Source organism: Rattus norvegicus, chromosome 19, assembly GCF_036323735.1.
Source record: "Rattus norvegicus strain BN/NHsdMcwi chromosome 19, GRCr8, whole genome shotgun sequence".
NCBI lineage: Eukaryota > Metazoa > Chordata > Mammalia > Rodentia > Muridae > Rattus > Rattus norvegicus.
The window spans coordinates 73,125,880-73,186,827 of record NC_086037.1 but is presented as its reverse complement, the minus strand read 5'-3'; the positions used below and the strand labels follow the sequence as shown (position 1 = coordinate 73,186,827).

The 60,948-nt window shown below is 42.2% G+C and overlaps 2 long non-coding RNA genes across 2 annotated transcripts; one reads left to right on the top strand and one right to left on the bottom strand.

The window, feature by feature from the left end:
• Positions 1-11,412: 11,412 nt before the first annotated feature.
• On the bottom strand, positions 11,413-17,752 carry LOC102548408 (uncharacterized). The gene is made up of 4 exons (XR_005496832.2): positions 17,701-17,752; positions 13,846-13,944; positions 12,060-12,139; positions 11,413-11,523 (listed from the first exon to the last, which is right to left on the bottom strand). It is a non-coding gene; the product is annotated as an uncharacterized LOC102548408 (long non-coding RNA).
• Positions 17,753-20,410: 2,658 nt separating this feature from the next.
• LOC134483412 (uncharacterized) lies at positions 20,411-25,149 on the top strand. The gene is made up of 2 exons (XR_010060290.1): positions 20,411-24,317; positions 25,053-25,149. It is a non-coding gene; the product is annotated as an uncharacterized LOC134483412 (long non-coding RNA).
• Positions 25,150-60,948: the final 35,799 nt, after the last annotated feature.

Genomic DNA, 60,948 nt, shown 5'->3' with positions numbered 1-60,948 from the left:
TCCCAGCTCTATTCATATTCTCAGTTCAACCTGTGTAAGTGCATGGACATCATGTGACCAAGTAGAAAAAAAAAACCTAGGTCACTGGGTACATCTTGCTTTTCACTCTCTTGCTTAGCATCCATTAATGAAGAAGGAGGGCAGCCCAGGCACCTGCTCAACACCCGAAGGTCAACTAAAGGGTCTAATAGAATGCTAACCTCAGTCATCTTTGATTTAGTGAGGGAAAGAAACACCGACCCCTTTTCTGCTGTTAAATAATGATAATATATGCCCTAAAAACTCATTACAACCATAATCATGAATAGCTAGTGATTTAGAATTTGAGTTAAATAGTTAGGCTGCTACATTTGTGCTCTTTGGGTGTTTGAATATAATTATTTGAGGATTAAATTGAGAGACATCGATCAGTCCCAGGAATAAATAGCAGGCTTGCTTGCAAAGCCCAAATTGGAAGGGAGAAATGAGAGTTTGCAGAGAAGATGTCTGTTGTCTGAATGAATGAATAAGAAGCAGATACTCTGCACCTAATTACAGAAAGGCTTCAGGAAAGGAATTGATTAGGGTTTTCAAGAAGATACCTGAGTAATGAAAGGTGATTTTAGGAAATGGTTTTGTTTTTGTTTCACCTTTAATGGACTCTAAGACTGGAGAAGAGGTTTATTAAAGGAGCAAAGACGATAACTATAATTATATCATTTAGCAATCTCAATTTGGACAAAAGCTGGCAATAGGATAGCTTTCTTGGGATAAAAGGAGTATGGAAGCCCAGTTCAACACTACCTCGCATGGCACATACATTAGATTCAGACAAACCCATTACACCATCCTTGCTTGCTGATAGACAGGTCCCCAGAAGTTTATACCACACCTGGAAAAATGGAATTTATCACAAGAGCTAAACAAATCAGCAGCCTGTCACTTTGTACTGAGGGTAACCTTAAAGCAAGGGCATTGCGTATAGTTATACCTCCAGGTCAGTTGACTGTACATATTTTTGAAAAAAGATAAATCCTTTCAATTAATTTTTTTACAGTGTAAATCTGTTTCAAGTGGCTTAATCTAGACCCTAGAGTCTGATTTTTAATGTGCTTCTGTTGAGGGTTTCAGGACACGTGGTTTGGAGTACTTTTGCCCGAAACTACGAGCTGAGCTGTTATCTCTGTGTAAAGCAAGGTGAACAGAAACATTCACACAAAGGTGTTCTGAAGCTCCCACTGAAGTCAAACTGGAGAAGGCAAGTCTGTGAAGCCAGGAGAGCAGCAAGTAAGGGTGTGTATTCAACGGTTCTCTGGCTTTGGGCTCACAGCCAGTAAGTAGACTATCCTCATGAATCTATTGGGGTGGGAATGTGGGGAAAGTGCAGGGCTCTCTCAATCCTCAAAGACCCCAAAAGACAAAGAAAATTCAAACCAGTAAATAGTTTCATGGCACACAGGAGACAATCCCAATCCACACACTCTTACAGTTTCATAAACCAGCAAATACAGGCCAGCATGTTGTTTTATAACATTGTGGAGCAATGTGTCACACAAATTACCTCTAGGCTCAGGCCAAGAAGAGCTTTCAGGAAACCAATGCATCTCCTGCCCTTTCCCCACATTGGGCTTACATTCTCCCTGTCTGCAACTACCCAGAGGAAACAACCATTTTACCCAAAATATGACTGTAAAGTAAGGACGGGGCTCAGGACAGGATTCAGCAAGGTAGGAGAAGGGCCAGTGGTCACAGCCTTTCCTCGGCTGAGGCCATAAACTTGACAAGGCTTTGAAGTCCTGGGCTGGATTGGCAAATTATATTTCAAAGGAGTGTGAGGATATGATTAGGAAGATCGGTGTGTGAAAACAGCACCTGGGGCTCTGATTGGGGACACGGAAGAAAGTGTGCAGAGGATTTAGGGGTGGCAAAATCTGGCTTGTGTGGGTGCCTGTGCACAGGTTGCAAATGCACTTAGAAGTCAAAGTGGGACCTTGGTATTCCTCAGGTGCTGCCCATCTTGTGTTTTGAGACAGGGTCTCTGATTGGCCTGCAACTTGCTTGCCAGCAAGCCCCAGCATTGGAATTACAAGTGTGTACCGCCACACCTGGGTTTTAATGTAGGTTATAGGGACCAACTCCAACACCTCATCTTGTGCTTCAAGCATTTTATCCACTGAGCCATCTAACTATCGCTAAATGTTAAGGTGTTTGTTTGAGGTGTATGTTAGGTTTATTCTGCTACTTCACCAGAATCATTAGCTCTTGTCAAGAAGTCACCCATCCGTGCCTTCCCCATCCTTCATCCTTTACCCCCCTTCTCGCAAATCCACCCCCATACCCTTGCATATATTGCCCCCCAAACCTCCCCATGCTGGCAGGGCATAAACTACTTATTGCCCCTTACGCTGCAACATTGCTTGAATGGGTAATCCAAAGAAATCTGAGACCCAGGCAATGCCTTCAAAGATGTTACAGTCTCCTTAACATGATAAGAATAACAGACTACTGCAAACACAAAACTACCCAACTTGGGAAGATAAATTCAAGACCTCGTAGAAGAGAGGTTGTGATGTGGTCTGGGTCAGTAAGGGTAACCTGGAGTTTCAGAAGCTGGAGGATGGGGCAATGTCCAGGAGGGAACCCAGGAAGAGTCAGGACTGAGGCTGGCAGGAACAAAGACAGCCAACAGGATCAGGACAGAAACAGATGGGATTTGGGAGTGGCTCCCATGCCAAAGCAGGAACCATTTTGTGCTGGACCAAATGCTGACAGGTGTGTCCACCCGGGAAACACTACATTACTGGTAGGGAGGGAACCTGGAGTGTTGGGATGTTGAGGGCTAGTGTTAAGTAGAAAATAGAGACCAACTGAGTCTCGAATCTAGGGAAATTTAGGAAAAGAGGGCATGGGAATGATTATTTAGAATCTTCCATGGTCCAATTGTAGTGACTTAATTAAGTGACTTACTCAATGAAGGGCAACGTGTAAATCAAGAATTCCTGGGACAGAATTTAAGAAGAGGCCTTGAAGACAAAGTGTCAGGGTCAAAGTCTCAGATGGGACACTTCCTCTTTTTTATTTTTCTTCCTACCTTCTTTGTATGCTCAGGCGAAAGTATGTGTGCGCATGTGCGTGTGTTTTTGTGAGTGTGTGTGTGTGTGTGTGTGTGTGTGTGTGTGTGTGTATGCTTGAGTAGTGCATGCATGCATGTGTGTTTCATTTAACAAGACAGTTTGTTGGCCCATTTGAGATGGTATTACAGAAATGAAGTAAGAGGTAGGTTCTAAAGACTGTACAATAAGCAGGACTTAGTGATCGTGTGGAAGACAGGGAAAGGGGGACACTAAGGATGACAGTAAAGCTCTTCCCCATTTCTAAAGCTTTCTCTCTCAAGGACAAACGCCTCTTAGAAGCACACACTTGTTAATCTAAAACCAGATCTTAACCAGCCACAGGCTGAACACAATGTTCTGGGATGAGCTTGTCATTTTGAGATGACTGTGGATTCCTAGGCAGTTTGCTGTAAGAACGAAGCAATCCCATTTACACCCAACCCCCTACTGTACTCCACAGGATTGAGAAATGAACACTGATGCCCTCCACAAGCCTTGTTCAGAACTTCATCTTCTATGTTCAGAGCTTACTTGCTTGTGTGTACACTGAATTCTGTGGAATTGTATCCCATGTGCACACTGGTGTGGCCCCTCCCCCAGTCAAGATGGCAGGGCAGTCTCATAGCAAGGATACACCACTGGGGAGTCTGTAGCCGTGGCCACTCCCATTCCTTTCCTTGCTTTCTGGCTCTTGGCAGTATGCTTGTTTACTTGTTTGCTTTGACAGAGCCGGCTGGCAGACCTCAGGGTTTTCAGTATTTTAGGTAAATGCTCTACCACTGAGCTACACTCCCAATTCCCTCTTTCTTTAAAGTGTGATTTTTTTTTATGTCCATCATTTGATTATTACAGACATCTCCTGGGAATGGGGTCATGGCACATGTAAACTGGGATATTAGCTTTTTCATTTTGAACAATGCCCTGGCAAGCCATCAAACTTGTATGTGCACCAACAGTGTGGAGGAGTTTTCATTGTTGAATAGTAGTCCACTGTGTATATCTACCAAAGTTCACTTTAAACCTACCCTTTGTAAGACAGTTGTTCACAGACTTAGAATTAACCAAAGCCTCAGAAAATGCTTGGGTGCAGGTTTTTGTGTGAGCCTACCCTTTGATTTCTCCAGAATAAAGTCCAGGAGTATTACTGCTGGGCCTTATAATACCTGTGTTTAGTTTTATAAATAACCATCATTTTTACCACAATGACTCTGCTATTTCACATTCCCATTGAAGATGAAGGTTCCTTGGCATCTTTGGTCATCCTTGGTCATATAATATTATGTATTATATGCATATATATAATTTCAGCCACTACCACTGCTGTGTGGAGATGGCTAAGGTGATTTGAAGCAGTGTCCTGGCTAGTTTTATGTCAAATTGACACAAGCTAGAGTCATCTGAAAGTTGGGAGCCTCAATAGAGAGATGCCGCATAAGATTCCATTGTAGGGTATTTTTAAAATTAGTGATAATAGGGGAGGGGTCAGCCCATTGTGGGTGGTGCTATCCAAGGGCTGGTGGTCCTGGGTTCTATAAGAAAGTAGACTGAGAACCCATGGGAAGCAAGCCAGTAAGTAGTGCTCCTCCGTGGCCTCTGCATCAGCTCCTGCCTCCAGATTCCTGTCCTGTTTGAGTTCTGCTGAACTTGATTTATTGATTAACAGCAATATGGAAGTGTAGGCTGAGTAAACCCTCTCCTCCACAACTTGGCTTTGGCAATGGTCTTTTGCTGAAGCAGTAGAAACACTAAGACAGACATTATACTAACTACTTTTCAGTTGCTGTGATAAAACACCATGACCAAGACGTCTTACTAAAGAAAAAAGTTTATTTCGGCTTATGGTTCCAGGGGGCTAGAAACTGTAACGGTGGGGACAGCTTGGTGGCAGACAACATGTGGAAAGCATAAATAGGCATAATAGCCAGAACAGGAAGCTGAAAGCTGAGAGTTCACATCTTGAGCTACAAGCATGAAGCAGAGCGTATGTACACACTAGGAATGACATGAGACCCTGAAACCTGGAGGTCTAACCTCGGTGATATGTCCTCCAGATGAGGTAAGAGACAAATCTTCAGGGGTGACCAGTGGGAGACCATCTTTCCTCATGGGAGCACTCTGCAGTAAAGTGTCTTTTCCCTCCACTTTAAAGTTAAGATTATTACAGTCTAGCATACTTTTATTTCTGCTTGTAAAGGTAGCTGTTCTTAAACTCAAAATGCAGCCAAGAATGACTTTGAGCTTATGACCCCTTATTTTACCTCCCAGATGCTGGGATTACAAATCCTGTACCACCATGTGTGCTTCATGTGATGCTGGGAACGGACAAAGTCATAGAATAGGGCAGGTTTGTAACTGGAAAATCTCTTTCAGGACAGAGAGGTTCTCAACTCCTGATCTTCCTCCTTGTCCCGTTTCTAGTTGAGCATGTCCTAGACTTACCATTCATGTGCTGAGTTCAATACAGACATCAATGTACACATATTTAGGAACTCCTGACTGCCAACTGAGCACTTCTATATACCACTAAACACAAGCTTTAGTAATCACAGTTTGGGAGAAAGGGAAATGATTGAAGACTTCTTGAAATGGTCCTATGTCAATGCTTTCTTGACACTAGCTTGTATTTTTGGTTGTGAGCCTAGCCTTTTAACAGCTGAGCCATCTCTCCAGCCCGACACTAGCTTGATAAAGCCTTCCCCTTAGACCATCTCCAGGGTAAGCCCTTGAAGGAACTGTTAAATAATTGCTATTTAATGTTTTCAAGCAAAAACAATCATGTAAATATACACCAGTAACTTAGTAACAAATCATCTGGAAGAATAAGCACAGATTTTTTTTCCCCTAAGGAAGTAAAAAGAAAAAAAAAAAGTATTCCACAGAACAAAGTAAGTGGGTTGCAATAAATACCAAATTCAGAAGTCAGGTCCAGTCAAGAACAAATGGTTGGAGAGAATGGGGTACCCTAAAATATGGAAAAATCTAGAATACTTCTAGATGAAAATCAAAACAATAAACAAATGATTACGTATATTGCTTCACCTTTTTGTAAATGATCGATTAAGGTGCAAACAGAGTTAAGAAATTCAAGTACCCCTCATCAATCAGAGACTGAAATCTAGCTGGTGAGCTGAAGGTTGCTTTAGAGAGCTCACAGGGTGGTTCTGGGCTGTTTTCCCTGGGTGTGTCATTTCTAGATTTGAGGACTCTATCAGTTCTTTGTCTTGTAGCTATGACAAAAATACCCAACGAAAGCTCACAGTTCGAGGGTACAGTCAATTACGTGGTAAAGGCACAGTGGCAGGATCAGGAATCGGCTGGTCACATGGTGTCCATCAGCAGTCAGGAACAGAGAGAGAGGGATGGTGACGCTCAGCTTCCTTCATCCTTTTTAGGCATTCCGTGTCCTGTCAGTCTACGTGATAATACTAGTAGCTACATCTTAGGATTCTGTACTCACAGCTTACAGGATCTGTGTCATTGTGTATATTAGAAGCTGAGCAGGTAGGATTTCTGTCGTGTACACTGTCTCCAGTTGCTGCTGTAACAACTGAGACCGACTTTAAGACCCAGCAACTTAAAACAAGGTAACTTGTTCTTTTCTATTTTGGGAAGCCACACCTACATATTCATTGGGCTGAATCAAGGTGCTACTAGAGCTTGTAAACTTTCAGGCTCTGCTGTATCCTTGCCTTTTCCCTGTCTAGATGCCAGCACTGACTCGATGTTGTTAAATTTCTCTCTTTCTCCTCCTTATACTTCTGTCATCAGCAAAGCTCACACTCTGCAATATAGTTACCAAAACGTCAGGCAAAGGCACTAACAATATTTAAAGCGAGTTTGGGTTGCATTCATAGTTATCTTTGGCAAGACGCAGTTGTACACATCTGTGGGGAGTGTTGGGTCAGCTTTCCTCTGCATCTAAAGGGTTAGGGTACTTATCCTAGGATGGAGACCTTTCTCCTGACTCAGGACAATCCCTCCCTAGGGAGAATTCTAGTCTACGTGCGTTCTTCAGCCACTGAAGACAGACTCTGTTAAAGCTATTCTCCAACCTGTGCATTACTGATAAAACAAGAACAGTCCCAGAGGGGGAACGAAAGAGCACTCTAACTTATCTGCCCTTACAAAGGGTGGGATAAATAAAATATATGCCTGGCACCAAAGTCTCAGGAGGCAGATGAGACACTGAAGTACAAGAATAACCAGAACGGCAAGACAGGAGGCATACAAAGACCATGCTCCACTATTGTTATACACTTTCCATAACTGCCAGGTGCAAGGATTTAGAGGACCAGGAGCAGGGGGCGCAGAGAGGGAGGTTTGAACATTTCACAGATATGGATGTTATACTTGCTAATCCAACTGGCAAAAGTAGCACATTTCAGAGCTTTGTGCCTGATAACAAGGCATCACTGGTGCCCCTGATGGGCAGTCTCTGTCTCATGTTAGGCTGAAGGACCAAGACAACTATTAATTCTACCACATGGGAGTCAGGAAAGGCCACTTGTACAGCAAAAAATGTTGAAGATCTAAGTGTGCATCTATGCTCATACAAAGGGCAGAATCAGGTCCAAGACAAGTAGAAGATAGAGCTGTCTCTGAAAGGCTGTGGGATATGCTCAAACATTACAGCCTAAAAACAGAGACTCATAACAGTACCTGGGTCTCAGTGTCCAAAGATTCTGCTTTTTGGTCATGGACCAACTGAACAGTCTTCATAAGTGTCCTAGACTGTTTTCCTATTGATGTGATAAAGACCATGACCAAATTCAACTCAGGAAGGAAAGTTTGTTTGGTGTTGTATGTCTAAACCTTTGCTGGGGAGATGCCACACTCCAGATAGGGAGCCCACAGCAGACTAAAGTACTGATACTACCAAAGTTAAACGTGATGAGTCAAAGAGTTTTTGTTAATTACAGGGGTATGGGTGAGGGGTCACTTATAGGACAGGACTGACTTAAAGACAACTGCATGACCAAGGCCCACCCCAGCATGGGTGACAGCTCACAAAACTGGGAACCTAGAGCACACTTCATAACCTACAGGAAACTCAACAGGTTGGGTGCCCTTTCCTAGGGACTCAACTGGTTTAAACCTCTTCTATGCTGCTTGACTGGTTTCTGCTTCTAAGAGTCTTCTTTGTAGCTTAACTTATAAGACAGTTACTACAATCTTCTTGGCAGCTCTGTTCAGCTATCCTCTCAGCTTTTATTGCTTACTCTGGTAGGGAGGGGCCTGGTGAATCTGGTCGGTTTCAGGAACTTCCTGAAGCTATTTTGAGTTGTTTAACCTTTCTGCAGCTATTTTGTGTAGTCTACTCTCTGTTTTAATCTCAGAGGAAGATATTATACCACACTTGGTTGCCAGCATTCCTATTTAGTGCATCACTGACAGAAGCAGGACAGGAGCCTGGGTGAAGGAATTGAAGCAGAGGCCATGCAGGAATGTTGTTCAATGATTTGCTTTTTATGGCTCATTCAGAGTACTTTTTTATACAGCCGAGGACGACCTGCCCAGGACTAATACTATCTACAGAGGACTGGGTCCTCCCAAACCAACCATTAATCAACACAATGTCCTACAAACTTGGTACAGGACAATTTAATGGAAACATTTTCTCAGTTAATGTTCCCTCTTCACAGATGTCCCTGAATTATGTCAAGTTGAAAAAGCAAACAAACGAACAAAAACAAAAACCAAACAACCAAAAACCCTAAAGAGTACTGCAAGTGACCAGAATCTTTTACCTAATTCTACAATATATGTTCAAGATAAGATTGAAGGAAATAGAATTTTTGGAGCAGTAGAGCAAAACAAATAAAAAATTTGAGTGCCACAGTCTGTCCCCTCTGGGTGGCATGGATAGATTACACAGGACCCCTATTTTCCAGACCCTGCAGGATATTTTTCATCTATAAAGAGAGTTAAAATCATGAATGAAACCATTAAGTAAATCAGAGAGCTAAGCTACAGGCACCGAACAGTGCTTCTTATGAATAAGTGCTTAAAAGTGATGAATGATGTGTCTAAACATCTCAAACTTGAAATAACTTGAAAATATTCCTTATAAAATGCTATTCCTTTCTTTTTAAAAGGTTCTTTAAGATATAATAGAAAAGCACAATGTTTTCATTTAAAATGTAGACATATATAACCAAATATGGAATGACTATTTTAGTTATGACTTTTTCTTGTTGCTGTGACGGAATATCTGACAAAAGCAATTTAAGAAAGGGCTTGTCCCAGGTCACAGTTTGAGGGCCTAAACTTGGCAACAGGGGTGTGAGGTCAATAGTTACATTGTATCTGCAGGGCCTAAGCTTGGCAGTTAGGAGTGTGTGGTCAATAGTTACATTGTATCTACAGTCAGGAGGCAGAGGGTGATAGATGCTGGTGCTCATCTGGCTTTCTCCTTTTTATCAATCAAAAACCCTAGATCCAAGAGGATCTTCTATCTCAGCTAATGGCATCTAGAACACCATTGTCTGATATGCCCAGAGGTTTGTCTTCTAGATGATTCTAAGTCTTGCAGATATCAAAAATAGTGTGTAAATTAAAAGTTCCAGAAAAGGTTGTCTATACATGAATGGTAGCTAAACACACAGCTGAAGGACAATCAGTAATTGTCATTGTGATTTTAAAACCAGGCAAACTATCATCCAAAAGGGAAGACTTTTAAAAGTACAGAAGGGTTTAGGATATAGTTCGTAGAGTGCTTGCACAAAGCCTGGGCTAGATCTCCAGCAGCACATTAAGCTCAGGAGATGCAGGCAGGAGGTTCTGGAGTTAAAAAATCATCCATGGCTACACAGAGAGTTTGAGGCCAGCATGAACTGCATGGAACCCTGTCACAAAAATAGGCAAGCAAGCAAACTAAGTTAACATATAAACTAACAGCACATTAAAAGTTATGTAATGAGAAATTACTCTTCTTCAGGGAGGAATAGCTGCTAAGGATAGTTTAAATAGATCATAACAATGAATGTAAGAGACAAAACCATTTCATTTTCACTATGAAATCATCTTGAAAAGTATAAGAATCTAAGGAAGACACACTGGGTAAGAAGAGGGTGCCATTCTTCATAGCGTTGCTGAGCTATAGACCTGGGGTCGTGTTCAAGAGAAGTATGCTGAGTGTTAAAGGATAGGATGTACATTAAAAAAAATAAAACAAACAAACAAACAAAAAAACATTAACAGCTAGTCTGGTGTGGTGGCACATGCCTGTAATCCCAAATTTTGGGAGGCACAGTCAGAAAGATCAAACAAGTCCGAAGTCAGTCTCAGCTGCAGAACAAATTCCAGGCTTGCCAGAGCTACAAAAACAAAAGCAAAAAACAAACCTAGCAAGCAAGCAAACAAACAAGGAAGCAAACAAGAAATGGAAATGCAACCTAGTAAACAGTAGAGGAACAAACAGGGAGTGTTCTCAGACACAGGAATAAATGTGTCTAAACATTCCACCTTAGCAAAAGCCCAACACATACAGAAAATTGGAAAAATGGTAGCCACACGGAAACAGGTCAGTCTGAATGTACGGTTAGTGTGATTAATGTGAAGAACTGTGTACCTACGGGAGGGAGAAGCCATTTGATTGCATGGCATCAAAAAAAAATTCTGGGTATATGTTAATCCAAAGAGGCAATATAAAGACACGCATGAAAATTAAGGGCAGGGGTCAAGGATTCACCAGGCGAAACACTCACACAGTGTGTGCAAGGCTCTGCCTTCAGTGTCCAACACTGTAATGACAAAACTGGAGATGAAGGAAAGCAAAAGAGATAACACAAAATATTTCCTTAAAGGGATTTTTATGGGTAGTGCTGGTCATATAAATTAAACTTATGACAGAAACCCCACGACCTGAAACAGTGCTTACACACAATGAGGTGTGTCCCCACACTCCAGTAACCCTAGGGAAGAACCCTGACAGGTGTGCATCAGAGGGGATGAAGAGGCTGGCCCACCCTGAGAATCACACATTGGCTCTTGATTTTGGGTTACAGAGAGAACAAATGACATGCACTCTGGGCAACACCAACCAAACAGGGAGCAGAGAGTTTGGGGGCAATGGGTATGATACTAGGCAGTGTAGGTGGGAGCTGGGGACCATCGGGCATTAGTTTCCATCTGGGTGACTGTCTCCAGAGAGCTGACATGATCCTGATCTAACTCACCGAAAGGTAAAGTGACTTAAAAAGCAAGAGGAATACCGGACGTGTTATAACATTGGTGATTTCACACATAAGGAAAGACTGACACAAAGTGCTGGACAAATTGAAGAACAGCTGCTCTGTACACAGGAGGACTAGACAGTGGCCAGTGGTCAAATGTTCAGTTTACTGAGAGATTTGTTGCTTGTCTGCTTGTTTTTGTGAGGCCTCAGACTCTCCAGTACTGGGATCTCGATGGTTCTAGCTGCTCTCCGCTGCTGTAACAAACACCATGACCAAAAGCAGTTTAGGGGTGGAAAGGATTTATTTGGCTTACACTTCTAGGCTATAGTTCATCATTAAAGAAAGTCAGGACAGGGACTCAAGGAAGAACTTGAAGCAGAAACCACGGAGGAAGGGATACTGTTTGATAGCTCACTTGGGTTCGCACTTCCCTAGATTTCTTATACAGCTCAGGATTCCCTATGTAGGGATGGTGCTGCCCATAGTGAACCGATTCCTTCTGTATCCATAAACAATTGAGATGATTCCCAAAGGTGTAGCCACAGTCCCATCTGATCTAGAAAGTTTCTCGGCTAACCCTAGATTATGATAGTGTCAAAACAGGAAATGCATGCACAGGTGTATGCTATCTGCTGCTGAGCCTGGTTTTGATTAAGTGAGTTTGGGGTAATACACAGGCTTATTGTCAGTCTGATGTGGGAAGCTAGGAGCTGCCCTGTCTGCCTTGTTGCCTTCTCTTGACCTGTGATCCTTTAGTGCTCTGGGGAAACAGAAATTCTCATGTACTCACAGATGTAGCAGTACAAAGACAGATCAGGAGAGAGAAGGACGCGCTCCCATAACCCATGGCTTTCCAGAGTATTCTGGGATCTGTCAGGATAAACATAGGAACATAACTCAAGCTCTTGATGGACTTGGTTCATGGCTGCTGTGTTCTTCTATCAAGAAGTCATAATCATTTAATTTTAGAATTTTGTCCTAGATACATTACTATTACCCAGTTTTCTATTTTTCAGACTATTGGTCCAGCCTGGAGTGATATTTTAGATAAAAGAGAAATCCTGTGCTTCTAAACTCTGTTCATAACACATACACGTCTGTGCGTGTTCCCTTCCTGTGAATCAGGGAGAAACATGGACCTAGTCTGGATGGGTATTCTGCACAGGGAAGAACAAGAGAAGGAGGTCAGCTTTAACAACCTCAGTGCTATGTATGTGTTGGGGGCAGAGGCTGCAAAGAAGCCATACAGATAGTTTGGGCCTTGGGAAGAAAGTTCTGGAAGAGTGAGGATAGAAAATCTTCATAGGGCATGCACGTAACATGATGGGAGATGCTACTGGTACCAGGATGAGCCAGCCACAGCCAGATACTTCAGGAGCATAATTACTGCCTGAGGGGGGCAGAAAGGAGGGAGGACATCTAGCAAGGATGGGACCCATTGGCTTTAGAGGTTAAAGTATCTACTGCCTGTAGACGTGAAGTAGTCATTGTTCTGAGAAGAATCTAGGTGGCTGAAGGAAGAATCAATGGGAGTAAGAGGGCCTGCTAGGAGGTGGCCAAACACTGCTCCAATTCTGGGGACAGCGGCTGCCCACAGTAGCAGCTGTGAGAGGGAACCCTGGTGTGACTCACAAGCATTTCCTTTGTGATTCAGATTCCACAGCTAAGGGAAGATGAAATAAACAGTGGACCTGGGGAAGCTTCTGCCTCACCCAGGGAGTGAGAAGAGAGAAGAGTTGGCTGCAGCCCTGGTAAGTGGGCCAAAGGGCAGAGCAGGGAGCGAGTTGTGTGAGCCCTCTCTCTGAAGGTGACTTGGCTGGAATCAGAGGCAGCTCTGCTGCAGACTTTGGAAAGGATGTGGGGGTGGAACTAGGAATGTGAGTGGCACTAGGAAGTGGCCTGCAGCTTTAAGCTAAATCTCTGTCAGGGAAAAGGGGAGGGCACCCATTGGCAGGTCACAGAGCTGTGTGCCCACACCCTTTGCATTTGGGGAACCCCTTGGCTATTTTCTCAGATTCCTGTGGAACTCTGTGACCCAGAGGGTAGGAAAGGAGGAGCCACTGAAAGGGACCTTACTGTTGATTTGCAGCCTTCTTCCAATGGGACTTTTGAATTCCAGAGAGTATGCATTCTCCAATAATTCCACAAATGCAAGCTGGTTAGATACACTACAATGTGCTAAGAGATGGCTCAGTGGATAAAGCACTTGTGCTTAGTGAGCACAAGAATGAGTCTGCTCTTTAGTACCCACCTAAAAGGAACAGGCATGGAGCACGTGCCTGTAATCCCACTAGTGGTAGTAGCAGTGTTGGCAGGGAGTGGGTGAGGTTAGAGACAAGTGGATTCCTGGGGCCCACTGGCCAGGTAATCTAACCTACATGGCAAGCTCCAGCAAACGGTAACACAGAGCTTCAAGAATAGCACCCAAGCCTCTGACTGTACATATATATGAACATACAAACACACAGCTACCACCCAGGAAGTCTCAGTGATTCCTGCCATGTGCAGACAGCACAATGCTCTTTCAGAACATGGTTGTGTCTCTGATTTAGGTAACAAGTGAAAGTGAGGCTCACCTCAGGAACTAACTCTGCTCCCAAGGCAGGGATTATCTTTATCTTTCCAGTTCAGGCAGGATCTGAAGGGGCTTCATAGAAAATCCTGAGACTCTCCACCTACAGAATACAGAATCACATGGACATGGCTCTAAAAGACCGGGGGACACAAAAGGTTGTTTGTGTAGGGGTAGACATGATTAAAATGGACTCAAGGAGGCAGGTAAGAGCCCCATTTGCTGGACAGAGGCTGAGGATGGAGTTGGTCAATAGGACTCAAGGCCATAGGCAGGAGTGCATCTCTGCACAGAGGCTGAGGAGGGGAGGAAGGAATGGGTCTGTATCATCACAGTGTGCAGTAGCATCACTGTGAGCTGCACAATATCAAAGCCCCCGCTGGAGAATGGAGTCAAAGGAAGGAAAGATGGCAACGTTGAGGAGCAAGGGAGCATGGTGCACATCTGGACGCCTCTGGTTCGTAGCAAACAAACCCAGACTCTACTGGAATCTTCTCATATTGGGCAGGGCTTAGAGAGCAGTGCTCAGATCTGCCAGCAGTGGCTCCAAACCCCAGCTCTGACTGCTCCTGTACAAAATAAAGGCTCACGAATGAACACAGGGTGGGTGGAAACCTCAGCTGTTCAGAGGGAGACTTATAGAGCACAGCACCATGTCCTGGGGTGGGAAGTGCTGACTTCAGTGACAAATGAGGTTGTGTCTTGAGTGGCTCCTGATATAGGAGAAAATCATAATGCATTTCTTAGACAATTTCTTCAGAAACGCAAACCTTGACATTATGTCCTGCATACACACACATACACACACACACACACACACACACACACACACACAGTTAGACTTATACACATATACATACAGGTGCCTACCCCCACTGGCATACACATAGACACATATATACACAATTTTAGTCATACACATATAGCCATACACACAGATACACAGATATTCACATACATGTGTGCATGAGTTTAGATACACAGAGACATATATACACAGGCACACATGTATACACAAACACACAAATGCAAACGCATACTGGCACACACATAGTCACACCCACCAATTGGTATACAGGTATACACACACACACACCGGTACACACCCAGACACATATATACAAATGCACAGATACAGACACATACTGGTGCACACACAAATCCACATATGTGCACATACACGCAGTGACACACACATGCAGGAACATAGACATGTGCACAGAGGAATACACAAGGCTGTGACAGCATATTCTAAAGTAAGCAAATATCTTTATTAGACTATTCTGTGCTGACGGTTTCATTTACTTTGAGCAACCATAAAGAGTGGCCTATACAATGAGGTCAATTTTGCTTATGCTCAAAGGCAAATGAAGGATGAGAATAGTGTAAGGCTTTATTATAAGACTGTGGTTACGAGGATTGGAGCTGTGCAAAGCAGCTGAGGGAGTAGCAATGAAGCTTCCAGAATGGCACATGGGAGACTCCAGACTGTACAGCAGAAGAAAGTAGCTAGCAGAGGCTGAGCCAGCTCAGCAGAGCAGAGCTGAGGTCCTGAGTAAGTATTTCTGAAATCTAGGGGATGTCTTTTGTCCACACGGAGATTAAGAGGTTTGTGGTATCCATTCCAAAATGAAGACAGTGCTGGTAAGAAGCACAGAGTCTAATGAGGGGGAAGGGGTGCATAAAATGAATGCATGCGCCTCTGTACTGCCAGTGGGGAGTCAGAATGACCCGCATACTGAGTATAAATCCAAAGAAAGCAACTGACAGAAAAAGGTGTCTCCCTTCAGAGCTGTGTTAGCACACAGGCTGCTATGAAAGTTTGTTCATACAAATAAAAATCTAACGGATGCATATAGTTATATGTCTGTGTGCATGTGTGTGTATGTATGCATGTGTGTGTACATGTGTGTGTATGCATGTGCATGTGAGTGCATGTGTGTGCACATTGTGTGCATGTGTGTGTCCCTGTGTGTGTGCACGTGAATGTGCATGTATGTGTGTATGCATGTATATGTGAATGTATGTGTGCATGTGTGCATGTGTTTGTGTATGTGTTCATGTGTGTGTGTGTGCATGTGTGTGTGCATGTGATATATTTTCTAACAGATGCTATTAGAATTTTAAGTCTGACTTTCTTGTTTCCGTTAGCTAACGTAACTGGCCACAGATTCTTATGGGAAAGTCAGAAATAATCTTGAAGTTCTCTACATGATATAGCAGCTAACGGAGATGCAGAAGGGGCATCTCGCAAGGTTGTGAACCCCTCAATGGCTGGATGGGAAGAGGGATGAAGAAGATGGATGGTTCTAAAACACAGATGAAGAGGGGCTGTATGAGTTGTTGTCAGCGATAATTTTCTTGTTGTAACCAAGTACTCTGCAAAAGCAACCGTAGGGAGAAAGGATTAACTCACAGTTGAACACTACAGGCCACCATGGAGGGGCAAGCATGGTACTTCCAGAGCCCCAGGGGCAAGAATAGAACTCCTGAAGGCTTTACAACCTTCCAAAAGAATGCCGCCACTTGGAGCACTTTTCACATTCAAGCCACAAAGTGTTTAGCATGAACTCAACACAGTCCAATAGTACAAGGCCGAGGAAAAATAAAATGGAAATGGCCTAGAAGGTAAACTCACTGGAAAGCTGGAAATGAGGGAAATCAGCTCCCTGTACATCTATACAGCTCACAGTCTAAGATTACCCAAGTACTGGGTCCAGTTAGCATTCAAAAAAGAGAATCTCGCAGCCCCCTCCCTCTTCTCCCTCTTCTCCAGACCCGGTGTCCACAACAGTATGGACAAACACGTCTCCTCTACGGCCAGCTTCTACATGCTCCCTTCCCACCACACAGAGAAATAAAATGTATTTCTGATTGGCTTTCTAATAACACTAATTAGCTCAGGCCTTCGTGATCCATAAAGAACAGAGGGTGCTTCTGTCTTCCTATCACACTGCGGCTGAACATCATGCCGCTCCCTGCTGTCACAGAGGAGGCACTGAAACTGTCTCAGTGGAAAAAAAAAAATCTCGATTTTGCCACTACATATTCAAGCCCAAGGTATCGAACAGTGAAAGCAACTACAACAGAGTTCTAAGGGACATTCCAGAAAGAAGGGCTAGGGCTATATTCAAAACAGAAGCAGTCTCTAGAACAGCGTGGAGTTGTAATAGTTGGCCAGCATCAGCCATTTCTACCCACCCTTGTACTGACCAGCTCTGGGAGGAACCAAAGAGAAAGTCTACCTTTGTCAGTATCTGAAATGTCTCTGAGAGGCCCCTGGATTGAGAAGTGCTCAGAAAATGAAGATGAGAAGAATGGTAGGAAGTCTTCTAGCTGTTAGGGATGCACCCTTTAAGGGCAATATGGAGCCTCTGCCCTTTATCTTTTTCATTTCCTGGCCACACAGGGAGCTGCTCTGCTCTTGGTACTTTCCAAGCCACAGCTCTGAAGCAACAAGAGGGAGTGATCAGGGACAGAAACCTACAAAACCGAGCCACAAGTAAACATTGCAAGCACCTGAAACAGTAAGAGAAAGAAAGCACTTCCACACAGTGTCACAAAGGGACCCATGAGTTTTTGACCAGAGGAAACAGGAACTTCTGTGGAACCCAGAAGGCTCTTCCACCAGAAACATTACTGTAAACACCACAGTGGAGGGACTCAGGTGCAAGGAAGAGTACTCAAAGAGCCCAGTGTCACATACTCACAGCAGCACCAAGCCAGCTCCCTCACTTAACTTTAGACAAATCACTCCCCAGTTCTCAGGTCCATTAAATTAACAGAATGGCGATTCACAGTTCGTATGACTACTCCCCGTGAAGCAACTGAGACCTGTTTCCTCTGCTCCTGCCTTTACCTGGGTTAGGAAATGGCCCGTGCTATCCCCACAGTAGTTTCTGTAACACAGCATTTCCTTAAAGCTATTCTAGGGCTGCCCACTTCCCATTTCCTGTCTAAGGTCAGGAAGTGTTCTTAAAGAAATAGCAGTGATCACATCTTGTGACATGCTTGTTGTGATTCAAAACAACCAGTGTTTAGAAACCATGTATGACTTAGCAACAAAATAAGTCTTTGTTGTATATAAGGAAACAGTTCTGGAAGAGGATATGGTACAGTGTGTGTGTGTGTGTGTGTGTGTGTGTGTGTGTGTGTGTGAGAGAGAGAGAGAGAGAGAGAGAGAGAGAGAGAGAGAGAGAGAGAGAATCTATAAGACCAATATGCTACAATGCAGATAATCTCTGAATTGTAAGAAAGAACTGACAGGGAGCTGTTGTATTGGAGCCAGACATTCATATCAGGGGGCAGAGCATGGAAGTTAGGAGAAGAAAATGATGAGCTAAAAGAGATAGATATATTATGAAACATGAATTTTATTTAAAGGGAAGCTCCTATACATATTGTGAGATGATTGAGAGGTGAGAAACCAATCTGGAAATCTCGAAGAAAAACAATCCCCCGTGGATAGAAAGCATCTGGGGTTGGGAACATGAGAAACTGAGAAAATAAGACATTTTTGTTAGTAAAATCTTAGGTTCCCAGGAGTGAAGAGATAAGCAGGAGAGTTAGGAGTGGGGAGGCAAGGTTCTCCACAGTTTCAGCAGGAAATTACTTTAGGCTAAACTAGAGACACTGCGGGAAGTGAGAAAGGAAAACGCTCGGTTTGTGGGATTGCTGTTCAGGAAGTGGAGTGGGGAGCCCCTTGGGAATGAGCAGGGACTGAGGAGGAAGTAGGATAATGGATGATTGCTGCTCTGGAGCCTGGGAAGAGGGGAGGTGTTACTGACAGCTGAGAAGGGATCCGAGGAAACAAACAGGGTTCACGTTTAGGTTGTTTGTTTGATATAGGTTCGGGTTGTTCGTGTGACGATAAATAACTGAAAGTGAAGCTTTGAGGGATGGCACTTCTAGGAAGCAGGAGGCTGAGGGGATAGATGCCCAATCGTTGACTCAATTGCTCCATCAGCCCTGAAGAAAGGCCTTCAGTGTGCCTCCCACCTGGGGTCTTCTGCATATGCAGATGCATGAAGCTTGGGGCATCTGCTGATTCTGACTTCATGGAATGAGGGGCTGGGAGTGTGGCTCAGTAGATAGAGTGAATGCAGGAAGCCCTGTGGTCCCATGGCCAGCGCCCCAGAAGCCCCTTTGCATGGCCAGCGAACACCTGTGATCCCAGCGCTCAGAAGAGGGAGGTAAGATGATCACCAGCTGAGTCACCACTGGTTACGTGCTGAGTTCTAGGCCACCTGGGGTACACCAGACCCAGTCTAAAATTTGGTTTTTGAAAGAATGGATCTTTGTGATTTTAGAGCTGGGGAAGGGAGAGAAGTGCTTTCGGATAAGTGAAGAACAAATGTCAGAATACTCACGTTAGAGGAAACACGGCTTTACGAAAATAGCTACTCTGTCTGGCAGAATGGACGAGAATGACTTTGAAATTACAGAGGTGTAGAGCAGTCTCAGCTGAGGAGAGTAAGCGAATAGGTGGCATAGACAGACACTGGGAGCTTCCGAGGGTATAGAGCCAAGGTCTGCTGTTCAGGGGAAACAAAAGCAGCTAAAGCCAGAAGAACCACTTGAAGCATCCACACAGAGGGGAGTTGTTGACTAGGGCTGTTGAACCAGCACTATGGCTAAGAGGTCTGAGACAGTGATAGGCAATCTAGAAGTGAAGGCAATGGATGGATGGAGGCCAATGCTCACAAAACTAGCGCTAAGGCTGTATGCAAAGCTTTTGTGAGTCAAGGCAATAAACTTGTGGAGTGGGGGGGATTGCCCAGTTGGTGAAGCAGCTCGCCTTACAAGTTTGGATCATTGTTTGACCCTCAGCACCCATGTACAAAGCTGGCCATGGTGGCACATGTGTAATATCAGCAGTCGGGAGGCAGAGACAAATGGGTAGCCGCGGCTCACTGGCCAGTAGTCTACCCTACTTGATGAGTTCTAGGTCAGAGAGAAACCTGTCTCAAAAAACAAAGGTAGACTATGGAACAGCTTCTGAGGTTGACCTCAGGCATGTATGGGGGGCCAGTCCGGAGAGGGAGAGAGAGAGAGAGAGAGAGAGAGAGAGAGAGAGAGAGAGAGAGAGAGATGGGGGTGGGACAGGGGCTGTCAGAAAGACAACTCTTGTCTCTGAGCCTGAAAACCTGAGGTGGGTATCGAGGAACCACAGGGTAGATGTTGTCCTCTGCCCTCCACAAGTGCACGGTGGCATGCCCGAAACACGCCATATAGAGATCACCTCATGCACATATAGATGTAATAAAAGTAAAGTGAGATAAGGATAAGAAAGAAAAGTATCTTATGGAACTTATAGGCAGTATGTAGATTTAGAGTCTTAGTAGATGTTAGAGAACTTAACACTGAGGGAGAGACAGGGTTTGAAGCTCTGGTGACCTCTGTTAACTTCTCTTGCACATACTCACACATACAAATGCACAGAGAGAGAGAGGGGGAGGAGGGAGAGAGGGAAGGGAAGGGGGAGAGAGGGGGAGAAGGGGAGGGGGAGGGGAAGAGGGAGGGGAAGGGGGAGGGGAAAGGGAGGGGAGGGAGAGAAATCTGAAGGAGATTATCTTTAGGTATCAGTTTCTCAAACAGCATTCACTCTCTACTTTTAAGCTTTTATAATTACTTAAAGTTTCCATTCCTCTGTAATGCAAAAAAAGGACTTTATTTTTAAACCTTTGAGAGAGCCAGATAACCTTGAAAATTAAGTAAGATGAAAGTGTAAGCCCTCTTAACACACAAATATTTAAGAAGTTAATCCCTTAAAAATCCTTTTAATTCAGTTCCATGAGAGGCGTGGCAGGCCAGGAGGTAAGAATTTTAGGTGTTTTAATCTCGAAATCCTAAGACCCACTGCAGTCTAATGTTGAACGCCTCCATCCGTCATAGTTAGGCACTGGTCTAGGACAAAGAAAGTGCTTGGTAGGGGCTTGTTGGCTTGAGTGGAATCATGAGTGGGGTTAAATTGTACAGATGCGCCCTGTGTGGTGAGAAAGTCCAGAAAACACTGGAAAAATCCAGTGGGTGATCAAAGGACTTATCTCTATGACAACTTACTGCTCAGAAAGGCTTCTGTGTGGAAACTTTCTGGGGCATACATACCTTCTGCATTTTCTGAGGCTAACTTAATTTCAAAATGAATCACCTAAGTGTCCCAAGAACCATCAGAATGTTACAGGAAGTTCATCATTATTCATGTGTGTGCAAGTGTGTGTGTGTGTGTGTGTGTGCGCGTGTGCACATGGAGAGGCCACAGGGCCACCCCAGATGCTGTCCCTCAGCAGTTAGCCACTTTTGTTTGTTTGGTCTGTTTTGTTTTGCTTTGATTTTCAGTCATAATCTCTTGTCGGATATGAGCTCACTGGGTAGGATAGGCTAGTGGCCTAGCAAGCCCCGGGGACTGTCCTGTCACCACCTCCCCAGTTCTGGGAATTCAAGTACACATCACCACGCCCAGTCTTTTATGTGTATAAATTTATGTGTGCCAGGGAATCAAACTTTGGTAACTCAATATGCACTTTACTGCCTGAGACATTTAGCTTTCTTTTCTTGCCTTGTCTTTTGTCTTGTCTTGTCTTGTCTTGTCTTGCCTTGCCTTGCCTTGCCTTGCCTTGCCTTGCCTTGCCTTTTTCCTTTCCTTTCCTTTCCTTTCCTTTCCTTTCCTTTCCTTTCCTTTCCTTTCCTTTCCTTTCCCTCCTCTTCTCTTCTCTTCTCTTCTCTTCTCTTCTCTTCTCTTCTCTTCTCTTCTCCTCTCCTCTCCTCTCCTCTCCTCTCCTCTCCTCTCCTCTTCTCTTCTCTTCTCTTCTTCTCTTCTTTTCTCTGGCCTAGAACTTACTATGTAGTCCAGGGTGGCCTCAGACTCACAGAGATAGATCTGCCCCACCCCCTCCTTCCCCCATTGCAGGGATTAAAGGCACATCTCATCATATTGAAATGATCAGCATTTTAAACTGGAGCTCTGAGACTCGGATCACTTTGAGGTGTTGGAGCGATGCCTAAGCCCTCTGTGGAACAGGTGTTTGGAATTCTGTAGACTTTCTTGCAGTTCCTATTGCCCTGAAAAGACACCATGACCACAGCAACTCTTAAAAGGAAAATATTTAATTGAGGATGACTCACAGGTTCAGATATTTAGTCTGTTATCATCATGACAGAATCCACACAGTCAGACTCAATGTGGAAATTAACTGAGAGTTCTCCATCTCAATCTGTAGGCAGTAGGAGAGAGATACTGGGCCTGGCTTGAGCGTTTGAAACCCTAAAACCAGTAATGCACTTCTTCCTACAAGATCATACCTACTGCAACAAGGGCACACCTACTCCAACAAACTCACACCTTCTGATGGTGCTACTCCTTGGGGCCCAAACTTCAAATATGTCTATGGGGTCCATTCCTAGTTAACCTAACACAGTGACTACTTTCTCCTGCTGTTTCTGCTCTCTTTTTGGTTCTCCAGTCTCCCACTACTGTCCTTGGACCCATACTACAGTAGGAGGGGGCCTTCCAATGGTTGGGTAGGGTGTGTAGAAACTGTGGTCAGAAGCCATTCCTAGGTCACCTTTGTTCCACACTGCTTTGGAGTGGGAAATAAGTCACAGGAGGTGACTCGGAAACAGACACCGGGAATATTCTCTTCCACTACAGAATTCATAAGGGACTGTTTATCCAACTCTACCTCTCTGGCTACGACCCTTCATGTTCAAACCTATAGGGCATTACTGTCTTCTAAGGGAGACGTGCACAGTTACTCTAGAGAAAGGTGGTCTCTGCTTTATAGCCAGAGTTACAATTTCCTACCTGTATGTCCCTTGGGTGTGCGGTTTGTCCTGCTCATTTCCATATCACTAATGTCCCTTTTGGCTGCATGGGTGCTCTCCCTGATCCATTTCCACCATGGCCTCTCCCTGGAAGAATTTCTTCTTTTGCTTACAACAGCAGACACCTGCCTTTGAGTTTTGTTAATGGAGAAAGGAAGTGCTGTTGGCCAGATTTCCACAGCTTTCTGAGAATCCCCATAGCTCCCTTAACAAATAGCTCACGTTTTCAGTCCATTTCTTTTGGTTTTGTTTATGCTTCACCGAGTTAGGAAATTTCATATGCCACTCAGTTCCTCAGAGCAGCTGATACTGGGACAGACTTTAGACAATCCCTTGCAGGGAATTCAGGAGCATGGGATCCCTGGTCCCAGCCTTCCAAGCTCAGTTGGTGCTTTGCCATCGTGAGAACAAAGCATGGCATCTGCTTGCCTCGCCTCACGAGGTGTGATCCTGACCTTGCTGTGAGCCTTATTATGGGCTGGTTTTCATTCAGTGCTGTGCGCACAATAGAACAAATCTATTTAAGAGTCCAAGTCCCTCTGGAAGCACGGCTTTCCTCTGACACACACAAAAGGGGTTTTCAGGCAGCAGATCGACAGGTAGTAATTTTAATAGCCACTAATGTGAATTAATAATTCTAATAACCTTGTTTCAGACGTGCTATCAGGACACGGGAGAGGGTTGCCATGGCTGCTGTGTTTTATTGCCCACAGCTGTGCAAACTCATCTTGGCCCACACAGTTCTCCTCTGTAACCTCTCCTTTCTTTGGTTTACTCCATGTCAGGCCTGTGTGGATTTAACAGCAGCGACAACAAAGAAAACTTAGGAAAAGTTAGGGTTTTAGCACTCGAGTAAGCATCATTAAGCGGCAGAAGGAAAGGCACATTTTAGGACAGAACGTGGTGACTAGATCATTGATTTCCAGGTCCAGTTTATAATTTGTCAGTGGTTTCAAAGCACATTTAAAACATGCTTTGGGGGCATAAAAGACGTTTCCCAGTGAGCTACTTTAGGTATATTATTTTCTACAAAACTCCAGAGAGCATGCTTGCTATGAGTTATCCACTCCAAAAGACCACTCAGGGAGGGGTTAAAGCTGGCTAGGGGTGACACTGGGTGTTCGGAGACCAAATACAGTTCCAAGCCTTTCTCAGGATAAGTGTTTAAACACAAAAGCTGTATCCCAGTTGACGTACCTTCAGTTAACAAGAGCAGTTAGCCAGAAGCAGAACTACAGAAGCCATAAAACCAAGGTTAGTACAGTTAAGAGACTGCCCCAGAAATGTAGACTTTGATGGATTAGGTCTTTGTTCTTGTTTTTGCAGGTGTCGATGCCTATGTGTTGGGTGCCAAGGCCTGAATGGTACTTGCATCATGGCCTCAGTTGTGCTAAGATCTGGAGGCCTGTTACACACTAACCTACCAACTTAGGCTCATAACTCACCGTAGAACAGTGACTGCGTGGTCAAGTGTGCCTCCCACACTTCCTATTATCTCCCACACATTCTCCTCTTTAAATCTTATAGCATTCCTATGTGATCATATTCGTGGTTGGACACCTAGACCTCGTCTGGTGGGATGCTTGCTACCACAGGTGCTGTGACACCAGAACCCTACCACCAAGGAGCCTGGAAACCTGGAGGCTTGCGATGGTCAGCTTGATAGCAATTAGAATTACCAAGGGCACGATTCTCTGGGCATGTCAGTGAGGGACAGTCTAGATTAATTATGTGGGAAGACCTACCCTGCATGTGGGCAATACCACTCCATGGTCTAGGGTCCTGGATTAGATAAAAGGGGAAATTGAGCTGAACCTAGGTATGCATTCTGACTGTGGAATAATTTGCCCTTCTAGGTCATGATGGACTGTATCCCCAAACTGAACCAGGTGTTCGGTCTCACCAACAAGAACTGAAATGAATACAGCACTACTGATAGGGGTGGAGAGTGGATGGGGTGTGGGAAAGGGAGGGAGAGGAAGTAGGGGTTGGGAAGAGTAGAGAGAGGAGTAGGGGGAGGGGTCATCAACTCCCTTGAAATTCATGCCAACTGATGCTACACTGGTAGAGGATTCCCATGCCTCAAATCCAGTGGTTGAGAAGCAGAAGCAAGACAAGCTCTGTTTGAATTCCTTGTCCTAATTCATAAGTGTGATAAAATGGCTTTGTGGTGTTTCATTATCTGCTAATAAACATAAAACTAGACCACTAGCTTTGACAATAACCAGTGTCATGCAGTGGGTAGAGGCTTATGATTCCAAACCAGCTCTCTGCAACACCAGATCTCAAGATCAACTTGCCACAAAATTATAAGCAACAGAAAACAAGTCTATAAATAGTGTTATAAGGAAACATGAGAAATGAGTATTTTTTTCATCCTGTCCATAGTCACTGATGCGGACCCATGAAGACTGCCAATCCAAAACACAGAAAAGCTGTGGACAGTATGCGGTGATCTTTAATTAAAGTATATTTTTTAAGCCCACCCCTGTGTTCCCACCAAATTGTCATGTGTCTGATTTGAAAAGTAGCCAGCTCATTGACTTTAACTCTCATCTGAACCCATATGGCAATCTGGAGCTCGTTGTAAAAGCACCGAGTTCTGTTCAGGGCTGGGTTGCTCCGTTTGAAGCCAATCATGGGAACTGCTTGCTTATAAGCTTCCTGTCTTGGTTGCCATTTAAATGTTGCCTCTTGGATAATTAATGACAAGAAAGTTTGGGGCTTTTGAGAAGTCTTGAATCTTCTACAAATGTTGCCTGTGTAGGTCTCAAACCAGCAAGAGAGCGATTTGAAGGGAGAGCATCCTGCCACATCTCACAAAAGCTCCCTCCATGGTGACATCCCTGCAGAAGGCTGTTATCAAGTGACTGCCAACCCTCACCCTCCCACATGTTCTTCTTTCTGTGCTACACAGGACTGCTAAGAAAATGGAGATCTGGGCTGGGGATGGCTCAGTCAGTAAAGTACTTGCTTAGCAAGTTTCAGACCTGACTTCTGATGCCCACTATGTTAGTTTAGTAGGCTGCATTCGTAATTCCAGCCATGGTAAGTCTGGAGGTGGACACAGGTGATCCCTGGAGGGTAGCTGGCAGTTAGTCTAGACACTTAGCAGAGTTTCCGGCCAAGGAGGGAACTCTGGGTTAGATAAAAAGACTGGAAGATGCCTGAACACAGATAATCAAGGTGGTCCTGTCCTCTGAATCCTATAGGTACGACTGCATGAGTTTATGTTCACTTCCCCACGTGTGCCCCATTCACATACAGAAACACAACCTACCTACCCATACACAAAAGAAAAAGAGCTCTGGTGTCATATTCTTTTATCAGTTTGGAGAATCTTTAGAATGAATGTACAAAATTCAATGAGCTCCTCAGACCTCATTGGACCTGAACTCTAGACAACATATCCCTGCACTATGATAATTCTTATAGGCGGAACTAGGATTTTACAGGAATGCCATTTTCCAGGAACAAAATGACTAACTTTATGAAGCTTTCTTTATAATGAGAGGTCTCACTGCAAGGTCACAGGTGACCGAGTTGTGCGTGCAATTAGTCACTCACTGCATCAAGAAGCCTTTGGGAATAAAGGCCTTTCCTTGTGAAGCAGTCTTATTTATTAATAGTTAATTATAACTTCTCTTATCAGCTTCTCGGTGGATTTGCTATCTACAAGGAAAGACTGGGGAGAAATTTTTTAAAGTATATCTGAACAGTAGACAGCCCACCAGGTAACCCAGCCCTATTAGCAGCGGCATCCCTGAGTGTCAGCTGGGGTCACGAAGCAGATGTGTTTTTTCCCCACTATATTTGCATAGTGCTTAAGTTGGAGGACACCCAGGTGAATCATACAGTCCTTCATAGCTGCCACTCAAATTGGGTCCCACGGAAACGGCATGTGGAAGCATTGTATCACCCCATTGCTTTAACATACTAGCCAGCTTCTTGGGATCCTCAGTTCTGTGCTCTGCTTCCAAGGAGGTCACTTTTATTCCATCGGAAAGAAATAGCTAGTGATGTCTGCACACCTTGGTAAGTTTCCAACATGGCGGGTCTGTGACAGTAGCACGTGCTGTGCCATTGAACCAAAGGCCAGGCTTTGTCATTTTAGGCATATAACAAGATGGCTGCCTCGATACAACAAGGAGCTGTGTGTGTAAATGCATTTTCACAGGCCCTTCTTGGTTGCATGGTGCATGATCTTCATGTGAGAAAAATATATTAACTTTTTCAGGACTGAGGAAATGTTTCTATTGGGAAAGTTCTTCCCCTACAAGAATGAGGATGTGAGTTTCATCCCCAGAATCCACATTAAAAAAAAAAAAAAAAAAAAAAAAAAAACAAGTGTGGTATCACATGCTTATGACCTCAGCTCCCATCATGTTGAGATAGGCACTACGCATGCATTCAGAGATCTCCCTAGGCTAGTGAGAGACCCTATCACAAACAAAAACATAGACAGTCCCTGAGGAATGTCAGGTTGTTTTCTGGTCTCAACATGAATGTACACACATGCACCCCACATGCAACTGCACACAAGTATACACACAAAGGGAAAAATATACGTATATATATATAGAATATGACATTAAATATTACCAACTTAATTTTTCCTGTCTTCTTCATGGAATCTGTGTATAATTTTTGTGGGTTATAAAAGTATATAATCACTTTTGACAAATACAGATACACACATTTCCCCACCAGCAATAAGTGGATTAGATGATATTTCAGATCTAGACAACCCTAATTAAATTACTTCTAACTTTACTGGCCTCTGTGGGTTGATCTCTCTTTGACCTTCACAGCCCATCAGAATAAATGAAAGGAAAACGTCCTAATGGTTTTTCACATCAGAACTTCTTACGAGCCCTCCATCCCCTGCGCCCCATGCATCTGCATCAACCACTGCTAGCAGAGCTCTGTGTTTTCTTTATGTGACTTTTTTTCAAGTCTTTCCTGGTATAAATGAACATTGAGTCACAGAAATATATTAGATCAGTGCAAGAAAAGGTCATTCAAATTACATTTTTAAAGTCTCTACACTTACTTTATAAGGAAAAATTTAAACCAAAAGCTTCTTCTCATGCCTTTTTAACAGCACAGGATCAGAGTCTGTCCAGGCTAAGGAACAAAGGTAACTTTCTTTATAGGAGACAAACAGTAGAGATCGTCTTTTCGTCTTTACATATTGTCTTCTACAAGTCATTCTTGCTCTTCATGAGAAGTCTTTGTGGTAAACTCTGAAGGGAGGTGTTTTTTTTTTTCTTTTCTTTTTTCTTTTTTTTTTGCCATTTGTGAAAAGGCAATGTTTATGTTACACATTTTTTTAAAAAAGGTTGAATATATTATGCTGTTTTTTAAATGATATTTTGCTACATGATAACAGATGTGTCTTCCTTCAAAGGACTATAAAATGAAAAGTTGTAAGTCATAGTCTTCTAGAACAAATGTTCCTTCCTATGTCTTTCCTTTGCCCCTTAGAAGACACTTGTGGTAACAATGTATGAAATCTCTCTCTCTCTCCCTCCCTCCCTCTCTCCGTCTCCCTCCCTCCTTCTCCCTCCCTCTCCCTCCCTTCCTTCCTCCCCTTCTCCCTCTCTCCCTTCCTTCCTCCTTCCTTCCATCACCCCCTTCCCCTCCCTTCCTCCCTCCTTCTGGCCTCAATACATAGCAGAAGACAGACTTGAACATCTAAGCTTCCTTTTTCATCTCTTGTACTGAGATCACAGATTACAGGCACAGTTTATGCAGTGGTGGGTCTTGAATCCAGATCTTCATGCATGTTAGGCAAGCATTCTACCATCTGAGCACCCTCCCAGCCCAGGGCTTCCATTATTATATCATCTAAAGAAGTCTTCCCATGAAAATACTGCTTCAATACTCTTATTCAGTGATGTATCCACAGTTAGTGCAGTGGTTGGTTGGTTCAAGATTTTGCACACAGGAGGTCTTCAATAAATACATGAACTACTTTGCATGATTGTGTACTAATTAGTGGTTATAGTATTTGGCATTGTTTTTATTATAATAATAGAAAAACACAAAGTAAAAACTTACAGGACAACCTTTAATTTGCAGATTTGGCTCAATAAACTGGAGTGTATCCAGTTCAATATGTATCATTATCTTTCAGAAGGAGGCATATGGTTATTCTGATCACCCACGTTTCCTGCAAGCCTTGAGTGTTGATGGCTTTGGCCACATCATTAGGTGTGAGAACTTGTATGGTCCTACTCCTCTGAGGGTGTGTTTTCTAATACCATGTTTTCCTATCATCTTGAAAGGACATTTATACCAAACATACAAGTACACACACACACACACACACACACACACACACACACACACACACATTTAATTTCAATTCCCAAATCCAAAATCAAGAAATGATACAAGATAAAGGCTAGCTTGGAAAAGGAGGGCTTCTTTGGACTTTGAGAGTGTTATTTGTGCTATTCTATTTGCTCACTTTAATGAGGTAGCATACGCTCTGAGTTAAATTGCAGGAAAGTAATATCCTCTGTCTCTTTGGTTCCTTTGGGCTCACAGTCTCAGAAACCCACAGTTCCTTGCATTGTCATGCTGGCCAGGATGAGTAACAGCTGTTATGACATTGAGAAATTCAGTCAATTTTGTTTTGTTTTGTTTTTTTTCAATAGCTCTGTGCTCATTCATGAATAAAAGTAAGTTTTATAGCAGAAGTAATTACTCTTTCTTGTTCTAATTAAAATCTCGACGAATTAACAAATTTGCAACCATTCTACCTCTCAAAATATTGCTCTCAGTTACTGTATCTAGAAGAAACAACGGAAACAAAAACATCAATTAATTACCTTTCTATTATACACTTTCCAAAAATCTGTACCTTCAATTACTTTCCTCATCATGTTGTTTCTGTAAACTTAAATTCTGTCAGCCCTAGACTTTCTTCTCTCTTTCTTTTTGTGTCACATGTTCTGGGCTGTTAGTTCATTTCCCCTCCCACCCAGGGAACCTGAGCTAACTGCAACTGAAAAACATCTTTGCTCATAGCCTACAGAGAATCATCCATTCAATGTCGAATCACGCAGGAACTCTCCAAGAAGAAGATGGAAGAGCCTCCCTGTTGTATCTACAGGGTAACTGCCAAGGCTGGGAGCTCAAAAGCTTGAGTAAGAACAGCTAGGTTTTGCCCATGACCCACATTGGAGAAAGAGGTATCTGAGTGCCATGCACACGTCCCTTCTAAAACTTTCTTGTTTATGTCTGTGTTTGTGTGTGTTCATGTGCATTTGTGAAGATGTATGGAGGCCAAAAATCAACCTCACGTGTTGTGTTTGGGAACGTCCCCTTGTTCTTTGAAGCAGGATCTCTCAGTAGTCTGAAGCTTGCCAAGCAGACTAGGCTGCCAGGCTAGTGAGCTCTAGACATCCTCCTGTCTCTACCTCCCCAGCACTGGGATTAGAAGCACAGATAGCCATGCCTGGTTTCTTTTATGTGTGGCAGGGATTGAACTCAGGCTCTCATTCTTGGGGTACTTTACTGACTAAATTACGTCCCTAGCTTTAGAACATATTGCCTCACTTCCCTTCACTCTCCTGATCCCCTTTCACCTTTGAGATCAATAACAGCTACCACATAACCCATTCTGCTGTGGCTATCCTCAAACAGGGTGAGGAACACAGAGTTTCTCCCATGAACTTAGGGCCTTCCTAACCAAAACTCTCTCACCAGAGGAGCTTCTTGGGAAAAAGCCAGGAGCTTATGTATTCATTCAGCTTTGGTCCCACCTCTGTGGCTGTCCCCTACCTTTCTCTGCTTCTTTTCCTACTGCCAACATGACCAGAACTGGATTTGCCCAAATGGGCCTCTGGGACATTCACACCATATGGCAGTTCTGAGAATGTCACCCTATGCTCTAGGGTATTTTTTTTCCTACAGCTTACACAAATTGTAAATTATTATCCATAAAATAATGGTAAAGAGAGACAAGGGCAGGGAAAGGCTCTGCCGTAAAGCCTCCATTAGCAAATGAGATTGGCTTTCCCATTCATGTGAAAAGTTCAAGGAGGCAATCTTGTTAAACAGCCATTTTGCATAAAGAAATAATATGCCGTAATGGACCTTTTCAAATGACTTTGATGTTTTGCAGAACAATTTATTAATGGCCATTCTTTGGAGAAATAAGAGATGAAGTCTCACTGGAGAATAAAACTGTGGTTTTGGGCAGTTGGTTGCGGCTCAGCAGATTTTAAAGCTGCCTGAAACCCACAGTATCCTCTGCTACAAAGCTATGCAGGGACCTCCCCTGCCCACCCTCCCAGAGTATTCCGGAACACAGTTCTGATCTCTCTTCAGCTCTGCAAATACAACAAAGTGCTTCAAGAGGCAGCCTTGTAGCTATAATCTGACCTCTTCCTCTTTCCATGCCACCTGCTTCTTAAGCCCAAAAATATAGGAGACAGAGGATCGGAAGAGAGAGACAGAATAGAGAGGTGCCCCAAGTTAACAAGAGGATTTAATACACTCGCCTATTGGAAATTACACAAGCCATATCCAGAGTCTGACTTTCTGTCTGGACTTGGAGTCTCTCCACACCCATGTATGGAACCCATATGGACAGAGTGTATCTCATGGGGTCAGCAGAGAGCTGCCTGTGGACTGTCTACTCTCCTACCCATCTCTCACGTCCACGGTACCGTAAGATTGGCACTAGAACAGTTCTGGGCTCGCTGTGTTTTAATGATGTTCCTAAGACGTTAGCTTTATGGGTCATCAAGGGAAGGTTGATACCTTTTCCAGATGAAATTAGGAAACCCCAGAAAACAAGCATAAACAGTTTTTGTCATTTACTGGGGACACTTGCAATGGATCTGTTCATCTGTGAATCTTCTTTAGCATTGTGGGATATGCTTACATGCCTTCTGGCGTGCCTTGTGCTCGGAAAGTACACGATTACATATTTAGGAATTACAGAGCCATTTTTCTTCTCAGCCTGCAGTAGTTGGTACAATCTAAGGTAGCCTGGGAGCCAGGATATACAGTGCAGACAGAGCGATGAATGATGATTGTACAAACTTTTTCTTTGTAGCTTCGATAAAGCAGCTGGCATGCAGGGAATGAAGATATTCTAAAGAGACATTTGTTTCCCTACCTGTGATTATCAGATGATTGAGACAATGGACCCTGGGAGGTTGGAATTTCTCTAGAAACATCATACTGTGAGAAGGAAAATGGAAATTATCTCCCCAGAAGAGATTTCATGTAGTTATGGCAACTTGTAAGACTACCTTGCAGGACAGACAAGAGCAGAGACTATGATGGGTCAGTGGCGAGCAGGACCACACTTTGACTAGCTCTATTTAGCTGTTTACATCTATTAGCCTTTTATTGAAACCCATACCTCATGTTAGGATGCTAAGAATGGTGAGCTGGGGGCAGGCACTGGCCTTCATGTTCATTTATTAATGTGGTCATGTTAAATTATTTTCCTTTTTGCTTTTTATTATTACTCAAAAACAGATAAGCCTGTTCAGGATGGGCAGCTAAGCCTAGCTTGTCAGGGCCATCAGGTTCAGTCTCTGGCCCTCATAAGCTCCCACAATTGTATTCGAGAGGTCCATGGAGAAGATATCAGATATAGTTTTTAACCTATATCCAGCAAAGGTCAGGATCCTAAAGTCAGCATCCACCCAATGGCTGCCTGATGTCAACAGTTGTTGGATCTTCCCCAGTTTTCAGGTAATTCTGAGGACTCAGATTGCAGTTCATTTTCAACCTGTGAAAGACTAAGACTCAACACCCCAGAAACTTTAAGAGTGAGAACTTTAGGCCACCAATTATTTAAAAAGATTGATTAGGGTTTTTTTTCATTTTAATCAGTTTTCATATGATCTTCTACTAAGTGTTCAAAATGGAAATTCTTGAAGATTCTTGAGAAACCAAGCTCACCCTTAGGTGTATAAACCTCCACTAGCTTTTAGAATGATTTGTTACATAGCCATGGTCATTGACATAGAATTTGGTCTCTACAGAACTGTGAGAACCAGTGTCTCTGTGAGATTTGATTATAACATTTCAACTGAGAATAGAAGTTCTATATACTTTGAAAACCAACAGATTTACTTGTCCCAGGATATAAGCATATTCTATTTATAAAGAAAAGCATGTGCTAAGTATGGCTGCATAGATCTCTAATTCCAGCCTCCAGGAGCAAAGGCAGGAAGAACATGAGTTCAAAGTTGGCCTTCTCCACACAGTTGAGTATTAGTCTAGCCTGGACTAAATAAGGGCCCATCTTTTTAGAAGAAAGAAAGAAAGAAAGAAAGAAAGAAAGAAAGAAAGAAAGAAAGAAAGAAGGAAAGAAAGAAAGAAAGGAAGGAAGGAAGGAAGGAAGGAAGGAAGGAAGGAAGGAAAGAAAAGAAAAGAAAAGGAAAGGAAAGAAAAAGAATGTCCCAAGGGTCATCTTAAATGACAGTCCTTGAAGACTGTTTTCTGGAAGTTTCGTGAATGTGTTATAGTGTGGGAAGAAGGAAAACACATAGTTTTTCTGGTCCTGAAGGGATTTTATCCTCTGGTGATAAGGTGAATAAATAGTGAAGCATCTGTTTTCTAAAGCAGGAACAAAGTAAAGGTGCAGATTGCTACAGAAGCTTTATCTCTGTGTGTACACATGGGAGACATTAGATTCAACAGAGTGGAAGGAGAAAATTAAGAAAGCTTTCTTGAAGAAAAAAGCAACCAAGTTGGTCTCAAGAAATAGGAAATGAAATAGTATTTTTAATAGGTGGGAAGAGTGATTAAGAGCATTCTAGAAAAAAAAAAAACATGAGACAGGTTCAGACATAAAAAAAGATGGGGGATGAATTCAGGGTATATCCACCCTGCTTGTGGAGAATCCAATAGAGCACTCCCCATGGAACTGAAACCAAAATTGAATATATAAATGGTTTTTGCTTGTACTGAGCGGAGTTTTATTTTGACAAATCATATCAAGTGTATCACAATTAGACTGCAAGAATAAAAGAGCCGAATGCCAGCTTCTCCCATTTGTTCTCAGCAGCAAGTCTGGCACAGAATGAATGTCTCCTCTGGGATAAGCCTGACCACCTCTCTTACAAACAACCTCAAGAACTCCAGGAGTTTAAGCCATGACTTGAGATAACAGAAGATGAAAAGCAGCAGGCAAAGAGCAACCAGACCTGGATTACCTCTAGATAAGATACCACTGTCTCTCTGTGGCTCCTGCTGATACTCACAATCTAAACAGCTGGCCATACTCTCCTTCAGTTTGTTAGAGACTTCGGGTTAATTATTCACTTTTAAATTGTGATGATCTTTAAGTCTTCCTCAAAACAGTCTGAGTTTGTTTAAACTCTCCTCATAGGTTCTTTCTCTGTGTCGCTAATCCTACTGTCTTGCTTTTCTGGACCTGGTCTAGAGTTTTCTATGTCTCACTAGAAGGAGAGACTCTATTTCAACACAGTGCATTCATGCAGAATTTAAGACAGGATGGGTAGGTTAAAGACTCAGCTTTGATGTTTTCATGCTCTAAGAACATGAGGAGGTGGGATGTTTGCCACCTAATGCTGGTACGTCATCCTAGGACCTTATCTGTCTTGCTGCCAGGATGTCCAGAGGGAGAGCAGTCTTGCTTAGATGGATAACTCACTAAACTTCTCTCTCGGTCTGGAATTTGGGAGCTATTGTCTTTCACTAGGGTTGTATTGGGACAAATATCCAAAGGGTTAGAGCTTTCACATTTGAACAACCAATAAATGCAGGCTTGCTGCTGGCTTCTTTTGATGGAGCAGCATGAAGTGCCTGCATATTGTCTTGGATGGCTCAGAAAAATGGCTGGGATGGGCACATTGGCTCCTAACTCTGTCATTCTTTTTCTACTATGCAAATAGAAGGTTTGGACGTGGGGATTTATTTACCAAGTCAATTGTATATGATAAACTCAGCAAATCTAATCTGAGTGTAGGCAAATACTGATGGAACTTATCTCTCAAACAAATGTTTCACCTCCAGGTTACTGAAATAACAAAAGAAGAAATGTAACAGTTGCTATATTTGAATTATGAGCATGTGACTGAAAAGTTTGGTGGGGATGGGTTTTCTTGCTTTGTGGGAGTGTACATCTGCAGACAGGAGGTGCCTGGACGGAACACTTGCTCAGCCTCTTGCCATACAAGACACTTGGAAGCACAGTCTTTTTCCATTCACTTGGACCCGACCAATCTCTTTTCTTTCCCCAGGCCAAGAAGTCCAGTCCTCTTTTTCTTCTTTCTCTCCTCTCCCCTTTCTTCCTCTCCTCTTCCCTCCCATCCTCTCTTTCTTCTCTCTGTTCATGTGACGGAGGTTATCAGAGACTTAGAACCATTATCTTCCTGCCTCTGCTTCACAAGGACTGCAATGTGAGGTACTGCACAGCATTCCTGGTAAGATTCTGTCCTCTTAGTGACTGACATTGTTCACCTTGAACAGAGAGACCTGTATACAACCTCAGCTTTCCTTCCTCCTTCCTTTGCTATCAACCAGTCTAACCTTTGGAAGTGTATGACAATGGTTCTTGCAGTGCATGGATTTCCTTTGTCTGCTCTTTGTTGAAGATTCTAATTTTCCAGAAGAACCTCTTTGTACTTCAAGCTTTAATAAAAATAATAAAAAAGAACTTCAACATAGTGGTAGCATACTCTATAATCCCAGTACCTGGGAAGTAGAAGCAATATGAGCAAGAATTTAAGGTCATCCATATTATGTGGCAAGTTTGAGGCTAGCCTGTTTTCAGAACACTCTCTCTCTCTCTCTCTCTCTCTCTCTCTCTCTCTCTCTCTCTCTCTCTCTAAGAAAACAAGTAATCAATATAAAAATAAATGCATGCACATAAGTATACATATACATTAGCTAAACAATCAAGATTATGAATTGGCTACTAGCTGAAGAAAGCTTAGAAGATGTGTGCCTTCTTTTATTAAACCTCACAACTGATTGGGAGAATTAACTGGAAACACACATGCTTGGTAGTCATGTGGTTATATGAGTGTATTGCTATGTCATTATAAAACTCTAGCTTGTTGAGTGGTAGGAATCAGAGATTGTATCAAGCCGGTCAGCAAATTATATTCTAAGTATTCCCTTCAGAATCAATTAGGAGACATCTTTAACAAATTAATCCTTTTGTTTCATCATTAGAAAGGAATACATAAACAGGATATTTAGGCAATGAAATATTTTTCATTCAAATTAATTACAGCAAATTAGGCAAAGAATCTGTAATAAATGGCAAAGTTGGATACCTTGTGAACCTATTAAAGCAAAAGCTTCCTCGTAGCCTTTTAATTATTCATTTTCATGGCCTAAAATTGTAATTTAATAGTTTATGGGCATGTGATAATTTTAAACGTAGCTGTCCTACCACTTTGTTATCTACATAACTGAAAACCACCCACAGCACTTCAGCAGTGCTGTGATAACAAACTCTCACATCTGATAGTTTGTTCGGCTTTTTCTAGTTCTTACGAAAAACAAAGATGAAACTTTGTTCTTGAGCAAACCACTAATTATAGGCACTTGTAGGTCAGGAGCATCCTTCTAAAAGACTCTATAAATAGGGATTATTACACTGAATAAACCAGTAATTTATACCTAAGCTTTCCATTTAAGCAAACCGCGTATTTTATTACTGTCATCTGATTTTGTGAAAATTTCACTTAGTTTTTTTCTATACTTTCCCTGGAAGAAAATCTTGATTTTTCTCCATGGCAAAAGAAAGAAAATAAGTGATTGGGTGTCTTGTGTGATTTCTCAGCTCCCCCCTCCACAGCAAGACCTCTGTAAAGGCTTCTTTGTAGAGGATGTCTACTCTCACCTCATTTCCCCCCAGGCCCCTCTCCAATCAGCCTTTCTTTCTACAATCTTTTGAAATTGCTCTTCAGATCATTCACTCTGCCTTCTCTTACCTGACAGTCATTTCTAAAGCACTTGAACATACAGGGCTTTGCACAACACCATCTGCTCCTGTTCCCACCTCATGATTGTCCCTCTGCTCTGCTGGTTGCCTCCTTTCTCCTTTCTTCTGTTCAATATCCAGCTCATCATCCCAGTCTCCTCCTCTTCCACACCTGTGCTCCTTCCCCAGGTAATTGTACCAAATCCCTTTGCTGCTGATATCATCTATATGGTAATGAATCCCAAATCCATTACTTCTGTCCTGACCTCCACTGACTGTTTTGACTTCCACATTTGCATCAATCATAGGCCCTCTATCTGGTATTCAAGGTACGTGTGTGTGTGTGTGTGTGTGTGTGTGTGTGTGTGTGTGTGTGTGTGTGTAGGAAGAGGGCAATAGAGACAAAGAGAAGGGGGAGAGGGAGAAGGAGAGGGAGAGAGGGAGAGAGAGAGAGAGAGAGAGAGAGAGAGAGAGAGAGAGAGGAGAGAGAGGAGAGTGTTTGCCAAAGAACCCAGTATTGTTCCCTAGATGGCATCTACCTTGATTACTTGAGACAAGTCACTCTCACTGGCCTAGAATTCATCAAGCGGGCAAGGCTAATGGCCAGTCATTCTCAGGGATCTACCTATTTCCATCTCCCCACCTGGGATTACAAGCTCAGGCCTTCATGGTCTCCGAGATTTTGCTTCTGTTTCCTGCAATTCATTGCCTTCACAGAAAACACTAAACCAGCATTTCACCAGTGCTCTAGAATTCTCCATGAGATTCCTTCACATAGAAAGTAAAATCCAAGTTATATCTTATGTTTGAAGGTCATCTGGCCCTGCCTACTTTCTGAACTCACCTTATACCCAGGTCAGCTTCTTTGAGTTGACGTGTGTGTCTATGGCTACCTTAACCGGTTCTCACAAGTTACACTGTTAGGGAGCTAATAAGCCCCAGGGGTCTGTGATAAGCATATTCTAAGCTACTGAGATTTGAGACTTTATTTCTACAGCATATATAGCCTAAACAGGTCCAGGTGTCAGCTAAACATATTCATAAAATGTGTGTTTCTTGGGGATGCTGTATACCTTAGACACTACTCTGGGAATAGTAAGTATGAGTGGGGTTGACAGAGTCTCCTCTCTTATGGGGTTCACATTCTAATAAGGGAGCATAAAAAAACAGCAAATATAAGATAGCTTTAGATAGCAGAGAGAAGCAGGATCTGTCCTAGTCATTATCCAAGCTCAAGTTGAGACAGGCTGAAGATTTAGAGAAATGGTCACAAAATGCTTGTAAGGTACTTCTGAAGTTCAAGCCCTTTGCAAGAGTGGAGATACACTGAATTAATGAACTAGTTGTTTTATAAATTAACTTATTTTGTGTATGTAGGTGGGTATCAGTAAGCATGCAGGTATACACACACATATATGTGTGTGCTTATTCAGATCGGCCATCCACTTTGTTTTCTGAGGCAAGGTCTCACTGGGACTTGGAGCTGGATGACTAGGCTGGTTGGCAAGCCGAAGGGATCTGCTTGTCTCTGTCTCCCTCACAATTACCACTATGCTCAGCAGTCATTTCATTTTATATGGATTACAGGGACTGAGCTTGGGTACTCAAGCTGCATAGCAAGCACTTTACCAGGTGACCCATCCTCCCAACCCCTAATAAATACTTTTGCTGAGATGGATCTTATTTATGTGTGTCAAACAAGTACCATTTATAGTTAGGAAACATTTTAATTTCTAAAATCATAACTCAAAACTACAGCAGTAGAGCTTCAGAGTTACACATCAGTCACCACACAGGAGGACAAGGAGACTTCTATTGACATCTAATAGTTTCATGGCACAGGATGGACACCTGAGTTCATTGCTGTTCTCATGTCTTATCGTTAGGACTTGCTTTGTGTACAGGAACTCCTTCTCCTCTTCCTCCTTTCCTTCTTCTTCTTCTTCTTCTTCTTCTTCTTCTTCTTCTTCTTCTTCTTCTTCTTCTTCTTCTTCTTCTTCTTCCTCTCCTCCTCCTCCTCCTCCTCCTCCTCCTCCTCCTCCTCCTCCTCCTCCTCCTCCTCCTCCTCCTCCTCCTCCTCCTCCTCCTCCTCCTCCTCCTCCTCCTCCTCTTGTAGGTTAGGTCTGGCAACAGCCACCAGGCCTGGCTACTGCCTGTAGAGCCTCTGCTGTGGTGTGTTTCTCTCTGCCTGTTGGCTCCACGCAGAATGTGTGGGGTTGGGAGCAGGTTCTGCTTCAGCTGTTGAATGAGGTCATGACGGAACTGGGCTCTACAGCTGTCTTACTAGCACTGAACAAACTGCAGGGACCAGGAGGAGGTTTTCCTCAGTCTTAGAATTTCCCAAGAAATGATGGCTAAACATTCTCACAGGTTAAGTATTAAAAACTCGGAGTACCTTATAGGATAAGTAAGTAAGGGAATTCAAGCCGAAGAGAACATCCGAGTTTCCAAAATGAATGCGGTATTACCTATAGAGAAGCAGGAATTGGATGATCCCCATACAGGCTTTCAGCAGCCACTGTCCTTGAGGAAGTTAGAGCTGCAGATTGACGGTGAAGGTAAGAGTTTGGGTTGAGACTTTTAAGTCTAGCTGAGGTTTCTTTTAATGTGAGGGAGATATAAGGATTCTATAGTCCTGGGTGTTTATCTCACAAACCTTTGTGTTCTAAAAGAACTTTGGAGAATGCTAAGTTCACAAACTAGGGAAGCAAATCAAGAAGAAAGCAATGAACTGGGGCCACTGGGACCCAGTCTGTGATGATTGCCGGTAGATCCTGCCGAGTACTAAGGGAACTGAGAGGACTGATAAGGTCTAGTCCCAACAAAAGAAACACAGACATTTATGGAGAAAGGGAAACTCTCTTATAGTACATGAAATACATAAGCAAATCAGGAGCTATTGCAGATTATAAGACAGAGCAAGAACACTGTAAACATACCAACTGTTCCAAATTAACAAATGCATTAGATATCATTCTCACAATAAGGGGGAGAGATTAGATCAACTACTTAAAATTTATGGACTGGTAAGATGGCTCAATGTGGAAAGCACTTTTCATGAACTGAACTCATCTATGGTACTCATAGTGGGAAGAGAGAACCAACTCCTAAAAGTTGTCTTCTGTTTCCCTGTACATGTGTACCATGGAACACATGTGTGCCCATGTGTTCATATATCATACACACAGAAAAAGTAATTAATAGCAAAACAAATAAACAAAATTTATACTGGGCTCAAGCTCATTTGACAGAGTGCTTGCCTGGTCTGAAAAAAGAAGAAAAGAAAAGAAAAGAAAAGAAAAGAAAAGAAAAGAAAAGAAAAGCCCCGAGTTCATTCCCCAATACTCACAAAAGTGGGTGTGGTAACACATGCTGGTTATCTCAGCATTGGGGAGACAGAAGCATTAAGAAGTTAAAGATCATCCTTAGTTGCATGGTGAGTTCAAGGTCAGCTTGGGCTACATGAAACCATGTCCTAAATGAATGAATAGAAAACATTTATGGAGAAAAAGAAAAAAAGATGTCATAAAGAGTGAACAGTATTCTTAAAAGGAAGATCCTCACAGAGCAGTCTCTAAAATATTAAGACACATGTCAAATTTGTCATGTTAACGTGACTTAGTGCTGGGAAATGATCAGACAATTTGAACAATGGATCAGAAAAAGCCATATATCTAGAAGCCTGTTATTTGCTAGTAGATTGATGTTAAACCAGTGGGAAATGTCAAGTCGGGAAATAGTTGTGCTAGGAAAATTATTTCACCATTTGTACAAACAGCAGATTTGTTCCCTGCCTCATACCCTATGGATCCCATGCCAGATGACTAAGTAAATTCCACAGCATTAAAAGTTTAAACACAAAAGACCAAACATGCGTGTCTATTAGAAAGTGATAGCTAGCTAGCTATTTTGTGACAATATTTGGAGAATAATGTTGTTACTAACATGAAAAACCACTAGGAAATATGAAAACAATCTCTATTTAACATAAGTAATGAACGAAAGATAATTAGAAGAGGATACTTATCTACATCACTGCCAGAGGGTAAATATATCCAAGAAAGTTTCTTTATCAAAATAAAAAATAGTAAAATCAAAATGGGTGGGAAAAGTTAATGGCTGAGGAGATTGTCCACTTCACCATGAAGCAGAGACCTAAGCATTACACACAACTGATGTAGAGGCCACAAAAGTTCAAGTGCTGTGTCAAAGCAGGACTCTGGTCCAGTTATGGGTGTTGTAGTCAAAGTGCTATATCACTTTGGAGAACAATTAGAAGACATTTCACTAATTTGAGGGTGCCAGGGAATTGCTACTAATCTAGAAATTCTATCTCTAAGTGTGTATGTCCCCAACTCTAGAGTTTCACAAAGTATCACTACAATGTTGCTGAATACTATAGGTATAGAATAAAAATTCTTTTATTAATAAAAAAATAAAAGTTACATAAGTTAACTTTCTTCATGATGTAGCAGAAAGTACCTGACCAAAATCCATCTAAGACAGGCAGGGTTTATTTGGACTCATAGTTTAGCAGTATAGCCCTTGATGGAGAGAGTTTTGGGGTAGGACTAAGAAGGAGGCAGCTGGTCACATGGTCTCCACAGTCAGGAAGCTGAGAGAGATGGAGGCTTGTGCTCACTCAGCTCACTTTCTCCTAGTCAGTGGGATGGTACCACCATGTCCAAGGTGTCTTTTCACCACAGCTAACTTAATCTAGATAATTTCTCAAGGCAACCTTGAAGGTTTTTCTCTGACAGCTGTAGACCCTGTCAAGTTGATTATCTCTATCAACCATCACAATACTATGTCAGTTTTATGAGTATAACCAGGAGGCCTGAGAATGATGGGATAATCTGTGAGAAAAGAGTGGTGGTCTCTACAGGTTCTATACCCCTCTCCCCCGTTCTCTGAGGATTTCTGCTAAAGTCATCCCCATTGGGTCCTCGGAGTCTCTCATTTGCATAGCCATTTTTTTTTTATTATTTAGACAATCTTATGAAACAGATAAGAAACTTCTGATTATTTGTAGGAATAAGTTGTTCCATGACTCATTGACAACAACAAAGAATTAAGGCATTATATTCTATTAAAAAATAATTATGTAGGGCTTGGAGCGTGGGAGGTAGAACCCCACCTGCCTGCAGCATTGCATAAACGGGGCTTAGAGCTGCGATCCTAGAATCTCAGAACCCTAGAGGTGAAAGCAGAAAGACCAGGATGGCAAGCTCATCTCTGGTTGTTCAGTAAGATGGAAACCAGCAGTTATTATCTGGTAATTGTTCTTTCCCTTTATGTTCCACTGTGCAATGATTAAAGTAGTTAGGTAATTGTCTAAACGTTGTCATTAATTTACATTAGCAGGTGTGGAAGAGGCCACTGTAAGGGGATAAAGAAGTGGATGGCTCATACCATCTGGTCTGACGAGCACATAACCTGTTCTGAAATCCAACCAAGCATGGCTCTGTGAAGGCCACTCTTTCCTGTCCCTTTAAGCCATCTCTCCCTGTGCTGGTTCCCGTAATTTTGAATGATGGCTTAGTATTCATTTATGGCTATGATTATGATTAAAACACAATTAATCTCTGATAATGCCCTGTCTACACTGCTTACTAAATCAGAACTTCCGAGGGCATTTTACTTTTATTTAATTTCTGCAGTAAATTCATGTGAGTCACCAGCAGTGACGTTGGCTTGACTTTTCCTTTATAAAAGTTTGAGTCATTGTGTGGCTCTGAGACAAATCCCTCCCCGTGTTTTAGTGTTCAGCTCTAAACTGATTAATAGTGGGCCATACTTAATGTATTTGAAGCATACTTAAAAGATAGCTCATGACTGTTAAATGAAGAACCAGCCTTTATACAATTTAAGAGGCTCCTTTACTCTGAAACAGGCAGACTAGGTGTTTTCCTCTCCCTCATCCAAATTGTTTTAAAAATATTTACTTAAATATTCATAAAGGTTTTTTTTTTCATGGAAATGCACAAAAATCCACCAACACTGACAGATAAAAGACTTTATGTTTCAGGGACAGGTGGGTAAGACAGTAATTTTCTTTTTTTCTGGAGATCCTCTGAACTGTAGATAAGTTTGCTTCAAGGTTCTAAATGAGGCAAATCACAAATAAATTGACCTTAAAATTCCCAAGAGTTATTTTGAGTACTGAGGCACATTTTATTATTAGTGAGTCTTGAAATACTAAATGGACAAGGTTAGAGAGGCTGGGCTCACACTATAAGGTCTCATTACAGTTTATATGCAGACAGTTACCATCATCGGGTGACCTTCATCAGAATGAGGGAGACGCTTCAGGCCACGCAGAATCAGTCAGATCCTGGCTGTACTTGAGTTACACAAAGTCATCAACAAGGATGTTAAGAAGCCCCATCCGAACAGTTTGAAAGTCTTCAGCATGGAGTTCTTCAGAGCAGATATAAGCATCTAATGAATTACCTGTTCACTTTTGCTGCAGCTTAAGTCTGGAGCGACTTACTCCCTGCTTGTCTGTTGTGCTTTCACTGCTGCTGCGCTGACTCACAGTGAGCTGTGAAAGGCAGGCATGATTCCCATCACACCCAGCAGGGCCTCCCTGAGTGCACATGCTCCACATATGAACCACACAGCCTACGCAGGGCAATAGAGGGCTGCTGCCCACGGCTTGATTCATTGCTGTTTGCAGCATTCTTAATAATTAATCGGGTAACGTGTGGATCGATGGCTAATGATTAAATCTGATCAGCGGTGCGTCTAAAGGCTCCTGGTGGCGAGCTGGGTTTGTAGGCAATAGTGCAATTTTAGCTGAGCTCTCAAACGTGCTCGTATAACTCAGCTGCTTGGAAGTAACTCAGGGAAGCTGAATGGTGCTGGCTATCAAAGAGGAATCGTGTGCTCAAGAAGCAAGTGCAGTGCTACACGTGTGCACCGCAAATGGGCAACTGTGACGTCCTTCCCAGGTGTGCTTCTGTATAAAGTGTACGGCAGTCTGCAAAGAGCTCTAACACTGCAACAGATGCCTGGTAGTGTTAGGGAAAGTTTCCATAGCCCTGTTCTATAGGAAAAAAGTTTTCATGCAAAACAAGTTTATGTTATTCATATACATATCTATTGATGGCTCTATCTTTAGCTGTCATCTATATCTACCGTCTGTTTGTCTACTTGTCATCTATCAATCATTTATCATGCACTTACCATCTATTCATTTGTCGTCTGTATCTTCTACCTATTATTTATCTATAAGCCTGTCCACCATCTAGCAAGTTGTCTATGTGGCTTAACATTCATCAGACCCACTCATTTTCTCCACCACTACTCTACAGACTAAAAGATCTAGAAATTTTATGTTAAAATATACACTAAAGGATACATATAAAATACAATTATATAAAACTACCTTGACATGCAAGATTTTAAAAGAATCCTAAGGTATACGGACCTTTAAAGGGTAGGAAGATTAGCAACAAAACCAATTGTGAAATGACTGATTAATTACCAAGCACTGTCTGGATGCTTTTCCCAGCCCACAGAACATTTCACCCAACAAAAGGCTTTCCCCACCCCTCCCCTTTAAGCAGAACACCCTTTTGGCACCTGAAGATGAATATCTACAAATATCTTCAAACAGTATGTGTCATTTTGCCATTTATGAAGTCAGTTCATACACAGATTAGGTTTTCTAACCTGTAGCTTTGAATTAGCATCCTATGAAATGCACCATCTCTGACACACTGTGGACGTATGTTTTATCAGTTCAATTATTTTAATGATAAATTTCCTTTAGAAACTGGAAGGGTCTGTTGACAGACAAAACCAGAAGCTCACAATGGACTATTTAGACTTGCAAATGATGGAACATTTAATTATTCCGAAGTAGCATCCCCCAGTTAGGGTATGATCATTGAATCCATCATCCTTCAGTTTATACACAGGACACATTTATCATGTCTCTTCCAGACAGGAGCCAGTCAGCTAAATATAGATTTGGGGACCATCCATTTCAGCTGCATGTTTCATCGAAGGCCTGGAATTCCATTTCTTTCTTGTAACGTAGATAAAATGTTTATAAATGATGTGATAAGACTTTAAGAGAAAGCAGAGTTCAATGGAGCTCCAGGCTGAGATAAACATGGGCTATGTGGAAGACCCTGCTCCTACCAGAGAAGTGTGAGAGACAATATGTCAGCAATGCCATGCCAGGGACAGCTTATGTTATCTACCTGTAGTTTTTAAAGATGAGTGGGAGTTGGAGGTGTGGTTCCATAATAGACCTCATTCTTTGCATGTTTCAAATCCTAATACCCAAACAACCATAGTAATTGTACAAAGGTGGTGTGGGTACCCTGCATTTGTTTGCAAGTTAGTTTTTATTTGGACTCAAGACACAGCATGATCAAGAAATACTTGCTGTCAGTCTTCAAACATTACAAAAAATGTGTAATTCATTGACTTTTTTTTTTTGCAAATTGTTTTTCTGAGGTAAGATCAATTGGCTTTAAACTCCATACAAAGATGAGTGTGACCTCGAACTTCTGATCTTCCTGTCACTTCTTGAGTGCTGAGAATATAGGTGTGTGCCTCCACCCCTTATTTATGCAGTGCTGGCAATGGAACCCAAGGGCTTCATTCATGTTAGGCAAGCACTCCTGTTTCTCTCTCTCTCTCTCTCTCTCTCTCTCTCTCTCTCTCTCTCTCTCTCTCTGTGTGTGTGTGTGTGTAGATTTGTGTGTGTATGTGTTGTCAGTCTATCTATCTATCTATCTATTTATCTATCTATCTATCTATCTATCCATCCATCCACCCACCCTATCTATCTATCTATCTATCTATCTATCTATCTATCTATCTATCTATCTATCTATCTATCTATCTATCTATCCATCCACCCACCCTATCTATCTATCTATCTATCTATCTATCTATCTATCTATCTATCTATCTATCTATCCATCCACCCACCCTATCTATCTATCTATCTATCTATCTATCTATCTATCTATCTATCTATCTATCTATCCATCCATCCATCCACCCACCCTATCTATCTATCTATCTATCTATCTATCTATCTATCTATCTATCTATCCATCCATCCACCCACCCTATCTATCTATCTATCTATCTATCTATCTATCTATCTATCTATCTATCTATCCATCCATCCACCCACCCTATCTATCTATCTATCTATCTATCTATCTATCTATCTATCTATCTATCTATCTATCTACCTATCTATCTATCTATCCATCCACCCACCCTATCTATCTATCTATCTATCTATCTATCTATCTATCTATCTATCTATCTATCTATCCATCCATCCACTTAGCTGTTTTTTTAAAAGATGCCATCAAATCATCTGCTAAGAAGGATCCTGATCCTTTAAAACCAGAAGGACTAAGTTGTTCTCACTGACTCCTATCCTTCACGTCCTCTTCTTGAACTTCAAGTCTCTTTCATGTCTGAGGGCAGCTAAATGTGATGAACGACCAGGAAGAGAGAATGTTTGAGAACTGAAGTAGAGGGGTTGGCATTACAGAAGTCAGTGGGTTTTGTTGTACCTATACTGTAGGGATGGGCCAATCACAAGTCTGTGGGACTTTGTTCTGGATTTATGTGATTGACAGGTGTCCTTGCTAACAGCTGGTTATTTTCTTGGCTTGCCCTTGCCACCCTAGAAGAAGAACCTTAGTTCATTAATTTTGATAGAAATAAAAAAACAGTAAGTTGCTCATTATTGTCATAGAATAATGAGAAATGTAGCTTTGTTCTTACAAAGGAAATGAAATTAACATAAGATAGATGGCATATCATTGTGTTTTAACTGCCTGATTCCTAAACAAAGGACATGGGAGAATAACAAGGGAGCAGTTAGTGGCACAGTCACACACCCATTTTATGGTCAAGGATCTGGCAAAGCAGGCTTGAGGGGAGGTGGTCAAGAATAAACTAGGAAATTAGAGAAATGCCAGGAGAAGTACAATTACTCTCTCTGAGTAGCTCTGGAGGCCGACGGTATCAACTGTGTAAATATTGCCATGTATACTGTACCAAAATTCTTATCACTTTCATGGATGTTTTGCACAAATATGAAATGCAGAATCAACTCCAGTAGCTGTGATTTCCTATAGCAATCAGGACACAGATCTTCCTGGGAAGGGACTCCGTGCTCCGTGGAAACTGCTACCCTGGGACTCTTTCTTCTCTAGAAGAGTGGGTAATGTCTCTGCTGCACTTAAAGCTTGTCTTCTGCATTCTCTTTGCTGCCGAGCTAAAACATATTATAAGCCTGTGCTCAGGGATTATCCCTTAATTTTCCCCTGCATACAGAATTTTGAAATATGGGACCTTACAACGTTCTACAGGGGAAAAAAAAGCATTTGCACAGTAAAAGCAATGAACGGGATCTGGACAGTGACAAGGCACTTCAGAAAAAGGGAAAAAAGTACCACAGGATGCTGCACTCAGGGCCAGTTACCAAGGAAAGCCTGCCCCAGGCAAACGGTTTCTTTCTGTGAACATATCTGATGGTGGCAACATGTTTGTATTTCTCTCGTAAAACATCACCTTCCATTTCTCACCAGTTCCAGACCACACCTTTTATCAACTCCACTTCTCAACTACCTAGCGTTTTCCCTGAGAATGTTTTCACAATAGCCCATTCAGTTTCCACACCACGTTCCCCTCCTTACATTGCTCTTCCACTCACGGATCCTGGAGGAGCACAGGGAAGGAAACACTGATCACGAGCAGCAGGCAGATCTACCCAAATGTACTTTGATATTTTCTGTTTTCATTTCTCCTCCACCTCATTGGCTTTTCCCTCCATGTTCCTTCTCCACTGTATATCTCCCAAAGTGGGGCAGCAGTAGGCCAAAACAAAACGGGCATAGCTGCGTGCACCAGCCTCCCCTCCCCCACGCCCCACATGAGTAGGAAGCGAGCAATTGAAAATAAATTAGGCGAAGGGATTCTGGAAATGGAGGGACAAATTGCTCCCGTGATTTACCATCTCGGTGTCAGCCATATAGGAGGTCACAGTGGAAACCCGGGCCTCTGGCCACTGATGGTTTCAGAAGCCGAAAGTGAGGAAAGTGAGCGAGGAGTGTGGTCAAGACCTAGGAGGGTCAGCTCTGGGAACTTGTCAGAGCCAGAGACCCAGAGGTTGCTGAGGTCATAGAGGGCTGTAAATTGAAGCCAAAAAGACCAATCTGAGGGGTTCTGTTCTACTCGGGTTTTCAAACAGAAAACCTTTACAGCCAGGAGATGGTGATTTATGAAGGACCTAATCTTTGTCACTTCTAAGACATTGGTTTTGGCTTCAAAGAGATTGAAAGAAAGACTCTAACATCTGATAAATGTGCGTGTTCCCTTGCTAGAATATTGTTTCCTTTCCTTTTATATATACACTATACACATATACATACACATGCCATACATAACACACACACACACACACACACACACACACACACACACACACATGAATTCAAAGAGTTTCCAAAACAGGAAACGGACCCAGGCCTTGTTTATGTCAGATGCTCTGAAAAACAAAGAAGAGAAGAGATAAGAAAAAAAATTAGCTGATAGACGATAAACAAGAGAAAATATGCCTTAAAAAAGACATGAGAACTGTGTAAGCACTGATGGATCCTCCCAAGTCCTTAGTTGCAGAGTAGTTTTAGACCACAGGACATGGACAGTATGTTTGAAGGTACCAACTTACTGTTTAAAGTGACTCTGCTTGTACCTTCCAGGCACAGGGATAAACACAGGGCTCCAATCTAAATCTGAAGTTTATAGCACGGAAACTTTTGTTTATAGATTACAATCAAATCAAAAGAGAGTTGAGTAATTGTTAACCTGAAATGAGCTTTCTCTCCTGAAAAGACAATAAAGCCAACAAGCACAGCTTTCAACTCAGCCTGGAGATAAGAGGCCTTGTCAGTGTCTGCAGAGATTGTTAAACTAGAGCAGGAACGTTAAAAGAAAACAGTTAACCATTTGATCTGGGTTTACTTCTGGCCAACATTTAATGATGCTATAAATTTTGAGTTAATAAACATAAGTTCTTACCATAAATATTTTAGGGGCTATTCATAGAATAGTCTTCAGATTCATATTTTAAAACATTTCTTGTTTTCATCAGACTAACTCATAATTACACACAGAATCACATCTGGCTCAGATAAAATGGAAAAAATTAGACTTTCCCTCTTTCCTAAGACAGTCTCTACTCCATTCAGGCTGTTATAGAAAAATAATGTAGGCTTGGCAGTTTATAAACAGCAGAAATGTATTGGTCTCATTTCCGGAAGCTGGGAAATCCAAAGTCGGACACCAGGAGGCCTGGCGTCAGCTGAGTGAGTACCCATACTCTGAAGATTGCGTTTTCTGTATTTTCTCAGACAGGGAAAAGGACAAGCAAACACCCTTAGATGGTGTTATAAAAGTATGGATCCCATTCAGAAGGGATACTGTCTAATGATCTAATAAGCTTTAAGAACTCTCCAAATCTTAACACTATTGCAGAGGAGGTTAACTTCACATTTTTATGCATTTGAGGGGATGCAAGTTTTCCAGACACAGTAGATTCAAAACCCCAAACAAATGAACAAAACGCTTGATCTGCAGCTGGATATCAGGTGACAAAGGATAACAGTGCTCAGAAGACAGTAGACAAATGAGATGGCACCGTGCTTAGCTTTGCTGGTGCCCCGAAAAGACAAACAAGTGAGGGCCCACAATCAGCCCTGCTGTCATTCCAGACAAGATAGACCATTAAGGGAGCTCCATGATTGCCTCTGCTGCCATGTTAATGTGTTTAAAGCATGTTTGAGGAAGAGGAATCCTGCTGGAGCTTGGAAGATTCACAAAGTTATCAACATAAAGCCATGGAGAGCTAAGTAACCAGAGTCTACAATGGGGCACCCCACAGAGGTGAGAGCTGTGCACAGCAGACACCTTGTCTTGTCTTGGACTTGTGCAGTGTATCTTCTCTACTGTTAACTAAGTCACCAGATCAAGTATGGGTAAGTTCAAATATCAGGAAGGATCAGAGGGTATGCAAGGGTGTCCTTAGAAAAATTTAGTAGATCAAAAATAATCAGTGAAAGAAAGGGGGGAGGGAACAAAGAATATGGAGGAGAAATGGAAAAGAACAAAATGGAAGGCTTATATCGATACTTACATGTAAGTGATTTAAATATCCATTGAAAACAATCTATTGGATTGGACAGAAAATACTAGCACAACTATATGCTGCCTATAGGAAATACACTGTAAGTGCAAAGGTACAAGTGATTTTCAAAAACTGATTGTAAAATACTATATTGAAACTAATTGTTGAAAAACTGGGGTGATTATATTAGCATTAGAAAAAACTGACATCAAGGCAAATGACATTAAGGGAGATTTTTTTACAAGGTTATTCTGTAATGGTAAAGGGGACAGTCAATAGCAACCCCCAAATTTTAATGAAATGAGAGAAAAAGTAGAAGGGTAAAAAGCAAAAGCAGAGAAGCGGACAATGGCGCACAGAGGTTTTGATGTTGCTCTTGATACAGAAGAGCAGAGATGATCCCACAGGGGTCCCATATCAGACATTTGCTTTATGATTCATAACAGCATTGAAGTACCAACAAGTTCATTTTATGGTTGGGGGTTGCCACAATATGAGAGTCTGTATTAAAGGGTCGCAGCGTTAGAAAGTTTGAGAACAGTCGAGTTTACATAACATTAAAACCCATTTGACTGACATGTATATAGCACTCCAGTCAGTCACGGGGCATAAATTATATATATTCACCAAGATGAACTATATTCTGCCACAGAGTATCTCAATCAGCGATACAAGAAACAGGACTCGCATTGCATGATTATAATAAAGTCAGAAACTAATCACAGGAGGTATGTGTAAAGTCGATGAGAAATTAAAATGTATTTGCCAAGAAAACATGATTAGAGCTACTCCCAGAAAGAAAGCTCTAGAACAGACTCCTTCATTTGCATTCTTTCACATGTATAAGGAATGAACACCAAGACAATTTCCCCTGGAGCATACGTGTAAGACCCTGAACAGCACCTCAGAGAACTGAACACAGTAACACACAGAAGTGGAATCATGGCACATGCCTGCTTGAATGAATGCTATGTGGATTTAACATTCAAAAACAAGTCAGCATGATTCATCTAATTAATAACTGCAAAGATAAGAACAAAAAAAAACCCTTGACTAAAATCTAACATCTAACATCCATCTTTGTTTTACCAAAACAAACAAACAAAGAAAAAAAAGACATTGTTGGCAAGATAGACCAGTCCTTAAAGTGAAAGTGTTAGTCTTGCAAACTTGAGGATTTGAGTTTAATCCCCAGAATCCACATTAAACAAGACTGGCCTAGTGTTGTAAATTTGTAACCTAAGCACTGGGGAGGTAGAACCAGGAAGAGCCCTGGGGCTCATGCTAACCAATCAGTCAAAACACAAGGTGAATAGTTCCTGGAGAACATAGCCAAGATGGTCCTCTGACCCATACATAAGCACGCATACATGTGCAACCCCTCACCCCTCCTCATCTTTATAGGCACAAAGGGGAATTCTCTAGGCTGGGAGGGAGCATTTAAGAAAAATTCTAGTGTCTTCTTTCAAGAAATGTTCAGAAAATTAACAAGATGGCTGTCGACAGTCATGACTGACTCTTTGAGGAGGACAGCAGAGATTAGTAAGGGTATAGTGAAGCCTAACTTTCATTATCAGGCAGTTCTGGGCATATTCTAAACCCCATGGACCTTTAAAGTCCAGACCACTGCAAGAACTGGTGTGACTGCCTTCAGTCAACTGGGACTCTGAGTGCTGGCTTCTGAGTCATTACTTCTAAATTTCTGAGATAATGTGAGATTTGTAATAACAATAGGCATAATTTCCAGATGATATAGAAATTCTTCAAATGACTTGACTAACATGAACTAGCCCTCATAACATCCTCTGGGAGATGTTACGCAAAGGTCAGCATTCCTCCAAAGATGGTGGTGGTGGGATGGGGACAAATGATATGGACACTTTCTATGTATGTAAAAGCAAGGGACTGTGGGAATCAAACCTAGATCCTGTAACCATAATAAAGGCATGACTAGCAAAATTCCATAGAGTTGTAGATGGCATTGTTTCTTTTGGCTGTAACAAAATACTTGACAAAAGAAACTTAAGGAAGGAAGGAGAGCCTTGGGTTCACAATTTGAGGGTACCTCCCTTATGACAGGGATGCCATGGACAAGAACCTAAAGCAACTGGTCACCTGGCATCAGCAGTCCCAATGCAGACAGAAGTGAATGCTAGTGTTTAGCTGACTTGTCCTTTGTATGTAGTTTGGAGCTCTAGTTCATGGAATGGCGCTCTTACATTTAGGGTGAATATCCCCACTTCAATCAACCCAGTCTAGAAACACTTCACACACACACACACACACACACACACACACACAGAGTTATAAATGCTTATTTCCCTAGTGATTCCAAATCTCATCATGTTGACAATGAAAGTGTCTTAGTTAGGGTTTCTATTGTGAATAGACAGTCAACTTACACAGTCAACTCTTATAAAGGAAAACATTTCATTGGTGCTGGTTTACAGTGCAGAGGTTTAGTCCATTATAATAATTGCAGGAAGCATTACCATGGTGCTGAAGAGGTAGCAGAGAGTTCTACATCTGGATGGACAGGCAGCAGGGAGAGAGAGACCTCGGCCTGGTTTTATCTTCTGAAACCTCAAAGTCCACCACTGTGACATACTTCTTCCAACAGGGCCACACCTCCAATAATGCCATTCCCTATGAGTCTCTGAGAGCCGTTTACATTCAATCCACCACAGAAGAAGAACCATCATATACACCTATCTTCTTATACAAAGAATGAGCAGTACGAATATGGTCACTTTAATGGGATTAAAATCTCTTATTATAGGTTATTGAAGGTTTGCACCAGGTTTGCATCTCCTTCTGGCTGAAGAATTACTTAAAGACCTGGGGCCATACTTGAATGGCTTTAACCTTATATTTTAGAGTGGCTTACACTAAAACAAGAATACAAATGCATAAGCCACAGTTGTGTCAGAGAGTAGAAGTTTAAAGATAGTTGCCTTGCTGTAGGAATTGCTCATCTCTTTGGACTTCATCGTGTGTACCATGAGGAAGGAATGCTATTGGAATGCCAAGTTCTGCCAGAGACCCCTTCATTCTTCAAGCCAGGATTTAACATTTCCCTGCTTCCAAATTACACCCCTCCACCCAACTAGGAACCCCCTTTACTTTTGCCATCTGTTTTATGAACTAACCTAGTGATCACAAGTGGAAAACTATTACTGTGCCTACCCTTGTGTGAAAGTTCACAAATAATACCTTAATTATCAGCAGCACCTGTATACTAACTCTTCATTCCTGAGCTCATGTGCTAACACAGCAGGGAATCTGGTAACCTATTGTATTAATTTGCCTACTATTATAGCTGTGGCAACAACTGCAACAAGATGATGGGATGGAAATGTCATCTGATTCATGCCCAAAGCAGTAGCATTTATCTGAATCTGACCTTGGACATACACAGTGACTTCCTTCCGTACCAACTGTAAATTTCTGTACTTGTAATAAATGACCTTTAATGGTGCCATTGTGGTAAAGGTAGTCTATTTTGTACTGAGCATCCAGGTCAAAGATACACAGTAGCTATGTGACAAAACTTTTCCTGGGGATGTCTACTCACCCTAGATAGACATGATAGATGGTACCCATGACAGACCAATGTATAGGTACCATCAAAGTTCAACTTGGCGAACAATGAGTTTTATTGGAATTACAGAAATAGGGATAAGGGGCTGGTTATAGCGGCAGAAATCACTTAAAGACAGCAACATTACCAAAGTCCACAGCACGTGTGACAGTTCACAAAAGCTGGGAAACTGGAGCATACTGCCCAGCCTACAGGCAGCTCAACATGTTGGACAGTGCCCCTTCCAAGCCAACTCAGTCTATCTAAACCTCTTCCAGGCAGCTTGGATGGATTCTGCTGGCTGGTCTGTTCTTTGCAGCATGACTAGTCTTAGAGGAACGCTCAGATTTTTATTGTTTACTCTAGCAGGGAGTAGCCTATTAAATCTGGTCAGTTTCAGGGACTTCAAGCTATGTTGTGTTGTCTGCCTCCCTGACTGAAATGCTTCTCTACAGAATGAAATGTTTCAATCTCAGAGAAAACTGTTAAACAACATCAACCTTCTCTGGTGGCTCTTCCCTTTGTCATTCAAAGTACTTCATGAATACTAGGATTCAATGGCTTTAGAACACACCAAATGAGTGTTAAGAACAAAGTTGTTACTTGGGAGAACTAACATCTACAGAGGGTGAATTTATTTCAGTCAATCAGATGTATTTCCAGTGATTTTTGTTTACATATTCAATGAATATTTATTGAGCTTTTTGTTGTTTGTTTTGAGATAGTCTCCTATAGACCAGGTCAATAAGAAACCCTAATGGCATTCAAGAAATGACATCAGAGATTGTCCTATTGCCTCTACAAGCACATGTTCATCCATACCTGCCTTCCAAACATGTGACATGCACACACACACACACACACACACACACACACACACACAAATTGCTAATGACTTTTAAAGAACAGTTCAGACATGGTTGGAGTTCAAACCAGAGGCTACATGTGTTATAATGGTGAAAGAGATCAAAAAGGCAAGTAATAGCAATGGAGGAGAGGCAAGAGTCAGGTCACTGAAACGCTGGAACACGTCAGATGAGGGAGGCTGAGGAGACAAAAGTACTTTCTGTTTGGCAACTCAATTGGTACTGTTTCCATGTGCTGATTTTAAGAGCTTTGGAAAGGGGATTGGGAGCAACCAGTAAATGGAAATCCAGTTTGTCCATTTGACTCACCTGATGGACGTGTTAGTCGCAGCCGAGTGAGTAGATTTGAATTCTGAGATGAGAATATAGACTGGGTAGACTGATTTCAGACTCACAGTCTAATAGACAGTAGATAAACTAGAGAAGTGCCCAACAGCAGTGTAGAGAGGGATAAAAGTGAAGCCTGGCTAAAACATCAAAGAACACCCTATGGGAATAAAAGAGAGGCTGCAAGAAAGACTATGAAGGGGCCAGAGTAGTGGGAGAAAAGTATTCCAGAAACAGAGACAGCTGGGCTTTTTCTTTTCCCAGAAACCAGTCTACAAATTTGTGTACCAGTTGGATTTAGGACAATGTGCTAGCTTCTTTGGTGAGGTTCTTTCACCAAAATAATTATATAAGGAACTATGCATCATTGAGATAAAGAGGGATGGAATGGAGACAGTATATGGACCACTTCTGAGAACCTGCAAGAGGAGCAGAGCAATGGCTGAGAGGTAAGGGATGGATACTTGCTACCTTCTTGTTGCCATGACAAAGTACCTAATGAAAGCAATCTAAGGAAGGAAGGTTGCATTTTTTGCAACCTACTTTTCATAAGGGTTCAACCTCTCTTCAAGCCCACCATCCAGCAGAGGTAGTGAAAGAGGAAAGTTATTAGGCTATGGGGGAAGTTGACCTGTTCAGCAATAGTTCTTTGGGGAAGCCCAAACATCTTTGGCAGCAGCTCAGTCCTATAGCAAACACCAAATATGATTCAGCAGCTGCAGACCAGTCCTCCAGACAGACAGACACCAGGCATGAGCTGGCAGCTACAGTCCAGTTCTTTCAGCAAGCACACACCAGGCAGCTATAATTCAATCCTGAAGAAACTGCCAGGCTTGCCAAGTGGCCTGACACAAGGCTGCAGAAGGGGCAACTGCTGCAGGAACCTCTCAAGCAGTTCTTGGGCAAATTTCTTTCAATATCAGAGTTATGACAAATTGATCTCAACAAAGCTAGGTAAGGCAAACTAATACATGCATGTCTTTAGCGAAGAACAGGAAGGCTGAGCAAACCAGTGCTTGTCTCCCACTGTCTGTGGTGTCATTTATACTCCTTCGTCCTGGGCCCTTTTACGTGTTTGCTATATCAAAACATCCTTTCACCTGTGTCTGCTTCAGGAAAACATTCTTTCACGTGTTTGCTTTAGCAAGACACCTTTTCACCTGTGTGCCCCAGCAATACATCATTTGACATAACTAACTTTCCAAAGATCTACAAGTTTCTACTTCATAGGGGTTTTCTCAGGCTCCCAGCAAGAGGGGATAGAGTCCATCTCAGAGAGAAAGGCACAGTGGAAGGAGCAGTAGGCACTGGTCATACATAGTGCATCTGTAGGCAGAAAGCAGAGAGTGAAGAGGAAGTGGGGCCAGGCTTTAAAACTCCAAGCCTACCCACTTCCCACCAGCAAGGTTCTGCCTTCTAAAGCCTCTATAACCTTCCAAAGTAGCACCACCAGCTGGGGTCCATGTATTCAAACACGTGAACCTCTGGAGGACACATCACACTCAAACCACAGCAGATGGATATAGTGTGATGATTAATTTTTGCCATTAAAAAATTTTGACTGATTCAGACTGATATGGAGACAATTCTGTGGAGCATTTTCTTGATTAATACTGATGTGGAAGGATCCAGCCCTCTGTAAGCACTGCTGCCCTAGGGAGGTGGTCCTGGGTTGTATCTGGAAGCAAAATGAGCAAGCCATGGAATGCAACCCAGTAAACAACATTCCTTCATGGTTTCTGCATCAGTTCCTGACTCTAGGTTCCTGTCTTGAATTCTTGCTCTAATTTTTCTTCATGGTGGACTATAAACTATAAGGTGAAATCCTTTTCTCCCCAAGTTGCCTTTGATCATGGTGTTTATCACAACAGTGGAAACAAAACTAGGAGAGATGTCAATTTTGAAGCAAGGAAGATTTGACCATGTTCAGGGCTTAGGAGTGGAGCTGGTAGGGAGTGAGGAGAAAGGCATGGGAGGGAAACACCACTGAGGAGCAAGGAGCAAGTAGGACTCAGCACCAGCACCTGGCTTTGCCCTTGAGTTTCCACTTACTGCAGATTTGACACAGAAAATGTGGCCCATCCTACACTGGCTACATCTCTTTTTACAATGAAAAGGACTTTTTAAACAATATTTTTGCTTTCAAAAATAGTTGGCAAAGGATAAGTCACTTAATTTATAATTCAATATGATTTATCAGCAATCAGCATCCATACTCAGGAATTTGGTAAAATTGAGAACATCCACTCACAAATTGTTTTCAAATGCACTAAAATGTTTATGAATGCTAAGTTTACAATACTAAGATGATATTACATTTTACATACATTTTAGTATTTACTACATTTGAGTTTCATTATCCCTGTTTTGAGTCCAATGATTTTCATTTTTTTCTGGATGAAGAAATAAATGATTGCCATTACTTAAATAGTTTGCAATCCCAGGCAACCTGATTCTCAGCTTAATGGCTTGGATGTTCCTGAGGTGGTAGAAAGGCACTAAGACAGCAGAAGCTGGGGGGCTAGTAGTAGACTCCTTTTCCTTTGTCCAGGAGAAAAAGACAGAGGGACAGATGTCTTGAGATGCATGTTAGAAGAAGTCTCCTCTGTTTCCTCTCTGCATATTGAGATGGTGCCCTCTCTCTGTGCTGTGACTTTGAGTGCATGTGTGAGTGTGTGTGAAAACAGGTGTATGTGTAAGTGTGTGTGCTTGTTTGTGTGTGCCCACATGTGCATGTATGTGGGTATGCGTGCACATGTGTGAGTGTAGATGTTTCAGAGAAATGGAGGGCTCCTACTGTTCCTATGGAAATATTTTGACAGCTAGCATGTTCAAGATGTGTCTGTGGGTGGTGCTAAGAGCTCCTCGGACCCTTGCTATTCCCCTCCCCCCATGGCTATTCCTTCCATTGGTAGGAGGAGCCTAAACAGATTCTGAAAAACTTCAGCTGTCCAGGAGAAAGCCATGCTTACTCACTTGCCTGGCTCTCCTCAAAGTGAGTCTTCTTCTTGTGTTCTCCCATGCTGGGATCAGTCAGGACATTCTTACCCTGTAACAACTTCAGTCTTCTCCCTTTTAAATGGTTTCTTTTAAGAAAACAGGAGAAAATATTTAAATATGAAATTTCATACCTTCTTTTCCTTCTGTGTAAAAGCACCACAAATACCCAGTGTAACAACTGGACGATTCAGTTATAAACATTAAAGTACTTCTGTTCATACATCACCCTGAGAAGGTGCTGCTTTACCCATCAAGGGGGCACAAATAAAACCACAACGAGATACTACGCTACCATGGTGAAAATAGCAGAACAATTGCACAACCATTGTAAACAGCCAGTGAGGATGTAAGTGGGTAAAACAATTGGGTAGAGGTCCGAAAAATGGCAGAAAATATATCCATCTTACCCTCCAGCCACTTCACTCATGAGTATATTCCCAGAGGAAATGAAACCAGCACGGAAAAGAGGACTGCATATCTAGGTGTTTCCACACACAGTAGCCAAGATTCAGAATCAGTCAAAGTGCCTGGAAAGAGATGAATGGATACATAAAATATGGCATACAGACACAGTGGGATATCACTCAACTATAGAAAAGAACAGAATCCTGCGTTTACAGGAGATAGATGGAAATAGAGATTATTATGTCCAATGAAATAAGCCTGAGAGACAGACAGGTACTGCACACTCAGACGTATATGGGGTGAATGCTGAAAAGATCGACCTGAATGCATAACAGTGACAACAAGAAGTTTGGAAGAGTGGTAAGAATGAGGAGCAGCTGAGTAGTTACACAAGCTGATCCTGTGGAAATATCACACCGACCCCCTCACTCATAGATGACACTAATTCATCAAAAACAAAAATGAAAGGTGAATATAGAATAGTATTACAGACGCTGTTCTGTATCCGTTCTCCCCCCTTAAAATCTCATTTCAAGTAAGTGTGGTCCTTTTCAGTGAGGATTTTGGCACCTACTATGCACTCCATCACTTTGATGTTTCTTTGCTTTTGAATATATGTTTTCAAATCGTGTTATTATGCAGAATGCTTTGGTGATTGTCTTTGTTCTTAGATGTGTGCCTACATTGTTGATTTGTAGAGGGTGAGTTTGTGGTCGTAAAGCTACCTGTTATAAGGGTTTGTACTTTTAAGGCTTTGATATGTTTTCATTTTTAAGCTGCCTCCTCCTCATCTTCTTGCTCCTCTTTCTGAAGGTCCCTTTATCTTGACTTTCAATATAAAAACTAGAGATGACTCAGCGAACTTGGAACCAGCTTGGGAAAGATCAAAATGCCAAAAATTTAATTTTGTAAAACAACTCTTGTCTCCTTCAAAGTTGGACGCACTCCTGTTCTTAACCTCCATTCAATGTCTGACTCCCAGGCTGATGCCAGAGAGACCATCTCAATCATGGCACACCCTGGGTGTTCACAGGACTTGAGTGAATTGAAGGTTACCTGTGATGAGCACAGAACTTAATTCTCCAAAGTCATCGGTGCCATTGCCCTCCCCTTGAAACTGTTGTGGTGCCTGTGGGACTCTGACAGCATCAACCAGACGTCCTGATTAAAATTCCTAATTATTTAAAAAGCCACTGGACATGCATTGCTTCAAAACAGAAGGGACAGAGAAGGTGCAAGGCACACTGATATATCTACATCTATCTATCTATCTATCTATCTATCTATCTATCTATCTATCTATCTATCTGGAATAAACTTCCTTGAACCATTACCTAAAGGGCTTTGTCAGAAAATTCGCTACATCTACTTTTGGTACAATAACAACATGCTTCTACTTTATTTTGTAAAACAAAATGAGGTAGCTTCTGGATAACATAAACTAACTTGTTTCAAGTAAGTATGGGATATTTTAGAATTATTGTGCCACATTACATAATAAGTGATATATAAATGTTCATGGGCTGGGGGAAACTCAGTCTGTAAAGCATGGGGCCTGGACTTTGATTCCCCAGAACCCACATAAAAAAACCTAAGCCTGACAATAACTCTCTATAATCCCAGTGCTGGGGAGGTGGAAACCTGCAGATCCCAGGGGTAAGCCCAGTGAGATACCTTATCTAAAAACATATGGTGGACAGCAATTGAGTAAGACACTCAAGATCTATCTCTGGTCTTACTGTCCCCTTATCCCACATATATAAATGCATGAAAGTTCAAAAAGCCTTTTATCTTAATATTTCTGTATATGTATTTGCATGTAATATACGCATGAGTACATATTTGTGTGTGTACATGTATGTAGAGATATATGTGTTTACATTTCATGGATGTCAGAAGTTGATATTAGATATCTGTTTCTATTGCTTTCATTTTTTCTTTTTTTTTTTTTTTTGAGCAACCGTTTGCCTAATCTGGCTTATCTGAAAGATCTAGAGATCTGCCCCACCCTCACCCTACCCCCACCACTATACTTATAGGTGCACACCATTATGCCTGGATTTTAGTAGGTGCTAGGGATCTAAATTAGGTAATTATGCTGGCATACCAGGCACTTTACCAATTGAGTATCTCTCCAGTTCTCCCAACCCTGGCTGAAATAGAAACAAACCCATGTGGGATAATAACATAGGTTTCTTTCTTTTCATTAGTGCCCTGAGCAGAGTGTATAGGGTTATAAAGACTTGAGTTCATGGTTTTTGACCAGAGGCCATTGTAACATTTCCAGATGGGGGAAGAGAACCAGGTATAACTGTTCTGGAAAGGTCATAAGCCTGTGGATAAAAGAAAATTAAAAGTGCAGTTCTGAATGACCAACACACAATGCTTTTGTGGTAGTTTTCTGAAGAGAATGTTGGATCAATATAAAACCATGTCCAATTGGCAGTGGTGTCTAAAATAACTTCAGATCTGGCTTCAGAAAGAGCTGAGAGAGAAAAAGAATTACACAAAGAAGCATGTGGGCAACAAGAAATTTGTCTTACACAGAACAAATCTTGATAACAGATAATTAATTCACAGAAGCTTCTGAAATTATTCAGCATGTTGTGACCATAGTCTAGAATAATGAGAAAGGGCGTGTGTCGAATTTCACTGTAAAATGTACCATTCCTAGGGCTGGGAAGATGACTGTCAGTAATGAGTTTGTCTTACAAGCATAGGACCTGAATATGATCTCCAGAAGCCATGTTGAAATGCTGGGTGTAGAAACACATGTGCTTGAAATCCTGGTGCTGAGGAGCAGAGACAGGTAGATCCCTATGGCCTAATGGCCAGGCAGCCTAGACTACTTGGGAGTGTTCCAGACCTAGATTGACAGCACCAAAGGAACCATATCTAAAGATGGTCTCAGGCTGCCACGTGTATGCAAACAAATGTACATGCACACACGTGTACCTACACACACACACATACACACACACACACACACA